Source organism: Excalfactoria chinensis, chromosome 4 (genome assembly GCF_039878825.1).
Source record: "Excalfactoria chinensis isolate bCotChi1 chromosome 4, bCotChi1.hap2, whole genome shotgun sequence".
Lineage (NCBI taxonomy): Eukaryota > Metazoa > Chordata > Aves > Galliformes > Phasianidae > Excalfactoria > Excalfactoria chinensis.
Genome location: NC_092828.1, coordinates 12,703,017 through 12,775,105, shown reverse-complemented (window position 1 = coordinate 12,775,105; position 72,089 = coordinate 12,703,017).

Below are 72,089 nucleotides of genomic sequence, written 5' to 3'. Positions count from 1 at the left end.
TATGCAAGATTATAGACAAAGTCCCAACCTTTCTCATTCATTTTGGGGGCTGGATTCAATGATACCTGGGCTGCTGGGGTTGAACGGTCGCACGTTGAATGGGGTTGAACGGTTCATTCGAGGGATTGTACTGAACTCCGCGGGCAATGATTGCAAAGTGCAAAAGGAGGGAGTAGGGCAGGGGGATGCTGGGGATGCTGCTGTTCTAGCAGATCCTGGATCGCTTATGAAGGTGGTGAGACGGACAGCCCGGCTGAAGTGCCTTTATACTAATGCACGGAGCCTGAGTAACAAGCAGGAGGAACTGGAAACTGTGATGCACTCTGAAAGTTATGACATTGTTGCTATCACAGAAACATGGTGGGATGACTCCCACAATTGGGATACTGCCATCGATGGCTATAGACTCTTTAGGAGAGACAGGCGAGGTAGGAAGGGTGGGGGAGTCGCTCTCTATGTCAGAGATTGGATAAACTGTGAGGAGCTCCCCATGAAAAACAGTCAAGAACAGGTTGAGAGCCTGTGGGTTAGGATTAGAGATGGGACTAATAAAGGTCAGCTGGTATTAGGGGTATACTACAGGCCACCTGATCAAGGGGAGGCTGCTGATGAGGCTTTCTTGCTCCAGATGCGTGAGGCGTCTGGCTCACGGGCTCTTGTCCTGGTGGGGGACTTCAACCATCCGGACATTTGTTGGAAAAACCACACGGCGAGCTGCAAGAGCTCCAGAAGGCTCTTGGAATCCATTGATGATAGCTTTCTGGTTCAGGTATTGGACAGACCGACCAGAGGTCAAGCGTTGCTGGACCTGCTGCTCACCAACGCTGAGGAGATCGTCAGAGGCGTCAAGGTTGGAGGATGCCTGGGCTCCAGCGATCATGCCCTGATTGAGTTTGTGATCTCAAGTGATGTGGGCCTGGCAAAGAGCAGGACCAGGACGCTGAACTTTAGAAGAGCAGACTTCAAGCTACTCAATGGAATGCTGGCCAAGATCCCCTGGCGCGCTGCCCTCAAAGACAAGGACGTTGAGGAGAGCTGGCTGCTCTTCAAGGATGCCCTCCTGGCAGCACAAGAGATCTCCATTCCCCTGATTAAGAAAGTGGGCAGGAGAGGTGGAAAACCGGCATGGCTCAGTAAGGACCTGCTGAGAGAACTGAGGGTGAAGAAAGGGGTGTACAAGCTCTGGAAACAAGGCTGTGTCACCCGGGAAGAATACAGGGATGCCGTCCGGATTTGCAGACGTGGGATCAGGAAAGCGAAGGCGCAGGCAGAACTGAACTTGGCGAGGGACGTGAAAAACAATAAGAAAACCTTCTACAGGTACATTGGCCAGAAGAGACAGGCCAAAACGGACATACCTACTTTGGTAAATTTAAAAGGAGAAATGGCTTCAACAGATGAAGAGAAAGCTGAGGTGCTGAATGAGTTCTTCGCCTCTGTCTTTACTGGTGGCCAGGATTCTAGTCTTTTTCACGTCCCTAAGTCTTGCACCCCCATACCTCTATGTGGGGACCAAGGAGGTAAATCCCTCCCCACTGTAAGGGTAGAGCAAGTCCGAGATTGCCTCCTTAGACTGAATGAGTATAAGTCTATGGGGCCAGATGGCGTGCATCCCAGAGTCCTGAAGGAGCTGGCTGAGGTGGTTGCTGAGCCGCTCTCCATCATATTTGAGAAGTCGTGGCTGTCAGGTGAGGTCCCGGATGACTGGAGGAAGGGTCACGTCACTCCCATTTACAAGAAGGGGAGCAGGGAGGACCCGGGTAACTACAGGCCGGTGAGTCTCACCTCCGTGCCTGGGAAGATTATGGAACAGATCCTCCTGGACAACATGCTTGATCACATAAAGAACGAGCATGTGATCCTAGACAGCCAGCATGGCTTCACCAGGGGAAGGTCATGCTTAACTAATCTTGTGGCCTTCTATGATGGAGTGACGGCGTCGGTGGACGAAGGGAAGGCGACCGATGTCATTTACCTGGACCTGAGCAAGGCCTTTGACATGGTCCCCCATCACATTCTCATCTCCAAATTGGAGGGAACTGGATTTGATGGGTGGACAGCTAGATGGATAAGCAATTGGTTGAAAGGCCGCAGACAGAGGGTGGTGGTCAATGGCTCTATGTCCAGGTGGAGGCCGGTAACGAGCGGTGTCCCTCAAGGGTCTGTCTTGGGACCGGTGCTCTTTAACATCTTTATTAATGACATCGATGAGGGAATGGAGTGCACCCTCAGCAAGTTTGCTGATGACACCAAGCTGAGTGGTGCAGTCGATACGGTGGAGGGAACGGATGCCATTCAGAGGGACCTTGACAGGCTGGAAAGCTGGGCTCGGGTGAACCTAATGAGGTTCAACACGGCAAAGTGCAAGGTTTTGCACTTGGGCCGGAAGAACCCCAGGCACTTGTACAGGCTGGGAGGAGTTGTCCTTGAGAGCAGCTCGGCAGAGAAAGACCTAGGGGTCCTAATAGATGAGAAACTTAACATGAGCCAGCAGTGCGCTCTGGCAGCCCGGAAGGCAAATGGGATCCTGGGCTCCATCAGGAGAGGGGTGGTCAGCAGGGATAGGGAGGTGATTGTCCCTCTCTACTCTGCTCTTGTGAGGCCCCATCTGGAGTACTGTGTCCAGGTGTGGAGCCCTCAGTACAAAAAAGATATGGAGATTTTGGAAAGGGTCCAGAGGAGGGCCACGAAGATGATCAGGGGGCTGGAGCACCTCCCCTATGAGGACAGGCTGAGGGAGTTGGGTTTGTTCAGCCTGGAGAAGAGAAGGTTGCGGGGTGACCTCATTGCAGCCTTTCAGTACCTGAAGGGAACTTACTCCCAGGAGGGGAGCAAACTCTTCGAAAGGGCTGATAATAGCAGAACTAGGGGAAATGGTTTTAAGTTAAAAGAGGGAAGATTTAGGTTGGATGTTAGGGGGAAGTTCTTTACTAGGAGAGTGGTTAGGTCCTGGAACAGGCTGCCCAGGGAGGTTGTGGATGCCCCGTCCTTGGAGGTGTTCAAGACCAGGTTGGACGGGGCTCTGGGCAACCTGATCTAGTAAAGGCGTATGTTTGGTGGCCCTGCTAGGCAGGGGGATTGGAACTACATGATCCTTGAGGTCCCTTCCAACCCGGGTCATTCTGTGATTCTGTGATACCTGGAGGTCCCTTCCGGCCCCTACAATTCTGTGATTCTGTGGGATCTAGTTAAAAACTCTAGTTTTTAGTCTAGTTTAAAATTAGGATAAGGCCAATGAACTTGCTGCCCAGTATATTCTTGTCCTCCTGGTCAGTTGCATCCCATCTGACATAAACATATCCAGTCTCTTGAAGGTGCATCCAAGAGCATAGTATCAGAAACACCAAGCATGATATCATTCATATGTTTCATCTTGTGAACACTCTGTTTAGCTGCTGGTCACATTTTAATGATCAGTATTAAATATTGCCTTCAAATCAATGAGAATTGCTTTCAGTACTGGCATTGTACATATTTCATCATAAAATAATTATATATTGAAAATTATAGACAAACATGCCGAAGAATAATTTCATTTCTTACAAGCAACAATGGACATTGGAGATATTAAAGAAATGTCATGGCTGTTAAGGCTGGCTAGGTTATTTTTGAAGAAATTCATTTGATTGACACATATTTTTGCTAAATCTGAAACCAGAGATCTTTCAGTCAGTCAAGCACTAAGGGAGAAACTGGAGAAAAGAAATCCTGAGAAAGGCTATCTACATACTGCATCTGTTCTTTCACAGAGACAGAATAGGTTGAAGTCCTTTGCCTCCCTGATCACCAGTGGTGCAGTAGAAAAACTTCCACTGAAGCACAATTGAAGCATTGCTTTGAAATATTCTATTTGAGAAATTTTGGTTTAAAGATCTTCAATTCAAGGCCAAAAATTTCTGAATCAAAACTTTCTTCAAATACCTGTACACATTCTTCTCAGCATGGCCTTGGCTATGGTCAGTCTATATAGGTTTCTACATTCTACATGCCTACATTCTCTTCTCTTCTTCCCTGTGAGCATAATGAGGGGCAGAACAACTTAATAGCTGATTCATCCAGGTAGTGTACAGAGAAAAAAAAAAAAAAAAAAAAAAATATGTTTGCATATTTGTAAAAACACTTATAAGCCTTGCAGTCCTCTTTGCCTCTGCTGAGGACTCCTGTGGTCCTTAAGTACAGAAACATCACCGGAGTTTTGCTGAAAAAAAAATCCTCAGTTTATTTATGGCTAGATTCTCCCTTGTTGCTAAGCATTTAGAAGTATTCAAGCTGATTTTTCTAAAACTACACACTGAATTATGAACTTCTCACTTCAAATATATGTTTTACAAGAGAGTCCTTAAGACCAGAAGTTTGTTACCATGATTAATGTGGTGAAGAATTTTCTTTCTTTCTTCCTAATGGAGCTCTAACGCAAACTTCAGGATGCAGAAAGTTTGACTTGATTTCTTTATTGATGTGAAGTGAACTCAAGTGATCCTGTCTTTGAGGAGCTCTCATCTTAATTGATTTCTTCAGGACAGATTGGGAGCAGATGGTATGTCTGGTTGTGAAGGGGGTATACAGTGTCTGCTGAGTGTTTTACCCTGTTGTGCTAACAGTTCTATGATATTATTTTGGTGTTGTTTTTTGCACAGTTCTTATGAGTCCAGCTCCTAAAAAGGCTGCACTCCGAGTTACTAGAGGGTTAGCATCTTCTACGATTTGGCCTTGCAAGTGATTCTACTTTTGAAGCCACCATTTTGCATGTGCTATGACTTTGTTAGCAATGAGTAAACAGTAGGAGAAAAGTAATGATTCCTCACCCTAGCTAATTCATTCTCTGTCCACCTCCCACATCCTTTTCTGGACTGCAAAAGCAAATCAGAAGGTCATTGGCAGGATGATTTCCTTCCTCTGTGGAATAAGTCCTCATACCATTTCTCAGACATTAGTGTTTTCTGCTCAGTCTTATTGTTTTGTCATGCTTTTCAAGGTCTTCTATCTTGAAAATATATTTGTGTTTTGTACTCTTTTTCTATTCTTAGGCAGGGGAATGTAATGAATAGGAAATTAATTCAAACCTGGCATTCCTTCAGTTCCTTCACATCTACCGAACATACACAAACTAATCACTTCCTTCCCACCATTTACTTTCTTCACATTTTGCCTTGTTGTTTGCATTACTTGTTCTGAAATATTTTAATATAAATAAGCTGTGAGTTTTTACAGTATTCTCTGGAACAGCTCGGAACTTAACTGGACCTACTTTCAATTTTTCTGAACACCAAAAGAAAACTTATGTTATTACTCTGAGTTCAGATAATGTTATCTAATAATTGCTAATCGTGAGACCTATTACTTTTCAAAAATATACTGAATTTATTACAGGTGCTTCACAGAAACCTTTGTGAAACAGTAAGTATCAGGAGTCATTATCTGCCCTTTCCATAAAGACTTCCACTTGCACCTGAGAAAATAATGACTGATAAATACGTACCCTTATGAGCAATTACAAATGTATTTCTCAGCTGAAAAGAAAGTCTCCAAGCACTAACCTTTTCTAGGGTCACTGAAGACATTTCTTAAGAAGGGCTGAGATTATCTGGAGACACATCATCTTTAGCAAGCTAATTAATTGATTGGTTGGTTGTTTTTTTTCACACTGTAGAATTACAATTTGAATAGGTCTGTGGATCCAGGCAAGCACTAAATTCACCAACAGTTTAGGCTCTCAGTGAAAAAAAATGAGACGTGTCTCTTTGGCATAGAAATGTACTATTTACATGAGAACTACATTCCTCACCTAGCAGTAGTAAACATGCTTACAACAAATGAAAGCCACCTCCTAAATCTTGCTCTCTTGAGTGTTAGCTCATTTTAGCATATACATTCCTTATATCAATTCTGTAAATAGTCAGTGGGACAGAAGCCCACACTGAATGCCGCTCAACAAAGGGATTTTCAAGTGTGGCTTAAGTCAACTTAGTTATTACCAAAAGGGGCATTGCTCTTTGGGACCTACTGAACTCCTCTGTGCTTGGTGGTCATGCTCAGGAGAGGCTGTGCAGTCAGTGTTAATGAAATCAACCAGGCGAAAACTCTTACCAAGAGGTTCAAAGCATGTCAAAACAGAGAACAGATATCGAGGAGCTCTGGTTAGAACTCTGTAATTTTTCAAACACATAGAATATTTTAAATTATATAAAAATTTTCACTGATCTTGCTGTCTCTTCTGTGAGCAGCAATATTTCATGCCACAATAAACAAACAAAAAATGATCAGAGCTGATGACAACCTAAAATGTGTCCAATAATAACAATAAATATCTTCCTTTTTTTTAGAGGAGATATCTGCTATGTGTATTTCAGGCAATAATGCTAGCATGCAATCCAATATCAGTCTGAAACCAAAGTGACTTTTCATGGGGCTGTTTAGTCTGAGGAAGAGGAGGCTGAGGGGAGACCTTATTGCGCTCTTCCAGTACCTGAAAGGTTCTTACAGTGAGAGTGGGGCAGGTCTATTCTCACTACTGACTTGTGACAGGACGAGGGGAAATGGCCTCAAGTTGCGCCAGGGCAAGTTTAGGTTGGATATTAGAAAGAACTTCTTTACAGAAAGGGTGGTTAGGTACTGGAATGGGCTCCCCAGGGAGGTGGTTGAATCGCCATCCCTGGATGTGTTTAAGAGCCGCTTGGATGTGGTACTCAGGGATATGATTTAGCAGAGGTTTGTTGTTGTGGTATTGTTTTGTGGTTGTTTTTTAAGAGATAGGCTACTGGTTAGGCTGCGGTTGGACTTGATGATCTTCAAGGTCTTTTCCAACCTGAGTAATTCTATGATTCTATGATTCTATGATTCTATGATTCAAGGCAATTCCAAACTTGTTGTTTGGACTTGGAACCATGCTGACCATAGACAGCTGATGTTTAGTTGGTTCTGAGCATGGGTAGAGCAAGTTATCCCTTCCCTCTATCAGGTATCATGGTGAGAAAAAACACCAGGCCAAGATAAACATTCTCTATAAGGATTTTTCTCAGTAATTTTCTTCTTGTGATAGTTTAAATTGTCCCATGTTTGACACATGCTTCCATATCATACTGAGGCAGGAACGGCAGTTTAGATGGTGCATGACACATCCTGGAGCGATGAAAATGCCCATCTATTTTTATGTCTAGAAAAGGAACAAATCAATAAAGCATTGAGAACACTCGATGCTTTCTAATAATGCTGTTGATGGAAGCCTTGTGGTCTAATGCTTTTATGAATGAAACTTGGGCAGATATTGGTCTTGCTAAATCACAATGTGGCAACATGCTCTTTTGGTTGCAAGTTAATTGAATCTGACCTTTGAGGACGTTTGTTACAACTTGTCTCCACAGAATTATAGTCAATTTGCTGTTTTGCTAATTAAAATCTTGATTAATGTTAAATACTCTCAAGTTACTCAGACAAATGCTGTCATTGCCTACATCTATTGGCATCAAAACAAATTAGGTTTAAGCTTTTTCTAATTATCAGTAGTTTTCAAAATTACATCATATACAAACAAGAGCTAATCACTCTGAGAACAATTCCCATACTTTTAAAGTGACTGCCTATATTTTATCCCTTGTGTACCTCTCTCTATTATATGACATTCCCCCCCTTCACCCCCCAAGTAGGAAACAGTAGATTATACTGTTTAATCTTTAATAGCTTTTGTATGACTTTTTAATGTATTCCCTTGTGAGAAGATTTTATCTTTGGTATGACTCAAAGCTTATATTGGCCTCTTAAAATCTCCTCAGCTGACACCACAGGATGAGCATAAATTGCACGAAAATGTGTGCAAAACTGTAGTAACTGTAACTGCCAGTGAAGAACATGTACACTGGATGGACCAAAACTGGATTTTTATTTACAACACAGTAAATATTAGTTTAATTATATTATTTGCTTCATAAAACTGGAATATATATATATATATATATGACTTTGTTTCTCATTTTACATGAAACATTCCATGAAACATTCCATTCCAGTTTTGGTAGAACACTCTCTTCATTTTATAGATGTTATTCACTTTGTTTCTCCCTTCTGCAGTTGAGTAAACATTCTCTAAAACTGAGCAAGTCTGCATTTCTAAATTAATGCACTGTTTGAAACCCAGAAGTTGATGTGTATCCTTCTGGAAATGTTGAAATAAATTATTTTAGCAGTTCTCATTTCTTTCCACAAATAACGTTAGTCTTCCCAGAATGACAGTTTTTTTGGTAAATTGTCTCTTTGGCAAAATATATTCTGTCAGTTCTGCTGTAAATAGAAAATACTGTAGAAGTATGTAAAAATGTGAGGACAGTAGTTTGGGGCAAATCTGAATATAACATTTTTTTGAGAAACCGAGGAAGCTGAGGCGTTCTTTCCATTAGAGGTGATGCAGAAAACAGGAGGGACAGAAAACATCTCCAGTTTTCCTCCCTTCTCAGCTAACCCGTGACTGAGCGGCCAATGCGGTAGTTCCATGGTGCGCTTCTATCCATGCTTTAGCTCCATCTAGCAGCCCCCCGAGATACTGCATGCCATCGCCGGCTTTCCCGGGGGCTGCTAGTGCCTCTGAGTGGAAATCCAGACTACTGCTTTTAACTTTCACAAATGATGTAGCCAAATAATATGCTTTAATAGAAAATATTATTTGAAAGTGCTGGAAAAGGTAAAGATAGATAGGATTCCCTAAGTATGTAATGCTTCTTGGGTACTGCAGCCCAGGTGCTTGGTGAGCGCTGTCCCCAGAATTGCATATGGACAATGATGCACATTTGCTGATATGAACAAGCATTTGTTATGTATGTGCTGACAGCATACAGTGCAAGGTCTTCTCATCTGGTAACAAATGCAGAAGAGAGTCAGCGTTGTAACTGGACCACCTTTATGTGAGCTTATACTTGTTCTTTCACTAGGTGTTTTCTAGAGAAAATCAGACTTGTAACATTATATTGCTATGTATATCTCCATATCACCTACTTTTATCAGCAATGATGTATGGAAAATTTCCTTCCAGTTAGGTACATCCGAACATGGGGCTAGACATCAGCTTCTGGTTAAGACAGGCTGGAGAACTGCTACAATAAGGAAAGATTTTTCAGGTAGAGGCATTAATGTGTTTGTTTGCTTGCTTGTTTGTTTGCTTTTGACAGATGTTTAAGGAGATGAAAAACTGAATGCTAACACGGTTCAAGATGTCTTTGCATATAACTGTTTGCAAAAGTGAAAAAAAAAAAATCATATTTGTTCAGTCCAGAAAAAAGAAATAAATTATCCAGTAGTGCCAAAGTAAGTCTTGATAAGCATGGTAATATAAGTTTTCACATGCATAATGAAGGGCTAGTTGCAATGTCTTCATAACTGTGGCTCCAGTACCCAATATATTACATTTCAAACTGGCTGTGAATACACAGAGATTCACAGAGGGAGAAAAGCCCCTAAGCTAGAAAAATCAAAACTGCTCCACTGTACTATCAAGCACAACTTTCAGGTGTTTGTCTGGAGGATGTCTATACTAATCTCTACTATTATCACCACCATTGTTGTATAATCTAGAACACATAATCCACTAGTAAACAGTAAAGTGAATGGCTTGAACCCTTCTAGGACCTCCCTAAGAAGTCCTCACTTAGAAGAATTTTTCTGAAAATAAAAATATAGAAAATCCCTAAACCTAACATCTTGTCAAAAAGAAACTTTCCACTGGAAGTAGATCTATTTTTGTTAAACTTTCTTTGGGAAGTCTTTTTTGATGCTAGGTGGAATCCCCAGATAAAATTCTTGCAAAACAAGGTCTAGAAGAGAGTTTGATGAAGTCAGCCCACAAAGACAACAACTATTATGACTAATTGTCCATGAGAAGTCCAAATTAAGCCAATCCGAGAGAATCTGAGCCAATTTATTTATTTGCAAATTTATTTTATTTTTCTAGATCCCCTTATCTTTAAACAAACTTTGGGTGTTTTGTTGTTTGTTTTTTTGTTTTTTTGTTGTTTTTTTTTTGCTGCTTAATCCTATTATTTCTTTTCCCGTCCATCCTGGATTTGTAAAAGTAGCTCTCCCTGGGGCTGCCTTTTACCTAGGCAAAGCTTTTACCACGACCCCTCCTCAAATTTATTCTCTTTCTCCAATACCCTCAGTCTTTACTCATATCTTTCATAGTCTGTGGTCACTTCTGATGTGCTCTTGTTACTTGGTGCTTATGATACTCATGGAGAATATGACAGTACGATGATACAATGATACAGTGAAAACAAAAGCAAATAATACCACTGCAAGAGACAGCATTGGAAAGCAGTACTTCTGACCTATGCGTATAGACTCTCATTAGTGGGTAGCACTGGAAGTACACATTGATGTTGGCCTAGTTTAAGTTGAGCACAGATGCTCAAATCTGTTAATGGTTTTATTTTAAATCACTCTCTGTTCTGATAGGAAGCCATGAAATATGCATAATATTTTGATGTCTGTAACTTGTCTCCTCTTTAGCAGTGCTTGCAGGCTACCAAGAAAATTGTCAGTCTGCATTTGTTTAAAAAACAAATTTAAATCACTCAGGGTTTTTAATGCATCCTGTTTGTAAACAAAAGAAGCAAGGAAAGCGTTTCCCTTGAGAAGGCCTATGTCCTCCATATCACGTTAAATAATTAACAGCACTCACCATGCTAGCAATTATTAGGAGACATCTCCTGGAGCTGGCCTCTTGCTCTCAACAAACACACTGACTAACTTTGACAAATGTCATTGGTCTCAGAAGTGCGCTTATCCCTGGTAGCACATTTAATGATCTGCAGAGCACGTCCCCTTCTAATACTTAGCAGCCATAGAAAGTACCTCCTACACCCTGCAATTAAAGCAGAGTCTGTAAAATAATTAGTCACAGGGAAAGAATGTCAGACAGGAAAAAGAGTTCCTAAGATCACATCATTTCAGTAATAATTGTTGAGCAAACTAGGGATCTAATCAGAAAGCTGCTCGAAGACATAGTTTCAACATGAATGCCATTTTTTAAAGAGAGTTTACGTTTAAGAGAAAATTAAAGAAATATTCCAAGTGGGTGAATGTAGTGAAAATAAATTACACTGCTTAGATATCTATAAACCAACACTGCTAAATGGGAATTCCATTCCTTTTCTAATACACTGTCAGATGTATAAACTCCTTCACGAGAACAAGCTAGCTATTGTGAAATCTCATTAATATCATTTAACTTCACTGGTTATTTCAAAAACAGCATTCCTTTCATTCTTTTAGGAGAAAATATAGAGGAATATTTAGGGGAAAGTAAATGTAAATGGAACAATCCGTTTAATTAGGAGCAGAATTGATATGGTTATAGACTTCCGCCATGAATTCAAGTTCATGCCAAAGGCATTTCTCATTCCCCTTCCTCTGTGGAGGTATGCCTACTCATCACAGCTGCTCATCATGTCCCCTCTTTGCACATCACTGGTGGCCACAGGCACCACTCAAACAAAGGTAACTCTATGGGTCTACTGGACAAATGAAGTTATTTGGCCTCACTTTCATTCAGTAGGCAAGTTTGTGTTTTTTTCCTGAGTCTTCAGTGGGTGCTAACATTATAATCTACATTATTAGTTTCAGGGGGCTTTCAGGAGATCCTGAAGAAATATTCAGTTAAGATTCCTTCTGTAATAAGGGTATTTTGCATAACATATACCATATCCTTTGACAACAGAAGTCAACCTTGTATCAAGTCCGTCTTTTATTGTACAGAGCTTCCTTTGACCTTGTTGGCTAGAACATAAAAATGACTCTGGACTTCGCTACCACACATGGCTTCACAGATGATCACTGTTACTCTAATTCTTTTTTGCTTTTACTAAGAGGGAATTCCCAATTTTTAGTAGTGTTTGATTTAATGAAAGGCAAACAGCAGTTGGTTCATACAGAATCTCATTAGGATCTCTGTGAGAATGTTTCATTACTATGTGGGTGGAAACACCCTTTGTTTTCAAAGCATTTGTAATATAGTGAGTGCAGCACACACTTTTTCAGGTTTTGCATAGTAATTGCCTTTCTTCTGACTCAAGGTGAGAGACAAAGAGGTCTACAGAGCACTTCTTGACCTTGGGCATGTCACTTTGCTTGTATTCTCTTTCTTCTTGTTGTTCCTTTGTTACTTTACAGCAGTAGGTCTTAGACACTGAGATTAGCTTGTATGTATGGCCATATAACAAGATACAAACACTTGTACATCTGAGGCTTCTGTTCTTGGTGAAATAAAACAAATATAAACAACAGTAACAGGAGATGAAATACTGAAAGCCCTTATCTTGCTGTGTGGAAAATGGATTCTGAGGGTACTATCCATGAGTATCACAGCATCAAGCTACAGGCTCATGAGTGAAGAGATTAAATTCAAGGCATGAAGTCAGAGTAATTCACACTATAGTCACTGCATACAGATTAATGGATTTGGTTTTGTACATAGCTTCAGCTCACAAAATTCTGAGGAATGTGGAAACAATACCTGATGACAGTAGTAGTGAAGAACAAATTAATGATTCATAATTAGGAACTTATAAAAAATGTGACTTGCCAGGGCAAGCCATGCTGGTCCTTAATCCATAGTTGTTGTTCAGTCACTTTTGAATAACCCCCATACTGCAGAGTACTGTTAGAGGGAACTGTGAAGGCTTGCACTGCAGAGTGCATGTTACAGTGCTTTAGTTGCAGTAATGCCTTCAGATCTTTCTTTCTTTCTTTCTTTCTTTCTTTCTCTTTACTTTCCTTCTTTCTTTCTTGGTTTTTTTTTTTTTTTTTTTTTTTTTTTAAATGAGGACTTGTAGAATTGCAAATTGTTCCCTGAAGTGAATTATTAAAAAATGTTCTATAGGATAATACTGAATTGTAAGATACAAGCTTGAGCAACTCCATACTCAAGGATAGAGAACTTGACAAGACTGTGTACAGTCAGCTCAAATACACTGTTTTCCCCCACTACTTTGGCTCTGTTATGAACTTGCATATAAGGTCACAGTGACACAGAGTAACAGCAGCTGTAGCTGTCACCATGGCATGAATGTACATTCACAATCAAACTACCTGTGTTAAACCTGCCACTTAGTGCAGCAACAGTCTGCAGTTACTACATGTAAGCACTGCTTTGGCCATGATCATTATTGACAGTACAAAAGCTGACTTTCTTTGTGTAGAAAACCATTTCATTCCAACAGAACTATTTTCCCCTGACTCCTGAGATTAGTCTTAAGATAGATCGATTTGATTTTGAGCAGTAATAGATAGCAGCCTTTTCATTATGTTAGGAAACAATGCATTCTTTCTGATTTGTTCTGATTTTCTTTCTGCTAGAAAAATACACTGAATACATTTGGACAGCAGAGTAAAAATGACACAAAATTCAACTGTTTGCAGAAATGGCTTCTATAAATGGCTTCCTTCATACATGTAAACCAGAACTCAACACGTTTATCTGTGCTACTTGCAGGGATGTAAGCAGTTACGATCAGCCTGGTGTGGTGAGTGCTAGAAGAGGTACGTCACATTCACAGCAGGGACTGGGCAGGCAGACAACCACGCTGCTGGCTGTATGCGCTAACAATACCCCCCACATCTATAATTTACTAATTAATCTTGTGTAGGAAGGGAGAAGGAAGGGTAAAATATTTAAGATGCCAATTTTAATCACATGTTATTTCTAAACAGTACATTAAGAGACAGATATAAATATTTTTACTGTAATAGGGATACTTGCAACTCCTCTTACAAGTATGAAGAAATAATATATTTTTAAATAGCAAGTATTAATGGCAGGCAAACATATTTTCTAATAAGTTAAATTTGAGTGATAATGACCTGTTTATATGAAAGTAGTCCAAGGATTAAATATTTCCAGATTTTCCATGATGTTGTAGTATGATCTGATTAAAATATTCCAGGAAGAACATTGATTTCAGAGTAAATTTTTCTGTACAAATCTTCCAGCCAAGTGACTATCAGGGTCTAGGACTCAGAATTTCTGAAGTGACAGATCTCTGATGTCCCAAGCCTTGAGAACAGATTTCACACAGTTTGCAAGAGTTTTCTTCTCCACCATTACCTCTCTCACCCTGGGACAGTTGGCCAGTCATAATGACAATCTTCCTATCACCAGATCCTATGGGAAGGCCTTAACATGCTAGAAGAAAACCGGGCAACGTTATGCCATACTTCAGTGAGGAAACTTAAATGAATGAAAATCTGCAGAGGAAGGGGACACCTGCAGGGATATAAGCTCTTCGCTTTCATATCAGAGGTCATGCAGCAAGAGTGTTAGTGTTAGAGCATTGGATTAACTCCAAAAAATTTTTGCACAAAATGTCATAGGAAAAAATAATTTCTGGTCTGAACTCCTTGTTCTTCTCAGCCTATGAGTCTTCAGCATGGAAATCTGAGGTGCATTATGTTTTCATGTCTATATTTTATTTTGTTTTGTTGTTGTTTTTTTCCTATTGTAATATTTGATTTTTTCTACAGTGTTTTCACTTAGTGAGCAAAAGAAAATAATGTTACAACTGCATACTAGAAAGTTAGTTTTGATGCTCTCCGATACATTGGAACAGCCTGTTACTCTTTTCTCAGCCAAGAACAATCTACGCACTTGTGCATTTTTGGCCATAATATATGTTTTGAAGAAAAGCTGTTATTCTTCCTGTACCTGATATCATAATCAAACTAATCTCTTCCATACATGATGTGCACTGGAAACTGTTACATGTGGTAGTTTCACTGACGTTTTAACTAACCCTTTGCAACAGCACACAGATCATATTAGAGCAAAAGTTATATAAAAACAAAGCCCAGAAATTCTAAGCAATCAAGTCCTGTGAAAAAAAAGAAAAAACAAAAAACCAAAAAAACAAAAAACTTTCTTTGAGAACTACATCAAAGTGAAAGGAAATAATATCCTTCACCAAAACAAAAGAAGCGAAAACAGTACCAGTCATTCACCTTAGCCATCTGATGGTAACATAAGCAAGAAAAAAAGATGAGAAGAGTAGTCTAGGAAGTAACACAGTGATAAGGTACAGTGATAAGATGATATGATAAGCAACAGTATATTGCCCTCAAAGTAAGTGTTCTTTGTCCTCCTATAATACTCTCCATGGCTTGGACAGCATTAAACAGAACACAAATATGGGTTGACATTAAACACACTCCTCCTCCCAAAAATGTGTAGAAGTGAAACAATAGCAACAAAACTCGGGAAGTGAAATGTGAATGAAAACTGTCAAAAACAGAAGGTTGGTGTCTTCCACTGCTGGGTCCCTAAGCATCTCACTAAGTCCAGAGCACTATAATGCTGAGAAACTGGAGCTCAGTGGTTCACACGTTCCCTAGAAAAGGAAAGAGGGAGCAAAGGGAATTTGGCTCTCAGGCCATGTTTTTAGGACCTTGCCTATAAAGCATGTTCCTTCTTGCTTGTTTTCTCTGCTTAGCACGCTAAATATTTAAACAGCTCCTACTACTGTGACACTATAGGTTGCCTTGTGCCTCTAAATCAGCTGTTCTGAAGATAGCAGATGACTCTGAATCACAGGACTTATAAGCATCCCTTACAAAAAAATCCATCTACTTCAGTGCATAATTTTTACCTTTGGGTTGAAATTCCAGACTCATGTGAGGCAACAGTAAAACTTGCATTGAATTCAGTAGAGCCAATACCCTGTCCTTTGCATCAAAGTTCTGAAAAAAGTTCACACGAAACCTTTGATTTTACTGTGGGAGAATACATCATTAATATCATGGTGGTAGAGTACACAAGAGATATATTTAAAGGTTTTCCATACATAGCAGCATTTCAGTTGCCCAATATTTCAATGCCTTTGGACAAACAAACGTGGTAAAATAGAATACTGATATAATGAAATGTCATTCATCATTTAGCATTACAGATGATGTTACAGAAAGCGCCAAGTATAGAAATCTGTGTACAGAAACCAACATTCATCTTCAAAAAATCAATGTGCTAAGTAATAATAACTAACCTGAAAGAAAATATATTTGCAGAAGCTCAGCTACAATGAGTAAAATGGATGCGAGTAAAGAAAAAATGCTCAACAAGAAATAATGCAGCAATTTTTTTATGCGCTCTAGATTTATCTACAGAAAATTTTATCTTTATATTTTTTAATCATATATTCTAGGTGACACCAAATTCATGCAAGATGCATCTTGCATCCTGGAAAATCTTCATGCTGGGAGCTCAAAGGTCTGTATTTCTTTTAAAACCAGACTCTAAAAATTCCCCTTCCCTCCCCCCCAAAAAATAATGATGAAGAGAATCCTCCAAATTTGGTAGTACACCAGAACCAAAGAGAATGCTTAAAGCAGTCACACTGCCCATGTGCCAGTATTAGCTAGATTAAATATGATCTTTTTCAGCAGTATTTTATTAGCCCTTTTCATGATAAAGGTAGTGAAGCATTGGAACAGGTTGCACAGAGAGGTGGTGGCTACTTCATCTCTGGGTCAGGCTGGACAGGCCTCTGAGCAACCCGATCCAGCTGTAGGTGTCTCTGTTCATTGCAGGGGAGTTGGATTAGATGGCCTTTAAGGGTCCTTTCCAACTATGATTCTATGAAAACCTGAAGAAGTAGATGACCATCTTGAGTGGGTGTGGCTGGAAACAAGGAGAGTTCCATAAATAAAACATTATCAGCACTAGATGATTAAGGCAGAAAAATTCTCCAAGGTCACCATCAAGACTGTTTCGCACTGTAAATAAAATAAGCTCCTGCTGTAAGGCCAGTAGTTGCCCTGACTCTTAGCAATGTTTCATCCATAGGGAGACAGCACCGCAGATCAGAAATAGGACATGCAAGAACAGCTCAGCCCACCATCCTGAAAGCTCTACAGACCTCCTGAATGTATGTATCTACCCAAACCAAAACAACATGTTGCATTCAGCTGTCACTGTGGAAGTAAAACATTCAGGCAGAGGCCTCACATAATATCTGCATGCTTAATTACTAGCTTGACTCCTGTGAAGAAAGCACCAGGGACTGAAAAACTGCTGGGGAGCCACAGCCCTCTCTGAAATGCCGACCTGTACTAGAAGAACCAGTGCAGACACCTGGACTCAGCATCCCCAAGTGATCTCATCGGTATCTCAGATGTTCCTAGTGATGAAAATGCTACCAAAAAGTTGAACTGTATTTGAGCCAAAAATAATTTGAGAAATTATATTGTAGTGATATTTTGCAGAATCTGGCATCCGATTAGTGCTCGGTGCAGCATGTAAAAGTGCCTGGTGGACTACTGAGCCTATTTGTTTTGAAATGTCTTACTTAAAAAGCACACAGCAGCCTCATTATAGGGGAGATTTGAGATAAATTACAGCTAAATCTACAGATACAGACATCCATTACGTATTTGAAATTTGTTTACCAAATAACTGAATATCTTTAATTCTGGATAAGAGACCATGAACTGTAGATATGAAGGGCTTTTGCAGTTACTTATGTTTAAATGGATATATATATAATCTTAAATTATTTACACCTTACAAGATCAGAAAACAGTCCTTTTTCATGCAGCATGACTCCAGATTCACTGAAACATACAGATAATGTTTTTCTGACTAAAAGTTAGCATCACAGAGTTTGGTGAACAGAAAGTCTGCTACTAAATAATACTTTAATTATAATATATATATATATATATTATATATAATATAATTATATAGTTTAGATCATAGAGAGGTAGACTATAAGAAAAAATTAAGTTCCCCCCCCCCCCAAGACAATTTTAAAAGACAAAATGTTCCTTTTTTCTTTGCTCAAATCATTCATTGTTCCACTGTTGAACAATGCTTTTAAATAAAGCTTTTTTTTTCTTCTCGCTTTCTTTTCTCTCTCTCTCTTTTTTTTTTTTTTTCTTTTTTTTTCTTTTTTTTTTTTTTTTTTTTTTTTTTTTTAAATGTGAGACAAATTATCATTGCAGCACCAGCAGTTGGCTTTGGTGTCTGTCTGGTGGATCTGAACATAACTTCTCAAGCAAACTCAGAAACAAATCTGGACACACTTAGCACTGGTTTCTAAATGAGGTCTACCGAGAATTACCACATCTTAAGAAAAATCAACAATCAGCAAGCTCCTGAAATGCAGCCTAAGCACCATGTCAGTGATGATCCTTTCAACAAAAATAACAGTATTTGTAACGCTTTCTGTAAGCAAGCATGAAATTGGAGGCAGTCTCGAAAGAATAAATCTGCTGTGCTGTATATAGAAGTACTTCATGCTGGGAAATGGACTTTAATTAGAACATCACTGGTGTCAAATTTCTAATAGCATGTTTAAAGACAAATGGAGATAGCAGAAACTTGGGCTCTGCTAATGTAAAAACATCTGTTAATTGCTATGGATTTACATTTTAACATTAGCAAAAAGTCTGAGGCACAAAACTGATAAAGGAATACAAAGGCTTTGTATATGACTAAGCTCTTTCCAGGCTGCCATGTGAATGGTGTGCTCAGCCAGCGTGCAGCATCTACGGGTTTGCAGAGCAATCCCAGCACCTCTCCCACTGGTGCAGCCCCTGGAGATTAACTCCCACCTATGCTCTGAGTCGTGCCTTGGCAGTACTTGCATGCACAGATTACCACAGACTAAGGATTTAGCTGCCCAGCCTCTGTGCATTCAGAGGCATCCCAGTTTTGCTCAGTCTTTCCTAAGGAGATTGGAAGATGGAGAAGGTCTGCCACTGAAAAAACCTTATTGCCTGTTGCCTTGAATCTTACTCACCTGCCCTGGAGCATGACATAAGCCTCTTCTGAAGCATAATCTTCTGCTGAGCTCCACACAGATTTTCACCAAGAAATCTGATAATAGATTATTGCTTGTCTTCAGCAGATGATCCATGCTTCTCTCTGGAGTCTCTGGTGACCAAACTATTAAAAGGATGATAAATTTAAAGTTACAGATAATAATGTATGCAGACACTTGAAGGAAATTATAGAATCTTAGAATCGTTAGATTGGAAGGGATCTTTAAAGGCCATCTAGTCCAGTTTCCCTGCAAGAATCACCTACAGCTAGATAAGCTGCTCAGAGCCTCATCCAGACTGACCTTGAATGTCTGCAGGGACTGAACATCCATCACCAATCTGATCAACCTATTCCATTACCTCACTGCCCTTATCTTAGAAAAAAAAATTCCTTAAATTGGTCCAAGTGTTTTCTGTGCCTCCAATAGGTGTTGGGTACTGCTGCCCCTGAAGGCAGTATGGACACAAGGCCAACATAAGAATCTGTAAAAAGAAAGTAACATCAATACCAAACAAATGTCTTTACTACCTTCTTAGAATATGTAAAAGTAACCCTCAAATCCTTGGAATTTTTTGATCTCTTCACAAAATGTCTAGGTTGAAGCTTCAGTATTTCAGAATGTCTCCAAGTACTTCCAAAGTCATTAAAAAATTCACAAACTCAAGAATGGTCATTTGAGATGTGTGGAGAGAGTCTGTTGAGAAAAATAGACAGCAACAAACTGTGCAGTTGAAATCTACTCTGCAGTCCGTTACAGATCAACTGCCAAGGAAAGCTGTGTGAAAAGCCAGGGGAAAAAGTGATAGATATGTGCATATCAATTTGTGTAAATGGGCTTCAGCAAATAAAGGATTCTTTCTTGCAATTCTGATGAGGACACCAGAAAAAGGAAGCAACTGTCACGGGAAAATAGCATCCTGCTCAAAGGAGAAAGTGGCCCACCATGGAGAAGAAATCAAGGAGTATGGAAGCTATTCCTGTCCATTTTTACTTCCACATGCTGTTCTCTGAAGACACAACTTTCACAACAGAGATGACTTCTGTATCTATCTCAGCTGTAGTGTTTATACCAGCCACCTCTGGCCATCTCGTTCTGCTCCAGAAGTTTGCAGGCTCTAGCTATAATTTTTCTCATTACTGTTTATAGGAGAGATGAAGCACTGAAGGCAAATAGAGTCTGAGAAACAGACCCACAGAAGTGATTTTGGTCTCAGGCATGATCTTTCTGGAAGACGTCATCGTAGATACTGAGGACTTGAGCAGACAATGCACTAAATCTGAGCTTAGCTTGCAATGCTCTGTGGCTGAGTTCAGCAGATGTTTCCAGAGGTTTCTTTCAACTTGGGTGGAGACTGTGAGGCTTTGGTTTTCTGGTGGTCTTTGAAAGGATTGTCTTTCTCACCACTATCCTACACCACACTCCTTGTTTAAGAATAGAAAAAGGAATAACACAAGAGATCTAAGCACAGTATTTGTATCTGTTGAAAGGGAATAACAAATGGTATTAAAAACAACTTTTTTTTTTTTTTTAACACGGTCGCTTGAAATAATTGGTTTACATAATGTTAATGACGTTTCCACTTCCAGAGAGAAAAACTAATGTGCTGCTAGAGGTGAAGTAACCATGTAGCCCATGTTTTTCTTTTGTTTGCACTGCCAGAGGAGAACAGCACTTATAAGGGAGATGCACTAGGGCTGGATTTTTCTTTCATCTTCTGTGTTGATTTTTCAGTTCTGTTGCCTAAGTAAAATCTGCTACTCTAAACAGCAAAGCATTCACTTCTGTATTTAATCATCTTTCAGGGACTAGTAGTTGTAAAACATCTTGAGTTCACAATATAAAACCAAGCTGAATGTGCTATCAAAGTCAGGGAATGCTGCAAAATTCTGATACCTCACTCTGTTGTAAATAACAATTAGACATTTTTTAACAAGTTCTGTTAAGACAGAATAAAATAATTAAAAGTTACACATAAAAGAGAAAACAAACAAACAAGCAAACAAAAACCCAACAACCTTCTGAATTGCAGTTCATTTTATTAAGCTATTTCAAATACTAAAGTTTATGACAACATAGAGTTTTTACTCCTTTAATTGAATTTCTGGCACTAAAAACTTAGTAATTTGAATATCTAAATGATTTGCAGGGAAATAAGGGGAGTTATGTATATTTTAAGTGATAGCAATCACTTATGTCTGTCACACGTCTATGGGATAGACTGTGAAGTTCTCTCAGGCCCAACATAAAGAGAGGCACTTAGCAATTCTGTCCCAAAAGAGGCCAGGACTAAGCTGGGCTTCATGAACACATAATTCCACCTCTGGCATTTCTTGCTGCAGGGGCACATGGAATGGGGACAGCTTTACTCCTGATCCTCAGTTCCTGAGCCATTCCTTCTTGCTGTTTACTCCCACATGTATTATTTTTCATTGCCTGTCTTGTGTAGAAGGATGCTTGCTTTTGCCTTTAATACAGGTGGTCTGTCCAGTGAAGTAAAATGCTTCTTTCCCTCTGACAGTATTTAGGTCAGAACTGGGGCTTCTAATGTTAAAGCTTTGGCTTCTAATGATAAATAAATAAATAAATAAATAAATGTCCATCCCTGTTTCTAAAAGAAGAAGTAATATAAATGCATGAAAAATGCCTTTGTTTGAATTATGTACTATTCATGTGTATAGACCACATCATCTCAAATTTAAAACTAAGTGTATTTTAAATTGTGTCAATGAATATGCTCATTTGCTTTCTCTCTTCTCTCCCAGAAAGGAAAGGAGGACAAGGATATTAAAGGAGCAGGGAAAAGGAATGAGAAGGGAAGAAAATAAAAATGTTCTTAGGAATTTATTTTGAAGCAGTGAATGGGATTACTATTAACTAATCTTTGTTCCCAATCTTCATATCAAACTCACAATTTGCTATTAATAAGGTGTTTTGTTTTTGTTGTTTTTTTTTTTTTTCTGTTATATGATGAGCTTTGTATGCTATATAAAAGCCTGTATAATGGAAGTTTGTAAGTCTGATAAAGGACTGACCTCATAAACTGTAAGGTAAACTTGTTTAATTAAAAACAAAATCTGTGAAAAAGAGGTAAATCTACAATATTCATAACACTTCTTTTTTAATTTATTTATTTATTTATTTTATTTTTTTAAATTATTTTTTAAACCACACAAGTCTGTGCAATTCCATCTCCAGCCCCAAGGTTCAGATGATCTTTGGAATGTCACACTTTTTTTCTCCTATTACAAAAACAATTCATTCAATTTCCAGTTCAGTTTTATAATAAGATGATCACACAGAATATTTTCTTCACTAAGACAGCTGAATGGCTCAGTCATAAACGGCACCAGGCCACCAAATGTTGCACAGTATTGGTAGGATTATTATCACAACCTCTTACAGTATAACAGCAGACTGGCTGTCACGCATTATCTTTAACTTAATTAACATGAAGGCTGCATATCTTTCACAGCATGCCCAAAAAGCTGGTGACATTTGAGGGCCCACCTCACAACAATACGAGCACATACTTACATTCACACCCTTTGAGTTGCAACATAGAAGGACTGTTGTTCCTATTGTATTACCCCAGATCCTTTTCTTTTGCCTTACAATGTAAGATAACTATGCAGCAGGCAGGGCTGTAGGGGGCTTCTGAACATTTACTGTTCTCCAAGAAAATTAAAGCATTTTTCACATCACACAATTCCACTTACTCTCAGGCCTGAGCCAGTGATAACAGGGTAGCCGTATCACTGTTGGTGTAATCTGGCAAAACTGATGGAAATAAAGCTTTAGTAAAATGAGGAACTGGAAAGTACCAGGATACACATATGGATAGTCATAAGAATCATCAATGGCAGAGGAGTCACTTAATCCTTAAAATAAATTGGAATGAATTTTAAACCTCATGTAAACATAGCCCATATTCTTGTTATCATGCATTATCTTTAGGCTGTCAATTCTTGAGCAAAACTGTAAGGACATATTGCCATGCATACCTTTATTGAGTAAATGAAAATGAGCTTTCTTGCTCCAAGGATTCTTTGCATAATGTATTATTAGGTATTACATAAATGCTCAGACTAACCCCCCTGTATTTTCTTTATCCAGTGTTAAAACCTACTGCACTGACAGGTATTATGATCATGCTGCAATGAACAGGAAAGATAAAAGCCAATCTAACTATATTTGCTATGCAAGAGCAGTCAACAGTCAAGCTAATAACATTTTTACAATTAACTTTTGGAGGAGTGAATTGAAAGGAGTTAGAGCAAGATGCTGGACTTTTTTTACTTTGTTTTGTTTTGTTTTTCTATGAAGATTACCATTTGGCAAGAATACACAGATTTTAACGGTCACTGAGAAGGCAGTGCTTTCTAAGACCGTAAAAGAGTCCAGTCTTTTAAGAACAGCTTTGTTGGATTAGGAATGGCAGGATTTGGTTCTGAGCTTTGAAATGATGAAACTCATAAATAGTTTCGAAGATGCAAAGTCAAGAAAATAGTAAATAACAGTCTTTGAAGGATTAACTGTAAAATAGATTCCAGTAATCACTGCTTATGAAGGGGTGACCTTCAACATAAATAGAGCCATTTTGTCAAACCAAGTTGATTTGACGGAAACAGAACTAACAGGGAATAAAATCACAAATTGTCTGCAATCAAAATGCTTTGTGCAAGGTTATAAAAACATTCAGTACATCTATCAACAGCAGAGCACTCACATATTTTCAGTCTATGGTGGTGAAAAGAAAGATATAATAGACTCATAGATTCTAAGGCCAAAAGGACTCTTAGATCATTTATCTGACCAACATCATAGGACAATACATTTCCCCGTCACCATTACACTGAGCCCAGTAGTTCTTACCAGCTAGACAGTGGCTTTGCTATGAACTTGAAGAAATTCATATTCTTGCATGGTCTTAGGAACAAGTCTACACATTCAGAGGGTGACTATATTCCCAAAAGAGTCATGTGGGCAAACTTTGCACATGCAAGAAGGAAAAAGTTTGAGTCCACTCTGTACTGAGGAGGTAGGAGGAGAAGAGTATCTCCACTCATCTAACATGAAATTCTTAGACAGCACTACTGCCATATAAGAACTTCATATATTTGGTTGGCTAGGCCTGTTGGACAGAGAGGAAGCCCCTTAGCAGCTTCAGTCCTGAACTTCATCTTCTTCCTGAGAAAGTAAAGCTGTTGGCCTGTACTCTTACCCATCTTCAATGAGACCAAACATGAAAAAAAGAAGTATGATCCTGGTGAGTTAAGAAGAAAACTAACACAGAAACAAACAAACAAACAAACAAACAAACAAACAAACAAAACCCAAAACCTACAGCCCTCTTGATCATTCTGTCATGCTCAAGTATCAGCATTCTTAATCCCCATATGATAAATAAGAACTGGAGGCAACAGGACTGGGATAAGATATAGGAATTTTTATCCATGCTCTCTTCAATAAATAGACATCTGTTAGGTTAAGAGCAAAAATACTGCCTTTCTGTACAAAATTTTGAGCAACTTGTGGTCAAATCCAACGCTGTTATCAGTATTGCTGAAAGATTTCTACCCTTAAAAAGAACTCTCCCAAACTTCTATAGTAATTCAGAATTTCTTTTTTCTTCAACATTTATCACTTTTATCTGTTGTCCTTCCTGAATCACCCAGAGCAGAACTTCCATTTTATTTCTGTGTCTGTCTGTCTCTGACTTTCCTTATCAGGCAAGTCCATGATTACATTACAACATAGGCTTATTCAATTCAAATTTGTCTATTGGTCTAAAAATTATGATGATGTCATTCATTCTAGCTCCTGTGTTCCTGAGAGACTTACTCCAAAGATCAAGCAGCTAGACACCATTGCCAAACTACAGAGTAACTGTGAACTTGCAAGGATTTTCATTTAATTTTCCATTTCAAAGGAAGTGGGGCAGATCTCCTTAAATTACTGCAAGGGCAGAAACACTGTTACAATGAATATTTTTAGGCCTCCAATCAGTAAGTATTACTTTTCCTTTTGAATGGGCAGAAAAAAACCTACTCCCCTCCCCTCCCCCACACATACAAAAAAAGACTAATTAGACTCTTCAGTGGTGAAATACAGGTATATGAATGCTTTGAATGAACTGTATATCCACAAGGTCAGTTCAAAATTTCTATTAATTTAGACTGGAAATTCTTTCCTTTATACACAATTTATATCACCTTTCCAGAGACTTTTGAATTGTAAATAAAGGGACAGACTTTTATGTCACTAATTGGGTGGTACTGAGTTATTGAGAAATGAGCTGAAGGGGCATGATAACATTAATGAAAGCTCTTGCACAATGCATGTACTGCAAAGCAGTACAAACGTATAGCTTGTCTAGGATGGCCTACTTCAGTAGTCAGTAAGAAGATTAATATGATGGTGTCAAACAGAGATAATTGATACCAATTTTATATATTTAAGTTTCTATCAAGGAAGTGCACTGAAATCCATCATCCTATTTGCGGTGACAGGTTGGTGTAATAGCAGCAGAATTTTTAGGTTTAATTCTTTTATAACTTGTGGTAAATTTTTATTCCGAATTATCAAGATTATGAACTGGCAGATTAAAAGATCACACTCGGGGACAAGTAATGCTTTCCATATGGAAAGGATATTAAAGAAGATAGGGAAAATATTTTCCAAGAACTGAGATGTCAGGAAAGGCTGGAGCTGTACAAAAAAAGCTTTTCTTACATAAGGCTATACCACAGATCTCTTTTCTTTCTGACAAGCTGCAAAGAGAAAACCTGCCCAGGTAGTGATCTGAGCACCAATTCCTACTTTTGGATGCCCTTAGCCATATTAAAACTTACTTTCACCAGTATACAGCTGCATACCCCCAGAAATCTGCAGTGTCTACAGTATGTATGAAAGACCCAATGTCTTTTGAGGGCATTCATTGAGTAAAATTATCCATACTTTACATGATGTTATGATGTGGAATACTGATAGCAAAATTACAAAATTACAAAACCATGACAGCACTGTATGCTGACTTGCTATAAAATCAATCTACATCATAGTTTGAGTAAATACCAGAATACCAGGCTCGTTTTTTTTTTTGTTTTTTGTTGTTTTTTTTTTGGGGGGGGGGGGGGGGGGGAATGAAGCTGGGGAGGTGGGTGGGGGGGGGGGGTGAAGGGGCAAAAGCACATGATCCATCTCTTCGGAAAAACACTGTATTCTTCGGAAAGACCATTAGGGGACTCCAGCAAGGCTGCATACAGAGAGGAGTCATAGCAACTGGAGAAGGCACTACCTGGACCATAGGCACAATCATGTAGTATTGAGTTTGTTCCCAAGCACTGCGCACATACAATCTCTTGTCCTGAGCTTTACTGATGCTGAACTGTTTCTGTCTGGTAACATGCATTCCAGGCCTCCTTCAGAAAGATACATTTTGTATTGCTGAGGAGACAGATACAGTCTTTCCAGTAATGCCTATGGTGCATGCCATTGTTGCAAGTATCTGTGTATCAGAATATGTGTGTGCATGTGCAAGCATCTGTACCTGTGTACCTAACTATCTACCTATCTATGCAGGTATTATGCATTTATCTATCTAACCTATCCACCATCCTTCAGAATAAAAGCACTTGAAAAGATAATAAATTTGGATGACTGGACACTTCAGCATGTATCTGAGCCTGTGAGGCAGATACAGGTCAAACAGCCCTATCCTGGCAGAATCCAAAAAGGATCAAATCCAAATGGGTTGCACACAAATGCCATAAAAGCTTCTCAAATGATGCTGAAGGGATTCTGTCCTTGTCCCTTCTTTGCTGATGCCTGATGTTCCAGGAGTCACTGTTCTGTTCCTAAATGGCACAAAGTGATAATTCCTAAAGCTTAATTCTTAGGCATCACACTGTCCTTTCCCTTCACTCTTCCTCTTCACAAATAGGAAAAAAAACAACAACAGTGTCTCTTATTTTCAAATTGTAATTGCAAAAAAAGTAGTTAAGACTTTTCAGGTAGTAAGAACTTTCCAGATGAAGGGATGAATTTTCACTGCTCTCCCATGCTCTGATCTGGAAAAATAATTCTCCCTTCTCCATTTAGAATCAGAGAATCAGTGAATGTATTGAATTGGAAGGGATGTTAAAGACCATCTGATTACATCCACTGCCATGGGCACAGACACCTTCTGCTAGACCAACTTGCCCAAGGTCCCATCCTTGAATGCTTCTAGGGATGGGGAGTCATAGCTCTACAGGATAATCTCTTCCATTGCCTCACAACTCTCATAGTGAAGTATTTATTCCTTGTATCTAATCTAAACCAACCTTCTTTTTGTTTAAAGCCATCACTCATTGTACTATAATTACATTCTCTGATAAAGGGAGTCTTTGTTTTAGAAACAAAGCATCCTATCTGGCCAGTATAGAATAGTTAAATCTTCAGTAACTCTTCTGTTAGCCAATAAAGTTTCAGCACTTTTTTTGTCATCATTTAGAGATGTTTCAACAGAACAATTTATTTCCATCCAGGGAGTTAGTGAAAGCACTGCATTTCCATTTGATATATAGTTTTCTTATTGATCATTTAGACACAACATGTTTGTTCATATATTAAAGTTTAAAAATTAACAAACATTTGATATGAATATTTAAGACCTTCCCATAGACTGACATTTAAATGAATCACTTGATGTTCCTTTCTCAAGCATTTATGTTTTATTTTTTTTTTGGATGCATTAAAATGGTGTGTAAATAGCTCACCAAACTCAATATAGTGTCAATATTTCATTGACAGAAAAATTCTGAAAAGCTTTTACAAAAGAGTTTTCTAAATTACAGCACATACATGTCATGGAAGTAAACCATGGGTTCTTACTTATAAGTGAAACAGAATACTACATAGTGATTTTAACTGTGCAAGGAATTATGTCAGTTGATTTGTCTTTATTTTTCAGTTTAGATAATCTGCTTACAGGGCATATGTGTCGGTTGTGCATTTTTTTCTTACCCTGTGACATTCTGACATGAAAAGGTAGAAGGTTTTTTTGTTTGTTTTTAATTTCAAGCAAGCAACAAACAGCTCTAATTTTTCCATATTATTTTTACTTAAAGAACACAGATATTACACAAGTGTATGTTAGGTTAAAGAACTCTTACTTTCTTGTTATTTAAGATGTTTTGTCACTGGCAGCTTAAAGGAGATATTTCTCACACTTAACTGAGGTGGATACAAGACTTTTAAACTATCACTCGCCCAGGCTGCAGTAGATTTCTGTGAAGAATCAATTTAAAATGTATCTAACTCATAATGCAGCCAAAATTCCTTAAGATTCTTTACAGATGCTCAGCCCTAAGTGATAATTTCTTTTCCTGGTCTCCAGGTTCCACAACTCATTTCAAAAGCCCACAAAATGGAAGACCAGGACCTCAGACTCATTCCCTCTCACTAGGCCTGTACCATGCTCTTCAACTCTTGATGCATTAAGAACACTAGGGCATTTATCATTTAATATGATTTTCAGGAGGTTTAATGTCCTGCTAAGTGATTTTTTTGTAACAATATTCTGTTTCACCCAGATAATTGTGTGTGTAGGTAGAGATAGGTGGTTAGTTAAAAAAAAAATTCTCTAAACAAGATGTTGAGTTAGAAAATGAAAATATTTCAGTTCATATGAGATGCTGCTTTTTATCAGTGGAGTCATATTTTGGCTGTGTTTCATATCTGCTCTTTCTATGCTCAGCTCCTTGTCTTGAACTTTTCTTAACATATTTTTTTAAAATTTTTCTTTTAAGGAGAAAAGATCTTATCAGATCCCAAGACTTTGTGTTTTTTGTAAGAGGCAAAGGAAGAGAATGGAAAGACTCTGAATTGTCTGTTTTTACAGGGACCACCTATATATTACTTTTTCAATATTAATACTATGCATTGTTATTAATGCTAAAATTAATGTATCTAATTTATGTGTAAAGTATATGATGAATGACATTATAATATGCAGTCTCATATAAGCATAGATTATAAACAAACATGCATAAAATATGCATACTTACATTTTTACACAAATACAAATTATCTAGTATGTAAATTATGCAATTACATATTATTATTTATATTAGTATAATTGATATGTGTATTATGCATCTATACATCTGCACCTGCAATCTGGCCTTCCACTAAGAGAAACAGACTCTAATATAAACTTGGATAAAATTTTCTGCTAGCTCCTCAAAGTGAGAAGAGTCTTCTTTCTTCCATCTTTCCCCTTTAGAAGACTGTTAGTTCCCAAGAAGGTAAATATGTATATACATATATACATATAAAAATTTAAGCATTTAATATGCTCTCAGAAAATCACAATTACAACACTGTGTTGTCAAAAATCAGCTATATACACTGCTAATAAATATTTACATGGTTTTAGAAGCTATTTGCAATGAATGAACACAATTCATCCACTGTGTGAATCTGCCACTGTTCTTAAGGACAACAGATTTTGTTGGATTGAGTTTGAATGAGAACTCTTAAAGCCTGCACATGGGAACAGACCATTGGTAATTTTGTCTTTCAGTGCCTCTCACTTCATTTTCCAGAGCTGAGTGCTCTACTGCCCTCCTCATCAGGAGCCAGCCAGGAAAGCTCACACCAAATCTCACTCTTCCTTATAGCTGTGGCTGTTGTGCTTTAAATGGGAAGGGGGAGTAGTGTTTACCCAAGGGCCCTGTGTTCCTTCTATGCACACAGGCAGTGAGTTTAAGTTTACGATAAAAAGCCTGCCAGGCCGCACTCTCCACTGTTTAAGTTCAAGGTCTTTACAGCATCATGACCACAAGTACCTAAAATCTACACTGAAAATCTATGTAGAAACTACCTTTGATGTATCACCAGAAAATCAACATTTTCCTCCCAGTGCAAGAAGTTCTAGAAAAAGCTTTCTTGGATCACTGTTTGGACATCATTGCTCTTCTCAGGAGATCATCTTTTAGTCTCCCCTTTTGCACTGCAATTCCACAACCACTAAGCCAGACCTACTGCCTCAGCTGGCTGAACGTGTGACTGAAGGAATGCTGCTGCCTGAACCAGATGGCCACTGATAAATGGCAGGGCTGGACCACAGCAGTCTTAATTTAGATCAGCATATGCTACCACATTGCCCCAAATTTTACTTTTTATTATGCCAGATGTAAGTCTTATGAGAATTACATCAGTTACAATGAAGTGTAAGCAGCTTTATTTTCTTTTTCTTTCTTTTTTTTTTTTTTTTTTTTTTTTTTTTTTTTTTCCCTCGGTTAAACATATGCTAAGACTGAATATCAAAACCAGTGAATCTTAGAATATGTTAGCATATTCATTATCACTTGAAATCTAGTTAAAAATAAACCCCAACTAGACAAGTATGTTTCCAGTCACAGATACAAGTTCTTGTGAAATAAATGTAAAAATGGCAAAATGCCAGCTCTGGAAAGAATATGGATTTAATTTGTCATTTGATAAAAAAAAAAAAAAAAACTAAACCATGTTTAGGTAGAGGTAGGTGAAGAACAAAGAAGAGTTTCATTTCATTTTCTATATGACTGTATCTGGTTCCTTCTTGCTCAGATAGATACAGGCTATGTTTGCACTTCAGGCTGCGTCTGTTTCACATTTTTCATTAGCAAGCTTCTACACTGTTCTCTGACACCATCTATTCAGGCTTTTTTCTTTTCTTTTCTTTTTTTTTTTTTTTTTTTTCCCCTCTTCCATTCTCTTCTATTGTAACTACTATAATAACTACTATGAGAAAGTGTGAAGTCAGTTTACCTACACTGGGTGCGGAACATTTACATTTACTGATGCAAGAATACTAACTGCAGCAGGTTCAGACCTCAGACATTCATCCACTGATTTAAAGGAAATGCTGCCAAGCTCTGTCCTGCCTCATTGGTCTGCTGCTTACATCAAGAGCAACAGGCAATGGAGCATAGATGTTAAATAGACTCCTACACGATCTAATACAAGTGCTCTTCTTGTTTGGGGAATTGCAAACAGTGGATTTTGTCAGTTAGATGTCAGTTAGATGACCTTAATAGGAGAGATACAAACCCTGGGCATCTTCATTAAACCCAATACTCTCTTAACTTTGCAACTAATTTCTTAAGGTTTTTTCCTGTAAAAGTATTTCAAATCTACCACAGACAACAAATCTTTAAGTTCTCAGATGTATAAAAGAAATAAAATTCTTGCTTAATAGAATCTTTTTTAATGCACAGTAAAAGGCACAGGGGTAAAGCCAAAGTTTGGTAAAAACCATGGAAATACCAAATTCGAGAAGGTCCCCACCTAATATTGGATCTATCTGTTATATTCAAGCTTCTGTATATCTGAGGCTTAGATCCAAACCTTTAGTTGTAGTGCTCAGATGTGGCAAATATGGACAATCCATAAAATTTCAGATTTCTTTCTTGTTTCTTTAGACTGTATCCAAAAGTATAAACTAGGAGGTGCCATTTCTCCATCTTGGACATTAGCAAGGTTTGAAAGTACAGTCATCTACTTAAAACAAATTTAAAAAACAATCCTATGCAGTTCATTGTGTGGTATGCTGTGACATGGTATCCTCCTGCCAGATGATTCTACTTGCCCTCTACTTCAAAACTGTGTGTGTGTGTAAATGACTGAAATCCCTGTTAAAATAATTGGGGAATGAATTATCATTGATGTCAGCTGCCCTAATTAATGTAAAATCCAGATACAATCCTCAGAGGGGTGGTCTTCTTTGCATAACACTTATGTTCATGTTAGAGACAGAACTAGAAAAGAAATCTTAGTGTAATCAGGCTTAAACAGATGGCATTTAGAACAGGAGGAGAAAAAGATGTTATGTGCTCTGGCATTATCTATGGCATATAAATGAGAGCAGTTTAAGACAGCAATGGATCAGAGATGCTGATCCAATTCCTTGTGAGAGAAGCTCCAGTGGCACAGCTCCTTGATTATAGTCAGGCTCTGTGAAGATGTGTGTGTCAGCCTGTATATCTTAGATTTAAAAAATAAAAGATTACTAGTAAAGATGAATCCTGTCTGGATATGAACAATTTGAATTTGAAAAGAAGAAAAACATTAAGTTCTCTATAGGGGTGAGCATCAGTGAAGTCTTCAGGCTCTTGATAGCTACAGGGAATCTTCAAATGTTTAAGGAGGTTGAAAATACTGCAGAAACCCTGAATAATCAGGAAAGCAACTTTAATGAGGCTAACCTCAGGGAACACAAGGGTTGGTTTTCTGCTATTGTTTTATTTCTTATTTTCCCCCATTTAGTGGGTATTCTGCTTCAGGAGGACAAAGGTAATTAGTTAAGAAGATTTTTTACCATCTTTATTCCTTTGTCCGCAAATAGAGGTAAGATGAAAAATGGTCATTAAAGCCACCAGATTTTGCTCCTGTTGTCATTATTCAAAGCCAGACAGGAAGGTAGCCACACCAGTTAAAAAGATTTGCTAAAACATGCTGTTACAATTGTTTTGGGTGAATGGAAGGATGATAACACTTATCACTTCAATAATATGCAACACAAGTTGCACAAAGTGAGATTCAAGATGGTTGTTAGAAAATAGTTCTCTGAGAGAGTGGTCAGGCTCTGGAATAGGCTACTGAGGGAGGTGGTGGGGTCACTGTCCCTGGAGGTGTTCAAGAAACATTTATACATTGTGTTGAGGGACATGGTTTACCGTGGAATATTTGTGCTAAGTGGATGGTTTGGCTGTATGATCTTACACGCCTTTTCCAATTGTGGTGATTCTATGATTCTAAATATGTGAAGTGTTTGGTGGTAAACTACCAGCAGTAACTGCAATGTCACTGCTGTGTAATGACAATGAAAGCAAAAGTGGTAAGAGAGATACTGTACATTTCTTGCACTGAAAGGTGAAATAGATTTTTCTATTGCTAAGAGATCTGAGGACTATGCAATATAACACCAGGTGAAAAACTGAGAAGCTGAGTTAGGACAGCAGGAAAAGCTGATTCCTTTTGTCAGTACAAAGGATGTGTCAGACCCTATAGGGGATGAATCTCTTTTCCCTCTCATTACCGTGGTTTTAAATTGTAGGTTGGATCTTTAAGCTAACAGTATGTGAGTTGTAGTAAGCTATGTGCCTTGGCCAGGAACAATCACAAAAACTCTCAGAATGATACAGTCAAGCAGCTGGCACAGCAAGATGCTATGAAAGTACGATGACTGTCATTAAAGAAAAAGTTGCTCTTGCAAATCTACAATTTCAGTACACAACACACTGCTATGAGTTAGTAAACACAGTAGAGTACAATTCCCCTCTCCAGCGAACTAGAACTGACAGAAGACCTGATCCAAAGCCAGTGAATGTTTTCCTACTGAGTTCAGTGGACATTAGATCACACTCATAAAATCAATTCTAAATTCCAATATACGGCAACATGATAGAGCAAAGTCATGCCGGATGTTATTCATACATAAATGTAAACAGGAACTTTTCTCCCCAATAATAAGCTTGTTTATATGATCAGTATTAGATACCAGTCTTTGCTCATGCTCTATTTTAACATTACCCAGCCATAAAATCATGACTGACACTTCTGCAAAAGAGATATTAGATCTGGTTATCTCAGCCAGCTCCAAATCTGGGTAATCGCCTTCTGCCCCTGCAGTTTAAATAAGATATACCATTTATCTTCATTACCTGCCCTAAAATTGCTGTTCCAATTTGCTGTATTTTACTGCAATAGCTGCTACATTTCACTGCAGAAGTGGCTGCTTTTAAGTGGTAGGTAAGATGATTTTAGACAGATAGTTTGTATAAAATATTTTGGGATCCTTCGAAGTGAGCAGCACTCAGAATCATTTTTGATTTTTACAGTCCTTATGAGTATGCTGGTATAGTCACATTAAATATGCTATTTGGCAGATTTTATTTTTAAAAATTACCATATGGCATGTCTTCATCACCCAAGATATCTCATAGAACAATTCCATTCCAGTGTTTGATGTTAATTTTATTTGTGGTCTGTACCGAGATCGTCATGCCAGGTTAATTAAAGCACTACAAAGAATTCTGCGCAGTGAATTGATGCTAAAACAGAAGGAAGTGTTGGTTTTCAGTGAATAAAATAGGAATGCTAGAAGGTAATTATCTGCAGTTGGTAGCAGAAAGAAATTAGGAATATTGCAGAGTTCTGAAAAAGAAAAAAAAAATAAAAGGCTATATAACAAAGGCTAACTACTTGGATAAAATTATTCTCAACTTGGCAGCACTAAGGGAAATATTCAGAACACTGTCATATAACATGCCATAAGGAGCAGTGTACATGAGCTGATGGGGATGGAAGTGTATTTCAGTCTGGGTATACCATTCTTCACCTCATGAGCACTGCTAATAATTGCCTGAAATTTTAAGTGCTTTCTCCTCTGTGCATGTGACACAATCAATTCAAATATCAACATCCTTGGAAGAAGATGAAGCTTATCTATACTTTGGATGTGTTTCTGCCAAAAATTCTGAACAGAAGTCCTTTTCACAGACTTAGATTTTGCTTTCACTGAAAATCAGTGGGCTTAATTAATCACTAGAGTGATTCAGTTTCATACCTGTGTAATTCTGTCAATTTGAATATCAACAGATCCACAGAAGTTGTTGTTCAGCTGTGGTGAATGAAATGCCAAGCAAAGCAACTACAAATACTACAGGAGGACAGGATTTTTTATTTTTTTTCTGGCATGTCGTATTTTTCCTAAGGTAATGTATAATTTGTTATGAATCAAAGAGAAATATAATATCCTAAAAACCTTCAAAACAACAACAACAAAAAATCACCATTCTGAGCAGGTAGTATAATTAACCTTCACTAAAACATTTCATGATGCTCAGAAAAGCATAGATTAAACATGGGTAGAAATTTGATGCCCAATAGTCCCATACTATGACAAAAAGGACAACATCCACAGTGAAAACAACTCCATTTTTAGATTTTCAAATAAGGAAGTCTACTACTATGTGCTTGTTTGTCTTGATTTGCATTCAGCTAAAGAGATCAAGCTAAAAAATGATCAGTCCGATTGGGCAATGTGAAGCCACACATATAGCAGAAAGGGTATAGTTTCTTCTCTAACTACCTTTAAGTAGACTGAAAACAAAATTTATGGCACGGCAATGATGTTTTTAAGTATTGCCTTCTGTAACCCATTTCTGCTCCTGTTGGAATGAGCATCTCACTTTCCTTATCAAAAGCATATCTGGAGAACAACCACTTTCAGAAAATCCAGAAGAGCTGTAGGGGACTGAGAACTTCTTACATTTTTAAAGATAACCAAGGTATTTTATTTTAATTAAAGACAGCTAATTCTTTTTGAAAGTTAAACCTCACCTTTTCAGTAATGTAAAACGATCATCCTTAATGTGTACAATGTACATTCTTGGCCTTAAAAGATTAGTACAATTGTATTCAACTTTTCTTTTTCAAGAAGAGAGAATCTTCCATTTTATTTAACGTTTTTCTGTCCTATTAAATAAAGTCTAAACATACAACAAACAGCAGAGAACTGTATGAATAATTTCTGGGTAATGTTCTTACTGGGTACTGAGTTCTGCTTATGTCAAGTCTTCATTCCACTTTTTAACATATCATTCTAGATCTTTTTGAAATTACGTCTAAGTATTCATATTGTAATAACCTTCCCATTAAAAAACTTGTCAACCCAGGATAGTCATCACCAAAACAAACAGAAATATTCTAGAAATATTCTGCCCAATCACTAGCCTTTAGCTTACCGAGGTTCTTTGCATCAAAATAAAGCCATGCATGCAAAAGTACACTAAAGAGATGACATTTACACCACAAGGATTTTCAGCTGGAGCTCCAAGTGGTGCATAAGGATGTAGTATGAAGCACTGGGTGTGGCAAAAGAAAATTCCCTTTGGGAAGATCTCACTTGCTGATCTTTTCTTGCCCATCCTTGCCAACTGCCTATGAGGATAAAGTGAAGTGTGGCATGGGCTGGCTGAATGCTGGCTGGGAGCAGGCAAGCTTGCTATGATGCCATCAGTGTCAAAAGACAGTGTCTTTATGGAGCTTCCCCTTGTATGGCATTAGTACATCATGAAAACACAGTGACTTATTTCATTCAAGGACACTTTAAATAACTACTTAATGTGCACTGTGGTGCTGAGCACGGCGCACTTCACTTGCCCTGTTGCCATAAATTCTACATGACTTGGGACAGCCATGTATACATACCATATTTTTTGTGAGCTGCCCTGAAAAAATGCAGAATTTAGTGCAATACAAATATTTGAATACATATGTTATTCTTCATACTCAAACTTGCTCTCTTTCAAGTGGCAGGTATCCAATTGCTGTTTTGTTTGCAGCTTCTCAGACATTAAAGAAGAAGGATCGAAACAATACTGTTTTCAAACGTTCAAAGAATTCTAAGCTGTTAAAAAATATGGGTTATCTATTGGTTTTGTGATTGTTTCACTACCAAGATCTTTGCAGTAAGCTATGTAGAAGAATGGAGGGCTGTTTATTATAAGCTTGCCTGGCCAGAAAAGTAGACATGAATGAAAACAGTGACATATCTTACTGAATATATCTTGTATGCCTTGGGAACAAGCTGTCATTCAAGTCTCAAGGTAGGACAAAGATTTTTAATTGAGATTCTGTCTACAGTCCTGTTGAAAAACACACTTTCCTTGAAAAAATGAGCACCAAGTGCCACTAGTCTTCACTGATAAATCCTCATTACTACAAACCTCATCCAACAACAGACTTCTCTGATCTCAGCAATTCAGATATCCTTCAACTCCGTGCTTCTCAAATGGATTTTGTTATGGTCGTATATATGTCTTTATTAATGCAGATGACAACACTGATAGCTAATGTTTCACACTGAGGACTGAAGAATTTAGCTTTTGCAGTACCTGAATAGAAAGCCACCAGAAGTTACTATTAACTTATTTATCAACCATATATTTTATAACAAAGTTACAAAATAGGAAAAATTTCAGCTATAATCCAATGGCAGAGAATCATCCTAAGTGTCTACAAAACAGAAAACAAGGTCTAATTTCTTTAAGAAATGAGCCCAGCTGGTAGATGTTAAAGCAAAACAAAAAACAAAAAACAAAGCAAAACAAAACAAAAAACACAGCAGAAGTTCTGAGTTTTCTCTTAGTATCATCTTGTAGCTTCGAGGAGTAAAAACAACATAAACTAAATGCAAACAGTATTTTAAATAAATTGTATTTAATCAGAAGTTGAGACAAGTGTTTTGAACACGAAATTAATGATTTTACTGTTTTGATTCCTTATTGAAAATGCTACTTTAAAATACCTTTCACTGTGTTTTTCTGCATTAATGACTTTTCCATATAATTTATATGTGTTGATGAGTGGCTTTGCCAAGACTAAGTGGTATATTTGGCAAGGGTATATTTGTAGAATCTGTAATAATCTTTATTAGACCAGATGATACAGCTGGTAGGAAATGAACAAGCTTGCAGGCTTACAAGCCTTGCTCCAGATCTGGAACAGAAGTAGCAACCTCAGGCTAAATACTTGCTGAAGACAATTGCTCTGAGTTTAGCTTGATTATGTTAAACAGTTAGACAATCTGGGGGAAAATGTGATTGGAGCAAGAAGAGCAGAAAGGCCGGCTAGAAAAGGATAGGGTTGCTTATTGCCATGGGACAAGCAGGAACTGAGAGAGAGGGTAATTATCAGCTTGAAATGAGAGGTACAAGAATTACTTCTTTTGCCTCACTTCGATAATGAGAGAATTAAATATCTTAGGTTTTTGAAAGCTGAAAGGAGGGAGAGCACCGCTAAAGGCATAAACCAGGGCAGGAAAACCTAGCACTGAGCTGGGGAATAGGCTGATACGTAATCCAAGGAACAGCTTCTTTGGTTAGAAACTGCCTGGTAGTCAGCCTCTTATTTTCTTTCCTCTCGAGACCCAAAGCCCTGCTTCACAATCATGCCAAGCATTGCCTGCAGGCAGCACACCAAACTGGGTGGGATTTCACATGAGGAGGATTTTAGTGGGAGTATTGGATTAAATAGGCCTACTCAGCAGGCTGCTTTGCTTTTGTCCTGGACCTGGATCCTGCTCTCAGCATTTTCCCCTCCCACACCACCGTGGGTACAGAACACAAGCTTGGGAATCAACACCAGCAGTGGGAGACGGATAGTCTGAGCTCTGCTAACCTGCATGGTGACCAAGCCCAGATGTGACACCACCTAGAGGCAGGAGCCAGAAGGCATTCAAAGAGGGAGTGACAGAGTTCCCCACCATAACATGGCTTTGCTTTGAGGCAGTGTATTCCCCAAGGGCATCAGTACTGGAAACTAGGAATGAAGACTGATTTGTATATTTGGAGACAGGAATGAGCCCATCACTGAGGGCTCAGTCAGGAAAGTTTAGTGACAAGCACACACATTAGAGTGCAGTCACCTACTTCACTGACTTAATTTCTCCCCATAAAAGACTCTACTCTGTAAGACTGAATACTAGCAACCTTTATGGGCCAAGAGGCTAGGAGATACATAGAGCAATGTCAATTATAATGAAGAAATATTTAATTTCAAATTTCTTAACACTTGGATAGATTCCAGTTGTAAGAAATTTATAATAAATAAAAAGAATGGCTTTTTATTTCATTGGTAGCAATCTATGAGCACTCTGAGATATTTCAGCATTAAAATCCAGAGATTATTTTCATTCTCCTTTGAAGGGCAAGGTGTAAAAGCATTCGATAGATTCATTATTTACAATGCTGCATCAAGCAGCAGATATATTTGCTCTGGAAAACATAGTCACCAGTAATTCACTCACTTGGTTGTGAAAAAAGCAGTAGTTAGAGAATGAAATGAGAATAATGCTTCTCTATATAACACAGAAAGAAAGAACTCTTTAGCTGCCATTTCAGACCTCTAAGGAATATATTTCCTTCCTCTACCAGGCTTTGGTTCAAACACTAAACTATTATGAACTTTAAAATCTGGTAAGGAAATGTATTTTGTTATGGAAATATACCTTTTATTTCAGGTCTGGGCTTGGAAAGAAAAGGTGCTCATCACAATACTCACATTTCAGATGGTGCATTTTCCATTTCAACAGTGTGTGATTCTAGATGACTAAGTCTCCTGACACAGTGAGAAGAATTATTTGTCTAAATATTGGGAGGCAGTGGTGCTAACATGCTAGGTAAAAAGCCAGGCCTTGGGAAAGTGCAACTTTCAGCATGGATTTTTTTTATCTTAAGTCAAGATTTAAAATAAAATAAAATAACTCACATTTTTATCATGTTTTCACAGCTTTCTTTAACAGATCTGTTTCCTGTCTGGATTTTTTTTCCTTGAAAAGACAAGTTTTGCCCAATAGCCACACATGCATTTTAAAACATCGTAGGATAATAAAAGAGATGCATTTTTTCCTAAAGACTTCTGCTTATGCTATGCAGGAATGATCATTTTCTTTCTTTTTATTTTCTTTTTTTCTTTTTTTCTTTTTTTTAATTATTTTTTTTATTTTTATTTTTTGATCCCTGTACTCCACTTGCCCTTCTCTTAAATTCTCTCTCTTTTGCTTTTCTTTTCTCCACTCAGATTTTCATCATTGCAGCACAGATTTATTTTATGCCTTGATTTAATTTACTATTTCAGTAAATTTATCCTGACAATGTTCATACTGTAGTTAGTGTGTGTACCAATGATAACAGCTGCTTCGATTACTATACTGACAAGTAATATAAAAAGGAAGGAAACTAACTGCAATGCTTTCTCAAGGAATGAGAAATAATTTTATGTATTATAAATACAAAGGGAGAGGTGGAATTAGATAAGCTGCAGCAATAAAGAGGAAAATTAATTCCAAGCTTTTACAGATGGCTGCAGATGTATTACTTAACATGCATGTCAGCTGTAGGAAAATGTTTAAAAATGGAGGGAGATTCAGCTAGACATAAGAAATCACAAAGCTTTCCAAATTGACCAAATTCAGTACTGGAGTAAAACACTGAAGACTGTGAGGTTATAAAAAGAGTAAATGTAGCACCTTATGCTTTAAGGCTGTTTAATATTTTTCCTAAAACAAAACTGAAAGGGAAATACTTGTTCTCTACTATGCTTCTGCTACAGAGAGGTTAACAATAACATGCTAACATGAATGCTTGAACAAGCCACAGTAATTTCCTTTCCTTTTTTGCATATTGCTCTACACGTTAAAGGATCACATGACCTTTCAAAAAGAAGCTCTGACACTGTGATTAGTAAACTTTAATAGCTATATTCATTGAAATTTTATGCCCATCTATAGGGAATGTAATGATCATTTGTATAAGATTGAGTACAAATTTAAAAATAAAAGCTCCATCCTGATTCAAACAGATGTAAAAGTCAACATTAACCTCACTAAAAGCCCACTTCTGTGCTCTGAGGGCTAAGGACAGAAATAAATGAGACCTCAGTACTTGACCATTCTGTATGGAGGATACAAGGCAGTGTTAAAACACATCTGTGAGATGTAGTGACAATTTATCTCCAGTTCTATAATTGTTACAACAATTCTTACAATATATTCTTTGGTACTTGATATGGAATAAAATTTTTCTGATTTTCTTTACCTATAAAGAGGTGTACACATAATAGTGGCACAATAAGCGAATAAATTTTCCACACATCATCAAACTATGATTATTTTTTCAGTGATCTTTTGCTTATTCAGATTAATACACAGACAGAGAATCATTCAAAAAGTAATTTCAGACTTACAAGGGAGTTTTTAATACTCAACCTTTCAAGAGAAGTAGAAACACACAGAAAAGGGCTGCCATGATTTTCCTAAAACTGTGGTAACACTTTGAGAAGCTGTTAGACTTACAGTCCTTTTTTTTTTTTTTACTTGACTTTCATTAGCTCCAGAAAGACACTATATTGAGCCTATGTTTCAAGAGCAGCATCTATGGCACACCAATTCTCTGCAGAGCTGAGAATTACTGCACTGACATACCCTGAGAGGAAAAAACAAAAATCCTATGGCAGAACGGACCTGAGTCTGAAGCACCACTTCAGCAGTCTGTGAAGTTAATTAATAACCACCTGTTTTTTTCGAAGAACCTGAATGTTGTTTTTTTTTTGACCCCATGATCACATTCCTAACAGGTCTGGAAATAAAGACATCTTCTCCTGAATGATTTCAACACTGTACTAAAAAGGTGCAATGTATTTCCTTGGAAGCTGGACTAACGATCTGCTGTCTCTACTGATCTGAATTTTACTATGATTCTATGGCCTTAGGACAAGGGGGAATTGTTTTAGGGCAAGAGGGAAAGGCTTAAAAATAAAAGATGGGGCATTTAGGGTAGATGTTAGGAAGATTTTATTTATTTATTTCCTTAGAGGGTGGTGAAGCACTGGCACAGGCTGCCCAGAGAGCTTGTGGGTGTTCCACCCCTGGAGAAACTCAAGTCCAGTTTGGATGGGGCCATTAGCAGCCTGATCTGGTGGGGGCAACCCTGCTCACAGCAGCGGGGTTAGAACTCAACGATCTTTAAGGGCCCCTCTCACCTCTGCCAGTCTATGATTCTATGATTCTATGACTATTATTATGGAGTTCAACAAATTGCACCACAACATACCCTCCCTTTCTAAGGTAGAGGTTACACAAAATATCTTCACTGTCTTTAATTTCTGCATTTTATCTATACTTTATTTTGAGAAACACTGGTTCTTAACAAGCTAATGGAAGGTATAGTCACGGTGACCTTTCTAACTGCTGTGCAATGGAATGAGCAAAAAGAGAGAGCAGATGGGAATAAATAAAAAAAGGACTCATGCTTCTGCTATTTGTTGTTTTCTCTTCCTCACCAGAACAGTGCAGGTCAAAACACTAGTTGTCAATATAGAACATGTGTGGATTTTAATAATTAAGCACTGTAGGGTTGCTGACACTATTAGTCAAGGGTCAGTAGACATTTTCATTACAACTGCCATTTTCTAAGACTTCATAACTGCCACTTTGATTCACGCTGGGCTGAGACTTAGTGTGTAGGTTATCAACTTCCTGGCATTTTTGCCTCAACATAACAATATATTTTTAAAGTTTTCAAAGTAGTGCAACTTAAGATTGTTTCAGTCCATTTCCATTAGGAGTGTTTAAATGGGCAGGACTGAAGAGAGCAGGGATTTGGAAGCCTCATTTCTTCTTGCTCTAAAAGACAACACTGAAGCCTTGGGACTGGGGCCAGATTAGTAGAGAAGATCACAAATCAGTAGAGGGCTGTGGGAACTGTGGAAGCAGTGTTTTTCCAGACTTATAAGAGGTTTCTCAGAAATGGGTAACTTTTCTTTGACTGTATACCAGTAGCTAAAAGACACAAGTATGAGAAAAAAATTACTCTCCACAATTCATCTAGTATAAAGAATAACACTCCATGCTACCTAAAGTCTCTATACTCTGGCTAGGAATAAACTCTCAGTCATCTGCATATGAATTGAACAGTTATAAAATGGAAATCACATAATCATTTCATATAAATCTTTACCTTGGTACATTTTTCTATAAATAAACAATTACAACAATTAATGGCATATAGTTATGCTAAAACAAATTTAAAAAATTGTATTTAAACACATTTGTATTAAATTCATATCCAGAGAAAAGTCCATCCAAGATAATAATAAAATCTTTCCTATCGATTTCCAACAGTGCTACAACTCTCAGATCAACCTTTATTCAAACCAGGTGCATCTGTGAACATGACCTGAATTTCATTCACGAAGTACTGATGAACATCCGGTAGTAGCTTTCTATAAGCATTTGTTCCTTTTTGTCTCTGTTGCTTTTAGCAAGCTGTATTCTGGATTGTATTTCAAACTGATACATATATCAGTTTTATATATATATATATATATATTTGTCAAAGAGGAAATAACTATGGCTCAGGTTTGGGGGATTTGGACACCTATAATTAATGCATCTACATTAGGAAAACATTATCTGTATTCTGGTTCACCTAGTTCTTGCCAAGCAGAAGTACTAGAGCACTTCAAAAGAAGCCATTTGCCTATTGATTCAAAGAAACTTGCTGACCTGTGTTGTATGAATTATATCATGCATCAGAAAAAATACAGAATAAACATCCATCTTGTCTCTGTCAGAATCCAATAAACAATATATGAAATAGTTACTACCATTCTATAACTGCTCTACTTATTAATAATACTTTTTAATGCTTAAACTGAGAGCTACAGGCTACTTTGAAAAATTTGGGTTCAGTGGCAATTGGGGCTCTCTTTTCTTGAACTACATTAAGCTGAACCATGTTTTTCCTATAGAGAAATTTGTACTTAATCTTATTTCAGTACTGGTTACTGAAAAACCATTCCCATCCATTCCCAAATAGGAAGTGCAATCTTGACTCCAGCCTAAATGGTGAGACAATCTGGAAAATATTTTTGCATGCCCATTCACTCCTAAAGAAGTACTATCCTGACCAAAGAGTTTATAGGAAAAAGAAAGATCTGCTTAAAATGAATTGCATGAAAACATAAATAAAGAATCAGCTATATTGTTGGTTGAATTTTGATTACTTTGAAGATATAAGAATTCATGAGTTCATGAAACATGAATCTTCATAGCAAAATCAAGTAAATGCAATTTTTAGAAGATATATTTATTTACTGGTAAATAGCCTTCTATTTTTTCTAACCTTCTATTCTATTTAAGCAAAAGGTCATCAAAGCCATAAATACATATGCATTTATGTATCTATTATAAAGACAGTCACGAGAGTCGAAATAACAAAAGTAAATCTTTTTTGTTGTTATTGTTGAAAATACTTAGTGAACTCAATTATTAGAATGGAACTGTGCTCATATTTCTTGGTATACCTTTTGTGATATTAAAAGCAAAACAGAACAGTTTCCAGAATTTCCAGGTAACTCTTACCTACTCTTCAACTATAAGTGAGCAACTAATCTTCTGGAAGCTTGAATCAGCACAATGGTTATTGAGTCATAGAAAAGTAACAAGGATTTGGAAAATTTTACTGATATCCACTCTGATTAAGTCCTCATCGACTGCTTGAAATATAAATAAATAAATAAATAAATCTATTAATGCACTTTCTCCAGCACTTTCTGTGTCATTAACCTGATGAGATAAAAACGCATATAGGTTTATCAAGGTTTCATTAAAGGGGCAGCAAAATGATAGATATACTGCAGCATGTGGTGCCCTGAGTCAGGGATTTCCTTAGAAGAAATTCAGAAACCAGTGGATGAGTAATTCTGACTTCACTGAAAGTGGAGACAGACTGAGCAAAAGTCAGGTATAACACACAGTGCTCTGCCTGGAACATTTTATGACCCTCTAGCTCTATGGCTTCACAGATAATAGTTTTCTTGTCCCAGAAGACTTTTTGAAATTTGGGTTAAAAAAAAAAAGATCAATAAAAAAGTAGCCAGCTAGAATATGAAAGAAAATTCAAGCCCTTGGAAAAAAAGTTATTAATTCAAAACATAGCATTCAGCAAATGAATCAAACAACATTTTGTCTTTAATTTTCCACCTCTAAAGTTGGTTTTACATTTTTCAACGACATGTTCAATTATATTTTAAAAGGGTAGGTCATTTCAGACAAAGATTCAAGCTTATTTTTTCATTCCTTGCTCTGGGGCCTTGAGCACACCAACAGGATCTAATTGCCCCAATCAGCCTGAAACCATCATTATCCACAGTGCTCCTCTGCATCATCCCCTCTCTAAGGGCTTTAGTTGCCTGTGCCGGAGGTCAGCCCTGTTGTGTCATGGCTCTGTGACCTTGGATGGGGCTGCAGTCTCAGACCTGTGAGATCTCCCTGTACACCCTGCAGTGTGGGAGTTGCCAGCTGAGCCATGCATGCACCCTGATGTAGGCAGGTGTGCAGTGCCTGGCCTTGCACTGACCTTCACCCTGGCCTTGACCCCGCTTTTCCATCACATCAGTTAACACTTGCTACATTGAAAAAAAAAAAATATACTGTGGAGGAAAAAAAAAAAAAAAAAAGGAAAGAAAACAAACAAACATAAAAAAAAAAAAAAAAAAAAAGGAAAAGAAAAAAAAAAGAGAGAGAGAGAGAGAGGAAAAAACAACCAAATTCTAACCTCTTCTTCTTGTGTTACTTAGTATTTTCCATACGTGACTGTTTATTTCTGCTGTCTTGGAGGAACTGTGAGACACAATTGATCAATGTTTCTAAAAATTAGTGCTGTGAAAGCTGTGAAGGAGACCTTCCCATAGAGAAGTGCAAGTAGTTTAGTCATCAGGCATGTTAAACACACTCTCTAAAGACCATGCATTTAGTAGCTATTCCTCTCCCACTGTTTTTCTATCTCATATCTTAATTATTCTAAATCAAGAATGACTATCTGGGCAAATGATTAATTACCCTCATTAAGAATTATTTTGATGAGCTGCACATTCTAAAGTGTGACATTCATTTGAATTAAACATACACGTTATACCCAAACTTTTAATGAGTAGTTATATCTGTAAAGTGGTTTGACCATGGAGGCATCATATACATGTTCCATTCAATAATCTTTTTCTTTTTTTTTCAGGTTCTGGCACTGATTAATTACATGTAATTACAAGTGGTAATGGGACTACAGAGCTAGGAAAAACAGTAACATGAGATTTGCTTGGTGATTTTTTTGTGTCTTAAATTGGACATAGTAAACAATGGTAGCAGCAGGTTCATTAAAGGAATCAGTACTTTTTATGGGCAGTTAGATACTAATTGTAAAGATGTTGGATTCAAGCTGAATTGTATCTTTTTTTTCTTTCTTTTTTCTTTTTTTTTTCTTTTTTTTTTTTTTTTAATTAGGAGAGCAGCAAAGGACATCAGTTTTAGAGGAACCACATCCTTCAGCTAGGAACATCAATTTTAGAGGAGACGCATTGTTTTTATACAGTCTAATCAGACGTTTGAGACCAAGGATGCTTACAATCAACTTCAGCATATTGGCATTACTTACATGTTACAAACTGCAAGAAAAACTCAGTTTTCTTTGTCTCTCTTTGCTCATCTCTTACAGTTTCAAGCTGTCTTTCTCTATTGTCTGAATTTAAAGTTTCGTTTTAACTGTATGTCTGTATGACAAATAAAGAAATAGGGTTGTCTATTTTTGATGGGGAAGTTATATATTCATAAAATAAAGAAAATAAGAAAACCATTATGGGTGAACTGCTTTTTGTCCTACTCACTATCACTATGAATCTCAACTTTAAGAAAATGATCTATTTTTCTGCTTTATTTTTGTTACTTTAAACCTTATGTCTAACTTACCATCTGTACAAATAAGCTCAAGGCCAAAGACTTGAGAAATATTAACACTGAGCAAAAAAGAGTGAGCTATATAAACGATATTTCCTTGCTACTAAAAATGGGTGAAAACTGGAATTTCAATCCTATCATACATTCCAATATTTCTATCCTTGTTTTTTCTCAGATAAAACTAAAAATAAATTCAGTTTTTCACAGCATAGAAAATTTTGAAATACCTTCCTTTAATTGTTAAAACCTTATCTTCTGATCAGGAAGTGTCAAAAACTCCCAGGGGAGCTAAAGTCCATCAGAAGATTGATCTTTCATTCTCCAAAACTTAAACCATAGTCTGACTCTAATACAAACACAACAAGGAATAGGCAATTAAATAAAATAAATGAATGAACTGAAAAAGAAGTTAAAGCTAATCTCAGCATATACGGTTCTCTGCCTAAGGAGAAAATGACAAAGCAAATGGATAATGTATGACTAAAGTTAGTCAGAGTGCTTAATGCACAACTGGAATCTGCTCTTACATGATAACAGTGGGGGCACTGTATGAACCTCTAAAGCAAAGGAATCTTTGCTTCTTTATTGTTGAACTAAATTGAATCATCGTGTTTTGTGTTCATTTGTTATTGAGATGTCCCTGTAGCTGTGTCTGCATAAACAAGCAATTTGATGCAGAAAGATGTGCTTAAGAGGAGACAACTGGGAGAACTTTGAAACTTCAGTATTGTTCTCCACCAAAATGCTAATTTAAACACAGCCTATGTCAGATGCAATGGCCTACAAGCTGAAAGTTGTAGTCTAATCTGAAACAATGCACAACAAGTCTTTCATACTGCAGTAATTTTGGGTAAGGCAAGTTCATGGTGGACCATGGTAGACACATTCAAATCCAGAGAGCACAGCCAGACTCGTGGCCAGGTTGGATGGGGCCCCAAGCAGCCTGATATGTTGTGTGGCAACCCTGTCCATGGCTGTGTGGGTTGAAACTGAAGGGTCTTTAAGGTCTCTTCCAACCCAAACAATTCCGTGTCTATGATTACACAGTAGCCCTACTGTAGTAGTCTGATCACGTTAACTACTGATCTCGAGTGAATCATAACATTTTAGATACTATCAATAATGAAATATTTCTGTTTCATTTCCTTATGGGAAATTAAAGAGTTCAAGAATGAATGCTTTCAAAAGGCTTTTTAGGAAATCTAGTAGATACGAACTGTGAAACAGTGGTTATTTTATTAGTTATTACTCTTTTTGAAAGAGACCTCTCAGCTCAGTCACTCTAGGTTAAGTAGAATGCTAGAGGAACTACAGATGTTTATCTTAGGTCAGATATCAAAATTTAATGTGGCTTAAGTCAGCCATGATTTATAGCAAAATAAAACAAAAAACAAACAAACAAAACAACAACAACAACAAACAGAGAATTAAAGTCCAGAAGCTTTATCAACTCATAACTAAACCTGACTGGAATAGGTTCTGCTCTTAAACAAGAAAGTTTTCAGTGACTGCCTTATCTCTGCTATTGAAAGAATGATCAGGGCCCAGGTTTGTTGCCAGAGATGATGATATCCTGTATTACTTCACTGGCTTCATGCTTCAAGTTGTTGTGTTTGCATGTCAGCTAGCAGTCTCCCAGATAAAACTTGAAGATGCTTGGGAAAAATATAGAATCATAGAATTGGGTTGTAAGGAACCCTAGAGACAACCTAGTTCCAATCTCCCTGCCATTGGAAGTGACACCTTGTATTTAGAAAATCATCTGCTAAATGTTACAAAGTTACGATTTTGCAGCTTAGCATTAGGAATTACATTTAGCTGGAAAATCAGGAATTCCATGAATTCAATAAACTTGAAAAGAATTAAGGCAATACAGCAAGTATCCTACTCAATTTTTTAAAGAAATTCTCAGAGAAGAAAAACCCAAATTCAGATTCAGAGTGGACAAAGATGCTGCCATGACCACCATAGCTTACTTTAGGAATAGGAGTTGGATTTCATTCATACAAGTCATAGAATCATAAAATCCTAAGAGTTGGAAGGAATATCTGAAGGCCATCTAGTCCAACTCCCCTGCAGTGAACAGGAATGCTACAGCTAGATCAGGGCCTTATCCAGTCTCGCCTTTAAAGTCTCCAGGAATGGGGCATCAACCACATTACTGGGCAACCTGTTCCAGTGCCTCACAACCCTCACTAAATCCTAATGAATCTTATGGGTCCTACAATCCAAACAGATCTCCCAATGGAGAGGTTTCTGCACAGGGATTCACTTGACCAAAACTAGAAACCATAATCATCCTAAAACAGATTAAATGCATTGCATCCCACAATTCTCTTAATCATAAATGGAGACTAGATCATACACAGGTATCTCAAGGAAGATGAAGTAAGACTTACTTTGGTAGCTTCCTCCCCTTAAGAACTTGTGGTGACCCTTAAATCTGGAGTTCATAATCAACATTTGGGTAGCCAGGTAAGTCAATCTCCTACATTAGTCATCTCAGCCTTTGGTTGTATTGAGGCCTTGCTGATACAGAATCACAGAATCACAGAATCACAGAATCACAGAATCACAGAATCACAGAATCACAGAATCACAGAATCACAGAATCACAGAATCACAGAATCACAGAATCACAGAATGACCCGGGTTGGAAGGGACCTCAAGGATCATGTAGTTCCAACCCTTAGGTCTTTCTCTGCCGAGCTGCTCTCAAGTACAACTCATCCCAGCCTGTAAGATCTGATACAGATAAGAGTCATAGACCTTAATATGGTTTCTTATCATTTCCATCCTTGAGCAATAGTTCAGCCTACAAGAAGCAAATCCACAAAGAAGCAGAAGAACAAAAAACATACAGCTTATGTGCAGAAGTATTTTAAAGGTGAAATGATATGGTAATGTGAGCTACCAAATAATTAGGGCATATCCACTTAATAGTGAAGCAGTTCTGATTACATACATCAACTGCCTTTGTGCATTGAAAATGTGGAAATACTTTAGAAATGCCAATTTATTTTAAAGGTGTTTCTATTTAAGTTAATGGCATGGAAAAATCTAAAAGATTTGTTCACTCAAAATAAGCATCTTAGTTTACTAGCCATGGGGAACATTTTGCATGAGGTTTTGAGAATGCCTCATAGTTTTATATATATTTATACTTTAGCTGATTCACGAGTAGGAAAAATTGTAAAGTTTTATTTAACTTACACTTTCAAATTTGATAAATAGATGAAAACAGAAAGAGAATGTTAAGATTTCTTTTTATTCTGATTAATTTTAAGGTAATTCAGAGTGTTTCGGTTTTAAATGAATTGTTTGAATACTAAATTATGCAGCTTTATGATCCAAGAGATAAGCAGAGCACTAAAGATGCCTTTGAGACTTGGAAGAGACAGCATTAGAAGCTCATTATTGCCGGCACATTTAACATGGTTAAAGTAGGGGAAAATAGACATTAAGTTAATGTAATAGTTAAACTGCATTAAATTGAAAAACTGTCCAGTGAAATGCTTACAGTAAAGGTGCATCTTTTCTTTCTTTCTTTTTCTTTCTTTCTTTCTTTCTTTCTTTCTTTCTTTCTTTCTTTCTTTCTTTCTTTCTTTCTTTCTTTCTTTCTTTCTTTCTTTCTTTCTTTCTTTCTTTCTTTCTTTCTTTCTTTCTTTCTTTCTTTCTTTCTTTCTTTCTTTCTTTCTTTCTTTCTTTCTTTCTTTCTTTCTTTCTTTCTTTCTTTCTTTCTTTCTTTCTTTTTCTTTTTTTTGTTTGTTTTATTTTGTTTTGTTTGATTTAAATTCTGTGTTTCTGTGGTACTTTCAAAAATTAAAGAGTCAAAACATTTGAGGACCAGTCATTTTCAATCAATTTACCTTTACTTCTGCACTTGAAGATATATGATATGTTCTAATTATCGCACAAGTACATGTCAGAGCATCAATATTTTCTATAGAGAGAACACTGAATGTTAATATGCATAAACTGGTGCTTCTGAGTGGTAACAAGCTTCACAAGATTCACAAGCCCCATCCCTCTTTCCTATTAATCCTGTCATATTCTGGGTCATTTCTTCTTAACACTGGCTTTATATATTTCACCAGGAGTCTGAAAGCCACTGTTACTCTCTCATAATTGTCTTCATATAGAAAAGGAAGCATTGAAAGATATCCAGATTTGTAGAGAAGGGAGAACTACTAAGTCCTAGTGAAGTCCATGTCAAAGAGACATAATGACTACTATGAGGGTAATAGTCTACCCTCTTACGATTGAGTATATTTCATGTTCCCAAAAAGGAACTGATTGACCTCATCAAAGGAAAATTCAAAGTTCAAAATAAAGTTCCACCATGTCTATGTGTATGTGTGAGTTTCCACTTACTCCAGAGTGGTGAAGAATACAGCACAAGGTTTTATGACACTTTTTTTCTTGTCACATTTTTGGTCTCAATTTAATGGGGAAAGGAGTCCATCTTTTTCTTTAAAGTATATATTTTCTGTATTTTGACTTCAAATGATTTATTGTAGTTTTGAGAGAATGATCTATTGATATTGATCTAATGAACTATAGCTCTAAGACCAACCATTATTGTCAAGCTTTGTATGTTTATTCCATGAAAATGAAGCAACTTTCTATTTATGGAACTTCAATTTCAGCTATGATCTCAAGAAACTTAGACTGAGTAGATCATGAAATTCAGACCTCTGGAATCTGAACTTGTTTGTTCCATATTTCCATAATTTTCCCATACTAATTAATTTTCCACAGACTATCTATGTAAACTAAAGGAAAAGCTCTTGTGCAGTTAATTCTACAAAAGGTCACTTTTTAACTCCCTTTACCCAAAGTGATGTTCCATCAGTATACACACTCTTTTAGCAATGGATAGGAAAGATGAAAAGAAAGCCATATATGAAAATATATTCCATGTTTTCAGAAGTTATAGTATGCATAAGAATTTATTGTATTACTCTACATAGCTTGCAAGGCAGTGTTACACACATTAGATGACATATCGTCAAAGGTGATTCAAAAAAGGCTCAAAAGTACAAATTTAAACTAAAATTGAAAACAAAAAAGCCTTTCTGTAATTTAAACATACTACTAATTGCTCCTTACCTTACAAAAGGTTACATTTTTCTCCCCTCAATTAGGGCAATTTTCCATTAACACAGAATATGAGGCTACCATATTGCTGGACAGAGCAAAGGAAATGTGCATCTTTTTAAACTTAAGTACCTGCAAAATATCATTAGCTGATGTAAAGTTGACAGTCAATTGTCTACTCATGTTATAAATGTTTTTGTGATTTGAAAGAAAAACATCTCAGACATTCACTTTGAATTTAAAATTAGCTTCTGTCCATTGATTCTAACCTTTTTTTTTGTGCCACAGCAGAAAGGTTTTACAATGAGTGGCAGGGATTTTGAAAGCAATTATCACAAAACAGTCTTGGACTCTGTCCCCTGTCACTTTTTCTTAAATGTGCTTAATATGCTGCAGTTGTACAAAGACCAGTTTTCACCTCAATTTTATTTTGCCATTTCAATAATTTGTCATGAATGATTCTATTCTAGGGGCTGCCTATGGCTCATCATCTCTTCACCACTGAATAATTCAGTAAACTCGTTCAATATATGGCTTTGCACTGTTAAGAATGCATTTCAGCTTAGTATTATAGATCCTTTCATGCATTCACACCACAGCTTTCCTTGACTTCACTTGCAGCTGTGTGTACACTGCACCTGTACAAATCTGGGTCCAGAATTTCACGGCATGCCCAGAAAAATGAGGAAAACATGCAGTGCAACAACCTGTGGAAAGTTTAACAGGTTGATCCCCAAAATTTTAGGAAAAAAAAAAAAAAAAAGGTAAAGAGCTTTCCATGCCTTCCTAGCAACAAGAAGCACATATACCCTTAAGGTGTTTCACTGTTATACTGGGAGAACACATGGGGGCTGAGTTAAAGCCTCAAAGCCTCTACATTTACAAGATGATCTGTTTTTTCTGGATACCCTTTTGTTGAAAGCCTTTATTTCCACCATAGTTATATTGGAAGAACAAAGCTCCCCCACTGGTATACAGCGGGCAGGTTTATACCATGCTACAAAAAACAAGCTGTGTGAATTTATCAATATTTTCAGCTGAAGGCTTAATGCAGAGGAGTCATATCAGTCTATATTCACTAAACCTGGTTGCCAAAGGCTTTCTCCTTTTTTGCCTTAACTGCCTCTGTGTTGGGATGTCGGATTCCTTACAGAAGTGACAAAGCTATGCCAACAGAACTTTAGAACAGACAAAACCTTTGAAGGACTTGGGCTCACAAGTGCAATGATTTAAATGAGACTTGTTTTCTCTAAGGCTGCAAGCTTTACTGTTTGTGATATAAAATTTCAAGGGATTAGTGGAGTGTTTGCTTTCTGAAGAGAAAAAGCTCCTTTCTTTCTGATATTTCTGTTCAAACTATTCATCCATTTCTGTGATTACTCCATACAGAGCAGCAGAAGAAAACAGATTTTAGCTTGTCTGGTGAATGAATTTCAGTTCTTGTCACTATTTTGCCACAAGAATACATTAATTTGGTACAATTTTCCGCTTTTTAAAAAATTAATTATTTTAGCAAGAGAGTAACAAGGACAGATGATTACCCATTGAAACTGCACAACACTGATGAAGATAATGCACATAATTTGCACAGAACCTCCAACACTGTAACTGCAAAACAGTTACCTCAACTTCTATTTCTGGTCCTTCTCTTTTTTGCTACAAAATATGCAGTGTTACAACAGTTCACCACAGGAGACTGTACTATGCACAGGCAAAACACTATATAGCCTAGCAGAAAGGTATTTTTCCATTTGTTGTTAATGCAGGCTTTGTTCCTTGGTAGAAAATGTATTTCTTTTGATCTCATGTGTCAATTTAACAATCATTAGAGAGCCAGAAAAATTTATATATTGTTTCAGTGGGACAGTATAATATAACACTTGTTTCTTTCATTTTGATTTTTATTTAGTTCCAAAACTATCTTCATGTGACTTGACCAATGCTCACTTGAAATAATCTATGATGGTCTCAGAGGCACTCAACTTCTTAGCAGTAGAGCTATTTTTAGTCACCTGCCAACTTCAGACATTAGGAAATGCTGCATCCAGAGTCTCAGCAGACTGCTGCTGCTCCATGTCCAACCAGTACCACATCTGTGCATGCACTCCTAGCATTAATATACATATGCACACACATGTTAGTACAAGCAGAAAACACCACACATGCACAAACACAGCAGCACAAATGGCCTCCTCCTATTCCCTTCTCTGGCTGATAGGATTGAAAATTTAACAGTGGAAATTTTGTATATACTTGCATAGACAGACAAAACATAGCTCCCTCTTAACACTAATGCCATGTTAACAGGTATTTGTTGAAGACTGAAGAGTTCCTGTGCTATTTCAGACTGACACAACACAGCGCAAGATTCAGCATGTCAAAGTAAAATAGCAACAATTTTCTTTTGATATGACCACATCTACTCTGAGTATATGGAAACTTCTAAACCTTCCATTCAGTTTATGTAAAAAAGGAAACAAAGCCTGAGAGAGTTGAAGACTGGAAATCTGAGGGCACAAATCTGTGAAAACAGGGAGATAAATCTTCTTAAATTGGGAAGAGTTTTGAGTGTAGCGCTAGGATTTCAAAGAAGCCTCATTGGAAGATTGAGGTTATGTATCCCCCAGCCTCCAGGCCATCATGATTGTCCTCTTCCCCTGATCTCAACATGATATCCTTCATAATGTGTCAGGCTCAGCTTCCTCACTGTCCTGCTTTGCCTATTAGGAAAATAATTTCCTGGGACTGACATCACTAGTAGGTCTTGGAAGTGAGGCAACTGACAAACCTTCAGGTCAGTCCTCATCACTACACACAGAGACTCTCTGAATTAGTTCAACAGTACTTAAATCATAGGATGATAAACACAAAGCAGAATTCTGTATTTGGCATACAGATAAAATAAAGATAAATCAATAACATACATAGTAACCAGTTTTACTTCTTGGTATTTTCTCATTAGTGATAATCATGTTAAACTGTCTTCCGGCATGTTTTCTGTATGTGAACCCCATATTACTGGCATATCTTGTTGTTGGTTTCCTTTCCCTGAAGGCTGAAATGACTTTACTGATTTTACACTTTCTTTTTGAGGTAGCATTATGCCAGTAAGAACATATTCTCTCCCAAAACTTTCTATAATCTCCAACCTGAGGACTGATTTGCTTAAGCCAAATGCTAGTTTTTCTACTCCCACAGAAATAGTTTTGCTTCACAGAAATTCATTTTCTTCACTCCTTTTAAAAATACTTTTCAAATGCTCCACTCTACCAGCAAGGTTTCACCAGTCTGACTGTGTTCTTATTTGTAAATCTGCCTAACTAGAGTCACAGTGCAACATATCCTGCCAGATAAATGGATCTTCTCAGATTGCATCTCCTGAGGACATAACATTTTTTTTTCAGAACTCTACATGTTCACCACACGAACCCATAAATGAAGAGAAAGAATATGATTCTTTACCAGACCTTGAGTTAGAGTAGACACAATATTATGGAAAAAATAATCAGTGGGGTTTGGCTTCCTGACCTTCTGAGATGGGATGCTAAGATTTAAAGAAAATAAAAAATAGTTGCAATGCTCTAAGGCAGTCTTTCAATGCAAGAAAGTTCTGCTGCTGGAATCCATTCCATTTGTCAGGCTGTACATTACCGGACCCTTACCGACTTTAAGACAGTACTGTAGGCACAAATGTCTTGTGGAAGAAGTGAAGCACACAGATGAAGCCTGGTTAGATAACTCATTCATTTTAATCCTGGATAGAGTTGGAAAGACCTGAGTTACAATTTTAGAACATAGTGCTTTCTTTGAAAAAGCAGGTTATTGTGTCATGGCCAAACTACTAAGAAACTTTAAAATTGTAACCGACTGTGAAAAGTCATGTATTGCCTATAGTGGGGAAAGATGACTCTGTGGAGATGAAGCAGCATATACTATGAGCAGGATTTTGCTAGTTTGTTCTTTAGCTGTCTTTGCAGAGGATCCTTGCTTCTTTCTTTGAAACCATCTACAGTTCTCAGTACTACAGTTAGCATGAGTTAATAATATGATCCACTATTGAAGTATTCTTGCTGTTCCAGAACGGGCAAGCATGATGCAAGGCTCCCCCAGTATCCTGAAGCTCAAGAAAGGATGAAGGCTGGGAGAATAAGCGTTTCTGTAGTACTTTTGCTCAGCCACTTTTCCCACATTTTGTTGGCACCATCAGTATGGCAGTACATTTCTGTGGTCATCTCTGTGTTTGCAGTGTAGATCCCTGTCTTATCAGTACCAAAATGAAAACATCAGTCCCTTTCAATGCAGAACACTGTACTGTGTTCAGGGAGAGCTTAGGAGGGTCAGAGAGGAACTTTTTAACCTTTTGCCTCCGGTCTAACATTGTGCATTAGTATCACAGTAATCACTGAATTGCTTTGACAGGAGAAGAGTCTTTCCACACAAATTGTATAACACTTTTTTTGTGGAGAGTTACTGCTAATATCAGAAAATGTGGTCCATCTATCAAATTGTCAGACATTACCTACAAGGCAGATTGACAGATTTTGTTCAAATGAATTTTAGGAAAGCCTTAAAAATAAATAAATAAATAGAATAACAGCACCACTTGGACCATTTCCTAATCTGGTATAACTATTTGAAGTTATTCTGGACAATTTGAAAAGAGTCGAATTAGACCCTATCTACAGAAAATCACTTGTTATTCTACTAACTTTGACAACCTGGGGACAGAACATAGCATAACTTTTCTCCTGCACTGGGTTATTCAGACTCCAATTGAACTATATGACTCTGATGGCAGGACACCTGATATTACAGCTTTTACTATAAAGTCATGCTTAAATTATTAATAATTGCATTATTGCCCTAATAAACGCTGAAGGTACAATAAAACTGTGATTAAAGGAGCTTTATGAGAAGAAAATTATAGTGTCTTTTAAACTCTGCTGTTTACAGTTAGGCAATAATATTACTGTGCTGTGACACATTTACAGCACTTTCAACCTTCAGCATTAAGTTACAATATAGCCGCTTCTCAGTTTGTTCCAAGGTATTTCTCCATCGTTAAGCAGAAAGTAAAATTGGAGAGTGCAACTTAAGGCTTTGTAGGTAGGAAAGTTTTTGCCTCATGCTCCTAGGATATCATGAAAACTATTTTGTCTTACTGATGATGTTGTAGACAAAGCAACAAAGTAGAAAAATGAACAGCTTTTTCATAGGTGAAGACAGAGATCTGCCATCAGAAGATTCTGCCTGTAGAGGAACAGTCCCAAGGTGGCAGACAGCAACTAAGTAGACATCACTGGCTGAAGTGGAAATATCAGAACAATTAAAAAAAAAAAAAACAAAAAACAAGCTTTTCTCATAGTAATCTAGAGCTTCCCATCATGGCTACAAGACTTTATTTTTTCATGTGTTGCTGACAAAAAAGTTTTCATCACAGAATATTCCTGACCAAATCCAAGTGGAGAAATTAGGGCTACTGGAACATAGTGATGAGCACAATTGATGAAAACTGGCATCATGCTGCTAATAGGTTTTCCAACTCTGTTTGGTTAGCCAGAAAAACTTTAAGGCTTGTACTCCTAAACAAAGAAAGAATTATTCTTCATGTTATCAGATAGCCCTGTACTTCAGATGTCAGCACTGACCTTTATCTGATTCCTGACAATTCTGCTAAGCATTGCTGAAAAAGACTTAAAAGTCAAATTTTCCACTTGTTAAGAGTTTAGAATGTTTATTACAAAAAAGATTATTACAGTTGCACTAGCAATTTCCATATACAGGTTGTTCTCATCTGATTTGACACTGCACCACACAGAACAGCATAGAGATTTTGCTAGTCCTTAGAAAGCTATAACAAGCCTCAGGAAGTCACAGTCTGATTATGTTACCTTAGAGCTCAAAACACCATTTAAGCCTACTTTTTTAGCTCATATTTCTCTTTCATATATTTTGCGGTTGCAAATTTATTTAGATAATCTGGATATGTCATGTTTCTATTTAAAGTTCCCAGAAAAGGGCCATGAAAATGATCAGAGCATTGTAGCACCTCTCTTATGAAGAAAGGAACAGGCTGCCCAGAAAAGCTGTGGAAGCCCCATCCCTGGGGTGTTCAAGGCTAGGCTAGGTGGAGCCCTGGACAGCCACATCTATCAGCTGGCAAACCTGCCCATGACAGGAAATTGGAACCAGATGATTTTTAATGTCCCTTCCAACTCAAGCCATCCTATGATTCTCTGATTCTATGATATGGAATGATATAGAATCATGAAAATGACAGCTTCAGTTAAGTACTGTTATAACAAGTCACACATATGGAAAACAAAACAACAAAGATGTGGAACATATTTCAGTTCTGAACAATGGCGAGAATTTATCATTTAAGAGGCAGGTATAACTTTTTAGTAACAATTTGCTTTTTGTGTTGCACATCAATATTTGCTGCTGAGTCCTGTATTTCTTTTCTCCACATGCCAAGAATAAGGTCCTTTTGCATGAACATGTCACACATGCTCAGATTATTTATGATTCATTCAGAAATGATGAGTGGGTATATGTTGCCGCATTTTGTCTTTTCTGTTTCTAGTATTTCTCAGGTGCATAAAATAGACAAGTTTAATGGGAGCTAGGAATTTAAGTTACAGTGGAAGCCATACCTCCCAGCTTAGAAAAAGAAAACTTAAAAGACTTGCACTCCTGTCTTATGTGCAAGGAAAACACAAGGGAAGTTAGATAGTAAGTTTTACATAGCTGGAGTTTATCTATTCATCCCAAATCTCTTCTGTACACCAAGAAACAACCTATCACTGCCTTCAGGTCCAGAGAATGCTCTGGTCTCCTGGAGGTTGCACCTTCACTAACCTTGCTTGAGATCTTTGATCAATACTTCCATTGTGTTCAATAGCCATATGAAAAAGGGCACAAGACCCTCCCTTTCTTTCCCTATGCAAGGTTTCTTTTCATAGCTGAGACACCCTGTTCTGAATGTACACTATAGATGATAATAAAAGGTCAAATGCTGCATGGAGCACAAAATTTTTTGCTTGTTGCACATATCTTGCAGGTGTAGAAAAATATATAGTAGGAGAAATCAGTCAGATGTGTTTATGCTGAATATAGCCAAGTGTTCCTAAGTGGGAGACAGTTGCTGGTCTGCTGAGCCCATTCCTGTTCCAGAAGTGTCAAAATCATCAGAATTTCTTTCTTTTTCTGTATCTCCATTGTCCACCTTTAGATTTGCTGATCAGAACCTTTCCAGCAAACTGAAAATACTGCAGTATGTTCATTGTAGCTCAAAAGTTTCTACAGTTCACCATTAGGACACTAGTCTAATACATGGGACAAATGTAAAAACTTATTCTGCTTTCTCCAGATAAATATTATATCAAAACTTTAAAATCAAGCACAGCAGATGGCTTCCACAGCTAAGACCAGCTCTCTAAGTATCCGGAGTTAAAAATAAACTTATTTAATTGTTAGTTGAGTTTAGACCCAAAGACAGATACTTTCGTTATTACTTTTCCTATGTAAATACTTGAAAGATTTTATTTTTGATTCAGAGCAGGAAAAAAAAGTCTGAATTTCTTCTGATACAAATTCTTCATCCTCCACAGTCTAGAGCATAGCGCCAGATACTTCCTGAGAGTGTGTGCTTTTAAGCTTTCTACATCACTTGAATTCACTTTGACACATAAGAATCTGCGGCTTTCAGAAATAACACCTAAAGAATACATCTTTAACACTGGTCCAAATGTTTAAGAATTTGGAAGGGAGTAATTGCTGAAGTAATTTCACCAAGCAACGGAACAGATTGAACTGCAGAAATTTCCTCTGTGACTCACAAAGCAGTCGAGGTACGTGAAGAAACACCTCGCCTGTTTTCACTGCTGCATAAAATGAAGAGGCAATTGAAAGGAGTAATTTTAGTAAATCTCAGAAGATTAAATGGAGGCAATCATAGAATGAGTAGTGCTCCTTTGTATATAAAACACTAACAACAATATGCTGTCAAAGATGTAATGTTTCCTTATGAACAGACATTGGTTCTAAGAGCTGACTAGCTACTAAGAAGTCTTCAGATAGGCATCTCTGTAGCCCTCTGACAGCTGTAGCATTGACATATATCTATAAAAGGGATCAGATGGAAAAAAAGAAACGGGACTTACCATGACCTTCCACAGATATTGAAAAGTGTAAGGAAATATTACTTTAAGCCATAAATGTACAGTAGAGATAATGCCAAGAGAGTTAAACAACCATCTGGTGTAATTATTCATGTTCTCTAAAAATAGTTTGCATGTGAATGTAGCATCGTATTTCCCTATATAGTTTAGAGAATGGAGTCTAGAGGAAAATTGCAGAAAATCACAGGAAAAAAAAGGCAATTTATTTATTATTTTTTAAATGGAGATTAATGCATTCTTTCCAAGATAAGAAAGAATGTCATGACTGGATGGGAACTGAGAGTAAGAGAAGAGCATTGGTGCTAATAAAACAAACATATGCGTGACAAGTAAAACTCATCTGAAATCATAATAACCCTTCCTCTATGTGAGGATGTTTTCATGATGCTTTGTAAAACGGTTTTAGTTTGTAAGGTTAACAACGAAGGAACTGTATGAAGAGTGTACATTAAAGACACTGTTACATTCTAAATAAGTAATATAGAGAAAAACTTTCTTGAATAATACAAATTTTGACCAAAAAAATAAAAAAAATAAAAAAAATTTAAAAAAAGATTTTAATAACATAAATAAATCATGTATCTTTTAGGGGGTAATTTGTCCTTACTGTCTTTACTGCAAGAATCTACCCATATACATTGGAGCATCAGGCAGTTAGAGAGCAGAACAGGCCAAGCTGTGTTTAAACAGCGTATTCTACAACTGCAATAACAAATTAAATTAGTAGAAGCCTGTCCAAGGATAAGCTGCAGAAATTGTTTTCCCCAGTCTTAATTACACATTTGTGCTCTGCAGTATTAGAAAACAAAATATCCATTTATAACACAGGCAGCCCTATGCACTAGAAATGACTGCTGGGCAACTTTACCACAGAGGTGTTTTTGAATGATAATATGTGTCTAATGCACACAAGTAATGAATTTACAAAGAAAGACTTTGAAATTATCCTTCTTTACTCATGCACTCTGTCCAGTATCACAGCAAACAGGGATGTCTGATAAAAACTAATGAGAATTCATTGTGAAATAAATACCTGCAGTAGGCGTTTAGTGCAGCATTAGCATTAACCAGGACACTGTATGTGGGGGAGGTATAGACATACCACTTTGTGGTCAAGGCAAACGAATGATTAATATACAAATATGAATGGCACAGATGTAAGCAAGCTGTACCTCCCCCATATGAGAAGGAGGTACCACCTCTGTATGACAGAAAAAAGCAAAATATTATCCTAGTAAAAAATGTTCAGAATTCAGAATACCATAAGTGCCAAGAATGAACAGGAAGAAAACTACTGAAGATCATCTCACAGCATTTTGTTGTAAGAAATCGTCATTTGCTCTAGAAGATCCAAGTACACTTGATATTAATTCTCATTTTTTCTCTTCTACTTTCCAGTTGCAATTAAAAGTTTTAGCAGTCTGGTTTTAATAAACCAAGACTCTTAGTCAATAGAGGACAAGAATGTTCTTTCTAAATCAATTAAACATTAAATCTAAATTAATTATGAGCAGGTGGGAAGCCTGACAATAGAGTTAGGTGAGGGAAGACACGAACGTATCAAAGCCAAACCACTCTTAAGAATTTTTTTAACTATCAGCACAGTATCTAAATTGTATGTGAGACAGAAGAAGGCTCAAAACTAACAAAAAATAAATGATAGTAGTATTTTTATTATTTATTTTTTGGAAGTCATATTTTTGTAACCGAATCTCCACTCCCACTTATTTTAAGTCAATGTTTTTGTGCCTATATGCTTCAGTTACTGTCTCTGTTTTATTATGGAATGAATTCAAGCTAATTAAAAAAATTCCACAAGGTTTTTGTTTTCTACCATCTGCTTGGCTAAGATCAGCATCCAAGAGACACTGCTTCTGTAAGATAATGCAGCGTCTACTGCACTCACATGCAAAAAGGGTAAAATGAAGTTCTTTCTTTTCCTCACTTTTTGCAATGTTTGGTATTATATTCTAATAGATATATTCAGTGGCTGCAGATTTCATTTTTAACAGATGAAGTATATACCAGAAGTGTGAGACTATTGCAGAAGGCTCCCATCCATTTCTGCAGAATTTAAGCAATAGCACTCCTTCCTCTAGAACCAAGCATTTAGTCTAAAGTCATGATTGTTATCTCAGAAAAAAAAAGTTATGAAAGCAATGTATGCTTTAGCAAAGATATGGTGCTATGTCAAAAGTAACATCAGGGCATTATGGTAAAAGAACAAAGCAATGCAGGGCTGGGTGTTTTCTGACTAATAAAGCAGCAAACAGCATCTTTTCCATATCTCCTCACTTTTTCAAGGAAGGAAAAAAAAAAAAAGCCTACTTACGTGAAAGATATGGAGAGTTATAAATATAAATTTTCTACTTTTACTAATAATTTGCTAGGGACTTAAAGGACACCAGTTCTGGTGGAAAAGTGTTTTAAATAAACTGCATGCTTCCTTTCTGCTAACCCGCATTTCTACTCTTTGAGTCTAGTCATGACTTTCTTTGAGATGCTTAAGATGACAAACTTCTTCTCAGAGCTGTAATTGTAAATACGATTTACTGTAATAAATCTGTAAATAACATCTTACAGATACCCATACTTGATGATTAGAGAGATGTTTCATAGGCCCCTGAACGTCAAATGACCTTGGTGGGTTCCTTACTAGGAACAATAGACACTTGAGCATATGCTATTTATGTTAAGCTGTAATCTAAAAATACCTAAACAATTTCTGTGCCAAATTAAAATAAATAAATAAATAAATGAGCTTTTTCTCCAAATACTATTAATAATTGCCTAGAAATATTTTGAGAAGGAATGAGTTCGTGAGAAGTGAGATTTGAATCGGAATTGAAACATACTGATTGCAAAGAACATAACAGAAAGTGGATCAAGCAGAACACAGTTAAAATATCAAAAGATGTTGCAAACTTTTTACTGTGAAGGTGGTAGAATCAGCAAGCTGGCAAAAATTACAACCATGCATATGTAATATCAGACCCCTTCATGATGAGAAGCTGCTAACATGAGAGATCTGAGCTAATAAAAAGATAACAACAGCTGATTTTGAATCCAGTCAAGCCTGAAGGAGGCCTATTTTTCTCCTATGAAACTACTGAAACGGTGGGGTGCTATAAAAGCTAGCTGCTGCAAACAAGCAATAACAGATGCCACTCCCTTTCTTGGCTTTGCAGAACTCATCCGAGCTTTCCACTATAAAGTAGAACAGCTATGAACTCAGCATGTAGGATAAAATTCAGCTTGGAAGATACTGTGTCAAATGGTTTCTGCAGTACAGCGACCTCACAGAGACTACATCAATATGGATGAGATGAGATAATGTCACTAATTATTACACCAAGCTTGAACCTTATTTTCCCTTGAAGTTACCACAGTTGATAGAAAAATAAATAAATAAATATACGACACCAACATTTTAAATAATTATAGGTTCTTCTGTAAGAAAAAAGAAAAATACAACTGTAGATAGACCAAGATAACTGAAATATATTAAGGAATAAAAAATTAGTACCCATCATTTGCCATAGACACAGATATCTGATATCCTTTCAGCAATTTCACAATTACTTGGATTTTTAACGAACTCCCCTTTCATTACTTGGATATCATTGTTTCAGTGTTCCCTGGTGCTTAGCTGTATCCCACAGAAGGAACTGCATTTCCAATGTGACATTCTCTCATTTGGCTCTAGCAGTTGCCTTCTTCATTGGCTACATAAACTATTTTCTAGTCTGGTCTCTTTCGAAAAAGTGATGCACCATGCCAGGAGAACCTCAAGCTACTTGGCTTACGGGCAACATACAGTTCTGTTTCACCAAGTCCAGCTTCTGAGACTGATGAGCTGCACTCTCACTGACAGCAGTTCAGTAGCAGATTTTATCATACATTGGCCACTGAATTGAGTGACAGTCAGTGAAGAGTAGTAAAACTTTAATTTTCTAGAGAAAGTTTATGTTTTTCTCTGGTTTGCCATGATCGTATACCCTCCAGTACACACAAGACTGGGGCAAGTCTCTTCTCACTGGTGGGACAGGATGAGAGGAAATGGCCTCAAGTTGGCACCAGGGCAAGTTTAGGTTGGATGTTAGGAAACATTTCTTTACAGAAAGGGTAGTCAAGTACTAGAATAGGCTCCCCAGGGAGATGGTTGAATCACCATCCCTGGATGTTTAAGAGCTGTTTGGATGTGGTGCTCAGGGATATGATTTAGCATAGGGTTGTTAGAAGTAGGGTACTATGGTTAGGCTGCGGTTGGACTTGATGATCTTCAAGGTCTTTTCCAACCTGGGTAATTCTATGACTCTATGATTCTATGACACGTAGTTCTATGTTTCTTCTATGAGATCATAGTAAATCAGAATTTTGCAGTACTCAGAGCTCATTGTGAATTAAATTATATCTCCTCCCTTTATTTCTGTAGCTCACTAAGTGTTTACTTACATAATGCTGTCTGTGCTAGACTACAGATGCAGTCTTTCAAACCAACAATACTGCCAATTATGTTACCTGAACAGCTGAAAATACTTTATTGAGAAAATTCACAGATGTCCATAAAAGCCTGAAGGAGTAATAACATCATGTTTTAAATGCTGTAATCTTTGTGTGCAGATAGACTCAGCTGCATGTCTAGTAACTGAGACATTAATTAGTAGTGAATACAGAATTAACCAGAAATACATGAGCCTGGATTCATCCTGCCTAGCTTTAGTCACTTAAGTGAGATGTTCAAGGTAGAAAATTAGATATGTGTTATCTCTACAGTTGGAGGAAAGAGGTCAGCAATTCGGAGCTTTAGCTGGCTATTTCACTACTAAGAGGTGCCAGCTTTCTTCCATCAGCCCCTGAGGAGAAGAAACACAAGTGATTAAGCCACAGGTAAAGGTTCTTTGTGAAATGCAAACACCTCTGCCAAAGTGATGAAAAAATCTGAGAACTCTGAAGAGCCTATGGAGCAAATGTGCTTAGGTCACATACAATATTCGCTACAACTACATGGAGCCCAGCAAAGAGTGAAGAGGATGTGTTATAGGTGGTTTATACCACTCATATAGAAGCCTTATGACTGACAGCAGTGATTATTTCAGATATTTCTTTGCACAGCTAGCAAAGATTTGCTAAACATCACAATCTTTAGAAAGGCTTTAGGGCTAGTTTGCAGGGGAAGACTGCTGTTATTAGGCTGTTTCTGTTAGTATTTTATGGCTGAGATTCAGACTGCCTATTCCTGATTTATCAAATATCCCTATGATTGTCCCAGTCGAATCTAGGGAGAATTCCTGACACAGGAAAGCAAGACATAGTCATTATCATCTGGTGCTGTAAGCTGCTGGTCTAGAAATCACGGGACTCATAGTTGAGCTGAGATTATGTGGTCACATGTTTCATATACACAGTGAGAAGAATTGCATGAATTATCTCCGAATAGAAAGCAGTGAGCTGACACAATGTAAAAATATCTTTATGCTAGTTTAAGCTATTAACAGTTCTGATTTAACACTGGTATTGGCTAACACAGGCTTTGATGTGACAACCAGTTCATTGGTTCCAAAAAGCTTCAAGGATACATGTAATGCTAAAATCATGCAGAAGGTAGAATTCAGATTAGTAGATGCAGATGAGACAAGGTAGACTAGCTGGTGGGCACAGTATCTTTATCTCATAACTTTCATCAGGCTCAGCATGCAAGCAGGCCCTATTGATTTCAGCACACGATATACAATGTAGACTTAACAGCTGTAGAAAGAACGTAACATGGAAAAAGTAAACAAAGGCAACACAAAGGAGTTCCTTAGTGATCTCATGTGGTCTTTTCCTGAGGCTCTCCCTGCCCAAGAATTGGTTATGCATTTTTGCACTGAAGTATCCACTAATAAAATATATACACAGTACATGAACTGTTCACTTCCTGGGCAACACTGGTTGCATGGGGCTGTGAATTGTATTCCCAGTTATTTGCCCTCTTCTCCCTCTCTGACCACCTTGGTTTGCTTTTCCACCCGCACAGTGGCACACCCTCAACTGAAAGGTGAAGAAAAAAACTTTCAGCCTTGCCTTAAACCAGGAAGTGAAGACACAGTTCCTGGAATATGCAAGATGTAGGTTTGATCCACCTGAAGATGAAAAGGGTAGAACCAGTGTAGTGCTTCCTCTGAAACTCATCTGCTAAAGAGAAGATGGACAGATGCCTTCTCTTTCAGTTGAATTTTTAAAGAGAAATACAAAACTATCCTAACCCAAACAAGCAACTAGAGCACTGAAGTCCTTCAGGTTGCAAGTGCTTTCATGAGGTCTTCTTAGATGCTGGAAGCTTGAAGGGGAATGCAAATTCCTCTGCCTTGAGCTGTTCCTCCTAGCTGACTGGCTGGCTGAGGCAGTCTCAGTTACATGTATCGGATGATATTTCACAAAACCAGCTCATGGCTGTAAATCTCAGCCAGCAGTCTGACTTTTCCATCTGCCATGCCCAGAACTGAGAGTTTCTGGAATACGTCAAATCTAGTTGTTGCTACCTCAGACTTTCTTGCCCTGAGATGTCTGTTTCATCCCATCTTTCCCATGTATCTTCATCATGGTGTTAAGCTAATACCTTTAAATTGGGAGTGGAACAGGGAGGTGCAGATTTAGGCTTTATTCTGCTCTACCCTTGGTGCAGTAACCACAGCAGAGAGGGATGTCTGACAGCTGTGAACAGGAGTATCTTCATTTACAACAGTTATAATTATCTCAATTATTGATTCCTTCAAGCTCTGGTTTATGCACTACATATTCTGCTGCTGTGGCACCTGAAAATTCAGCTTCCAAGAGAGCTTGGACACTGTGACACAGTGGATTTTTCTTTTACTGATATTAAGAAAAAGAAACAGAATTATGCTACCACTATGGAATCCTGATTGGTCAACATGTCCAGAAGGCTGCCAAATGGCAGGTGCTAGATGGTCACAAATTTGTTATCATAGAGTAGTGTTAAGTTTCTCAGGCAGTATAGTCAGCATATTTAGAAAACATCATTAGAAAACAATGTGCTGTACTGGGATTCTGCTCTGACCTCAGGCCTCCTCCTCAGCATTGCTTTCATTGCTACAGCTTTTGGCCTGAGCTGCTGTTGCCCATTAGAGAAGGAAAATTCCACAACAGGAGATAAAGCAAAGCTCTGTTACGGAATAAGGAAAATAACAGCTTTGATTGTTGTTATTGGAGATAACTTGTCGAGCCAGAATACCCTGCTGCTTTCCACAGAATCAGATTAAACGAAAGATCATCTGGCAAAACAGTACTAGGCTGTCAGCTCTGGAGGAGACAGTGTTGATTTGATGCTGTTAGAAGCCACTCAGGAGAACAGAAACTTCAGATAAGACAGAAAAGAGACAAGTGCTTGTAAATGAGTTGCTTCTTCATTTCAGAGTGGTTTGAGCTTGAAAGTCACAAACTGTTAAACTTCCATGCTCCTTTTAAAGAGGTTTTTTTTCCCCTGAGTTTAACAGAAATTGTAGAGAAAAGGGATTTCTCAGTAACAGGTAAGCAAAGACAATAAAATGAGTATAGTGAACTTGTATACAAGAGGATTATTAATAAAGCAATAGACTACACTTAAAATAAAAGGCACATCCTTCTTTTGTACAACATATAACCACACCACTGTTCTGGTACCTCACCCCTCCCAGTGCCATTCTGCTTTAGGAAATAACAGCACTGAAAAAGAGGAAGTGATGTATTTGTCTGTGAGTCATATAAAATGCAATTTTGACTTAAACACCTAAAGTTCGTAGACACTTACAACCCCTCTTCAACAATGTGGTGGTATCAGACCTGGAACAGGGACCTGAGAGGAGACATCTTGAGGCCGTGTCTCTGAACAGGCTAACAGCACACTGAGGGATGAGGGGAATATTGATTGTGGCTCAGATCCACAGCGTTGTTTAGGTGCCAAGCCCCCATTAAGTAAGATTCAAGTAAAAGTCCCAAATACCCTTAGAGATCTGAGATTCTATTTTCATAAAGTGAGCTCCACCTTATGCTACCTGGTTCTGCTCCAGTTTTTAAACAGAGCTTAATGTTTGTTTCTATGAGACAGTATTCCACACACACTGTGAGTGGAATGACATCAGCTTTGCCATTTTTACTTATTTACTTCCAGCAGTCACAGATGAAAAAAGCCAAACTGAAAAGCTTTGTTCCACATTTCCCAGTGAGCTGAGCCCTGCATGTCCTAGAGCCAGCAAGGGGTTGATTTTCTGTCTGCTGGTGAGGCTGGCCCTGCAGCTCAGGCTCTGCTGGAGGTGTTTGCTCAGCTCTCTGCCTGCTCCTGGGCAGGGCTGCAGTGGGCACTCCTGGGAGCACAAGGAGTTCATGAGCGCACTGCGCCAGGGAAACTAGGATCAAATAGCTGTTTTCAATTGAATAATGCACTGCTTAGTGCCTGTGCTAATAGTGACCAGTTAATCAATTGCAGTGTTTTAATCCTTTGATATTAGCTCAGATTTAAGAAACCACGTGGGAACAATGCAGTTAGAAAAACTGTGTTGCATAAAACTTAACAGAAGCAGAATGATCCCCTGAAGCTGATTCAGCAGGCATTCTGATTTCAGAGCAAGCCTTGGCAGGCAGTTCCTGTACCAAATAATACCCAAACAACATGTCCTGTTTCACTGAGGGGTGCCTTCTGTCATCAGAGACAGGGAGCCTGCAATACAGAGCAATGGAGGAACTGAACTTTCACTGGGGAAACTGGGCCTTGTCTGAAAAGTAAAAAATTCACTGCTCAGCGGTATCAAGCCACAGAGTGAGTTTCTGCAGGTGTGGGCTGCAAATCCCTGCTTATTCAGGAAACACCACATCCTGCTCGCTATATTCTCTTAGAAAGTCCTGAAATATTATTTCCTTTTTTAATTCTTTGGAACAGCCAACAAAAATAATCACCAGTTCCTTTTAGCCTTGTCTCAGCACATTGACAATAGCTTTTCAACAATGAAGTGTTAGTGGAAACTGCGACCAAATATAATGTGCTCAAAAACACATTCTGTTGGCTTTATAAGGAAAACAGTCAGAAAACCTTGAAGTACTTGACATTTCTCTTTCTTATTTAGTTACAGACATAAGTTTATTTGCTAATAAAAGAACAATTTGATCTCCCTGAAATGCAACAGATTTGTATTTTTTTAAGATTTGGAATATTTTCAGTAATCATTTCTGGCAGTAATACATCTGACAACTTTACCATTCTTTGTTTGATTTCTCACGTTTTTAATTAACTTTTCACAGAAAGCAATAGGAACCTATGAATTCTTACTAATTAAAACTAGTTCTGGAAAGCCTCAGTAAAAGCACTGACAATACAGAAGATATTGAGGCACAAAAATTATAAATTTATGAAATTTGAAAATGACAATGTGAACATATTCTGGATTTTTACAAATGATTTTTTTCTTTTTCAGTGAATAATAATTGTATGCAAAATGTTTGGCCACCCTGACAGTGCTCCTAATGATAGAGCTATACACTGAATTGAGATTGTCAAGACTATATTTTCTATGCCGCTAAGGGTCTATAGGAAGTTTATCCCAAAATGAAACAAAACACCTGTCAGCAACAATTATAATTATAACATTATATAACAATTATATTAATAAGAAAATGATGACAGGCTTTTGTGCTCATGTTTCCTACATCATGCTTGTAAAAGAAGCAACAAATTTCTTAGCTAAGTATAATCCTGAAGAATAATTTCTTGTCCAAATCCTTGGCTGTTTCTCCACAGCTCAGTCAAAGCTTCCCATGAGATCCCATGCATATACCATCAGACCACCCCACCTATTAAAAAATAGTTACTTCTGTAAATCTTGTACTGAAATGTAGACAAGAAAGAAAGTACATAAAAGACAACAAAAGAGATGCCCGTTCTGGGCAAATGTGGGTCCAGTTATGAAATTTTAAAATGAATATATCTACGAGGCTTAAAAAAGTGTCATGGTGACCAGAACAGTATGTCTCCAAGTATCAGAGAGGCATTAGCAGAAGTACAGAGCTAAGTAAGGAGAATCCTGCTAGGTGTGAATATGCTTGTGGAGCTGGTAGGGACTGTGCTGGAACAGAGCAAGGAGACAAAGTAAAAACTGGTAACAAGCTAACAGGGGCAAATTGGAAGCTGAATCTGCAAAAAGCCAGGTGAAGACACAGGTGAGTATTAATATACATTTGTGCACTCAGCATTATAAGTTATTATTATAAGCATTATAAGTTGTAGACATCTGCATTAAACCCAATGAAATATATTCCAAACTAAACATCAGGGACCATCTCAGGGGCACTGGAGGAAGGAAAAAAGATGACAGGCATGAGAAGTCACTGATTCCAGCTTACTCCAGTATTACCTAACTCAGGACAGCCAGATTCCTGCTGATGGTCCAGTATGTGTAGGAAGTGGTACACAGTGAGAGCATACATCTGGCCTGCTGTGTTCACTGGATGTGCCATTTGGCGTAACTTTCTATTTTCCCTCACTTGGCTCCATGCATGAAAAGATTCTGCGTCTTTTTACTAACTTCTCTATTTATGGAAATTCTGAGATCTCCAATCAAAATATTTGTGTCATTAAAAGCAGCTCTATGTGAAATAATGCAAAATCACAGAGCAGGCTTTTAATGAACAGACAGCTAAACAAGTGTAACTACAAGACAAGTTATGCCTAGGACTAGGTAAACACTTCACAACACACAAACTGACCTCAGAAAATCCCAGCATATTGCCTCGAATGCCAAATCAGACCTGCTGGCCTCGTTAAAAACCTGCATTCTGCTCTCATATTGGTCTTCAACTACAGTTCCCAGAGGAAGGAGATAATATCAACTGAGCTTGTTGCCCTTTTGTATCTGTTTCATTTCTAATTCTTATGAAGGGTATTTGGTGACTACAGGCAATAAGTTCTCATACAGTCTTACTTTAATAACAACACTTTTCTTGTGATTTCTGTGCTTCACCTACATGTTACATTTTAGGTTCCATAACGAAAAGTGCAGAGTCTACCCACTTAATACAAGAACTCTTAGTTATTAAAAACAAACAAACAAACTGAACCCCACAGGATTTTTAGAAATGTCAAGACTTCACCATATATAAAGATCTAAGAGCTTGTATCAATTTTGGTGACATTATTAACAAAATTACTTACTATGAAGTCATTTAAATATGCTCTTACCCAAACAAGAAGTTAATAAGTGATATTACTTTTTTAAAAGGACCCCAATGAAGGACAATGTACTTCAGGTTATCTTTTATTGTCACTAAGGCTTTATACTGATACAGGAATCCTGCTCCTCTCCCCACTGCCCTGAGTACTGCTTTGGCCTTAGCTAGAGAGAAAAGGGCACAAGGGCATCCTGCAGGAAAGGGCAGGGCACAGATGGAAAGGGATGGGGAGGGTTGGAAAGGGAAGGATATGCAAATGTGCCAAATAGTCTTTGTCCAGTTCTTTACTTAGAATCAGAGTTCAGTTTGGGGGATACTAAACAACCCTGCCCATGGCCTTGGGGTTGGAACTTGGTGATCTTTAAGGTCCTCTCCAATCTAAGCCATTCTACGATTCTATGAAAACAAAATCAGTTTCAGATGAACAGAAGGTCATAATAATTTTTTACTTTTTTTTTTTTTTTTTTTAGTCAGTAAGTCACTGAAGAGGTAGCTCAACATTTCTACAGAATTATAAACACAATAAAAAGGGTTGTAGTAAAACTCATCCTTGTAACACTTCAAAGGAGAAGAACAGGAGACAGAACAAAGTGTGTTCATTATTAGATGACTTGAGGATGTTCAGAGAAAAAGATCTGAGTAGAACAATGCATGTGATAACAATAAAAACATTACAGTATGAATTCAGTTACATACAGCAAACAGTACAATCAAGCAGGCTGGTCAGGAATTGAAGTGTGAATTGTGTTAATGTAAGAAGTGTACCATTTCTTTGAAGCTAACTCCGGGAAGCCAAGAAGCTAGTCAGGACTATTTTTCAGGCTAAAGGGAGTACAAACACACAATGCGATCTTCACCTAAACAAATAGAGGTGTTTTCATTTCTCTGTCTATTTTTCCAGTGCTGTCTGATAAACAAGGAAACAAAAATAAAAAGTTCTTTACGTGCTAAAACCAATTACTCTGAGCTACCCTTATCATTTGATATTGCTGCATTCAGGTGGTTCTTCTGTGGTTCTGAGAGAATTTTTTGAGAAGCAGTAACATTTGATAAAAGATGCTACAAATCCTCTCTAATCAAAAGTAGATTGTATCATCAGAGCTAATGATGCATTAAAGCATATTACTGAATAATGGAAAATTAAAAACAATTATGTGCATTTTATTCATTTTATATTAATTCATGTAATAATTGCAGCTATTTCTGCTGGATAGATGAAAGGGTTTTTTACTGCTGGTATTTTATTTAGGCAATGCAGTCAACTTTTCTAATCAGCCATCATAACTTTTCATAGCCTGATCATCTCCCCCTCCCCAGTTGCTGTTTTATTGTTCTTGCTGTCCTCTGCCTGGTATTTTTGCTTGTTATTCCAGGGACAGAATTTGGAAATGATTCTTCAAATGCTCAAATAAAAACAAAACTGCTCACTAGGCAAGCAAATAAAACAATATTTTCATTCTGCAGAGACTCCCCCAGTGATCACAAGTGAACACA